This window comes from Phlebotomus papatasi, chromosome 3 (assembly GCF_024763615.1).
Source record: "Phlebotomus papatasi isolate M1 chromosome 3, Ppap_2.1, whole genome shotgun sequence".
Classification (NCBI taxonomy): domain Eukaryota; kingdom Metazoa; phylum Arthropoda; class Insecta; order Diptera; family Psychodidae; genus Phlebotomus; species Phlebotomus papatasi.
The window spans coordinates 73,475,875-73,537,760 of record NC_077224.1 but is presented as its reverse complement, the minus strand read 5'-3'; the positions used below and the strand labels follow the sequence as shown (position 1 = coordinate 73,537,760).

At 34.9% G+C, this 61,886-nt stretch overlaps 4 protein-coding genes across 8 annotated transcripts in view; 1 reads left to right on the top strand and 3 right to left on the bottom strand.

The window, feature by feature from the left end:
• The window catches only part of LOC129807322 (coiled-coil domain-containing protein 170), a 6,590-nt gene extending 4,589 nt beyond the window's left edge, over positions 1–2,001 (bottom strand). Inside the window, exons 1-2 of the mRNA XM_055856518.1 lie at positions 1,748–2,001; positions 802–1,026 (exon numbers count right to left, since the gene is read on the bottom strand). Coding sequence (XP_055712493.1) covers positions 802–1,026; positions 1,748–1,873 — 351 coding nt within the window. The 5' untranslated portion in view covers positions 1,874–2,001. The remainder of the gene's footprint in view (positions 1–801; positions 1,027–1,747) is intronic.
• Positions 2,002–17,988: 15,987 nt separating this feature from the next.
• On the bottom strand, positions 17,989–43,992 carry LOC129807321 (putative inorganic phosphate cotransporter). 4 transcript variants are annotated; one of them, XM_055856515.1, is made up of 6 exons: positions 43,612–43,992; positions 41,982–42,186; positions 25,681–26,052; positions 22,313–22,458; positions 21,818–21,931; positions 17,989–19,896 (listed from the first exon to the last, which is right to left on the bottom strand). In XM_055856515.1, exons 2-6 carry the CDS (start codon positions 41,983–41,985, stop codon positions 19,042–19,044), a joined length of 1,491 nt encoding a protein of 496 aa, XP_055712490.1. In that variant the 5' UTR covers positions 41,986–42,186; positions 43,612–43,992; the 3' UTR covers positions 17,989–19,041. The 4 variants fall into 4 exon arrangements, with proteins under 4 accessions (XP_055712490.1, XP_055712489.1, XP_055712492.1 ...); XM_055856514.1 differs by having other exon boundaries at positions 43,690–43,935; XM_055856517.1 differs by lacking the exon at positions 41,982–42,186 and having other exon boundaries at positions 43,612–43,683.
• Positions 43,993–44,448: 456 nt separating this feature from the next.
• On the top strand, positions 44,449–51,568 carry LOC129807318 (WD repeat-containing protein 81). Of its 2 annotated transcripts, none has more exons than XM_055856512.1 (7): positions 44,449–44,566; positions 44,632–48,490; positions 48,549–48,724; positions 48,797–49,917; positions 50,300–50,504; positions 50,569–50,825; positions 51,132–51,568. In XM_055856512.1, exons 1-7 carry the CDS (start codon positions 44,543–44,545, stop codon positions 51,361–51,363), a joined length of 5,874 nt encoding a protein of 1,957 aa, XP_055712487.1. In that variant the 5' UTR covers positions 44,449–44,542; the 3' UTR covers positions 51,364–51,568. The 2 variants fall into 2 exon arrangements, with proteins under 2 accessions (XP_055712487.1, XP_055712486.1); XM_055856511.1 differs by having other exon boundaries at positions 48,776–49,917.
• A 1,374-nt stretch (positions 51,569–52,942) lies between these two features.
• On the bottom strand, positions 52,943–56,875 carry LOC129806759 (uncharacterized protein K02A2.6-like). The gene has a single exon (XM_055855531.1). It carries the CDS (start codon positions 56,873–56,875, stop codon positions 52,943–52,945), a length of 3,933 nt encoding a protein of 1,310 aa, XP_055711506.1.
• Between the last annotated feature and the right edge of the window lie 5,011 nt (positions 56,876–61,886).

The following is a 61,886-nucleotide window of genomic DNA, read 5'->3' as shown; positions in this document are numbered from 1 at the left end:
ATATAACTCTAATATATTTTGTCCATCGAAAAGTAAGTTCTTTTCAAAACCGTTACGAAAATCAAGCCCCAATGGCAGCATTTTTTTAAAATATTCCATTGAAATATAAATTTAAAAAAAAAAATAGGTTAATTGTTATATTTTTATATTCTAAAGAATTTTAATTGAAAAAACAATTATTATGTTGAAAAAAAAAATAAGAGAAAATTTATGTTTTCCAGTCTTTTGACTTAAGGAACCCTTTAAACGAATTCTGATATAAGAATGTTTATTCTACGAAAAGTCGACTTTATAGATATTTTTTTTTTTAAGATTTTTGAGAAATTCTTTAAATTAAAAAAAATATATTTTAAAGACACTTTTATCTAAATCTTAATATTTTTGCTAGTTAATTTATCGATTTAGAAGTAATATTTCGATTGAGTGATTTTTTTCCTTTAATTTTATTTCTTAGTCGAAATTGGAAGCACTCTTTATTTTAAACATCTTAATGCACATTAAAACAACTTTTCTCATTTTTTTTATTTTAAAAGCATTTTCTAATGAACTTCCTTTTATCACGAATAAACACTTTCAGTTCTGAAAAAAAACTAGTGAAGCTTACACAGTGCACTAAAAGTCTATCGCAGACTTTGATAGAACTTTAGACAAACTTTCCTATTCCTTATCAAGATAGATTGTTGCTTGATCGATTTCCAAACAATACGATTTGCACCAGACAAGTTTAATCAATTTAAATTGAAAACTGTCCTTTGAACAATGATTTTCACATTTTCCACTGAACAATAAATCACAAATTACCTGAAGGGATGCAATCATAGCAGATTGTCTTGCAGTCTGAGCCCTGAGGGATTCACACTCGCTTTCTTTTGCACAAAGAGCGGTCTTGGTCTCAGACAGATCTCCCAGAAGTCGATCCCTCTTGTAAGTGGAGGCTGCGAGTTCACTTCTGAGAGTGGTGACCAAGTCCAGGGAGTGCAGATGATCTCCACTGAGGGCTGCTGGACATGGTGGGTCCGGAACTTGCTGGAAAATTCAAGAGAAAAATTTGAAAATGTCCTTTCAATCGGAAGAAAAGTTTAGGTCGTACATGATGATGATGATCGTAAGAATGAACAGAAGGAGGAGGGTGAGATGAGAAGTTTCTCCTCATTTTCTTGAGAAACAAAGAACACTTCCAGAAAGTCACTGAGCTCTTTGAACGTCCCTAATCCGGGAAATGTTGGTGGAAACTGAGGTGAATAGTGACAAGGATGAGGATTAAAAGGTTTTTGTTTGTTCCTGAGGGAATTTCCGCGCAAATTTGCGCAGATATCGAGCCCACAAAGGCAGCAATGGGGATGGGATCATAAAGTTTACTAGAGTGTTATGGCAACGACGGGAATTCCTCAACCATGTTCCGGAATTCATTGATTCCTAGAGCTTTTGCGTGGGGTGAGTGACTTCCCTTGCAAGACCCTTCTATATGAATATATCCAACAAATGGTATTAAAATTGTCGTCGTTTCCCCAAAATTGGCCCTAAATTATTTTGTTCCAATGGAAATTCACTGGGATTATATTGACAAAACAAATGCAAAATAGCCGGGAAAATGGGGAGACACTGAATGGGGATAGCCATAAACTCTTTTTTTAACCGAGGGTGCGCTCAGTTAGTTCCAAAAAACTAGTCGTGGTTATGCACAAAATTTCGCAAAGTACCTCATTAATTCGGCAATTAAACTTTGAATTAATTTTAATCTACTCACATCACTGCAAAGAACATTGAATATTTCCCAATCTCTCTCGCTATTTCCCGATTCATCATCATTTCCCGGATGTCCTGTGGGATTATTCTGATCCTCACTGCTGATTTCACTGCCCCTGTTGTACATCCTGGTACTATGGCAAATCCTTCAGCTGTTTAAACAACCACTTCACACACTGAACTGCCCGCAGGAAACCACAGGCACTGTGAATGCTCGGAATTCACTGGGAAACCTTTGAGGATATTTGGGGGTATCGTCTTAGAACACATACGTTTAGAGGGTGTTTCTAGGCAATGGATAATTTCTTTTGAAGAATTACCAGAGCTTCTTCCCGCCAAGAACTTTCGATTGCTACACAATGATAGGTGATTTTTGCCCCATTCCATCGACAAAAGCACTTCATAGCAATTTTGCGTGGTCGATTTTGCCCAGGAATGCACAGGAATCATTTGTTTATTGCAAATACTCCAGAAGGGGGTGTGCTTCTGTCAATGACTGTTAAACGGTTGTCAATTTGAAAATTGAGATTTAGTGAATCGGCAGGGCAGGGATGATGATCGGCAGGAAATTCTTATTGTAAATTTAAATAAGATAGCACTTCTCCCTATTTTACCTTTTACTAAAAACCAAATACGCTCAATAAAAATTGTGAGCCATAACCGCTGCTAAACTTGCTACTAAACTTTCAAGGAAAATCTTTCATCTCAAAATCCAATTTCAAGGAAACTTTGTATATAGTTCGGATCAAAGGAGTGGAGATAATACTGCAAGACTTCGAAAAATTCTTCTTCATTTCGACGAATGGCAAAGTCAAAGCTGTAAGACCATCTTCAGACTAGAAATTTAGCCTAGTTTCCGAAGGACTTAAAATTCTAAATAGCACCCAATTTAATTTGTGTTTTTGATTCAAATAGAATAATTCCCTTAATACTCCATTTCTCAGTCAAAATTTTCCAAAAATTTTCGACTGAATTATCTAGAGAAGTTAAGCCTTATGGCTAAGCCTTAGGTCTGAAGCCCGTAGAAGGGTAAATGTTTCTTTAAATGCGATATGAATACGCATCATATCGAATCATATGCGATATTTTTGGACCCCTATCCATCGATCCTAGAAACCAAGATATGCTCTGATTACAATTTTTCCCCATTCCCTCGTTATCCTTCAGAAACACGTTTTCTATATCTGATAACTGTATAATTTTTGAAAAAGAGATAACTTTACGAGGTACTACTTTTGACCTTGAATTAAATGAAGGAATATTTCAAGATTAGCATGTAAAAACGGCGAAATGTTCACTTGGATAAATTTCTATCCATAACACTAAAGTTAACTTATGTAACTCAAGGTTATCCTGAAAGATTATCCTGGTTATCCTTTAGGTTATCCTGAAAAACATATTTCTGGGGAAAAAGGTAGTGAATGGAGTAAAAAATTATACGATAATAGGGTGGAAGGAACATCTGTTCGGCAGGGAACACTCACTGGCAATTTCGTCAAAATAATACTAATATTTATTTAATGTATCTAATAAAATACAAGTATAATATGATGTTTTGTCACTAATCTACCTTTTTCTGTAAAGATAGTTTTCCTCAAATTTCAAATAGGTCAGGATACGATTTCTTAAAGATCTAAAAGATGTTCATTCGACCATATTTTGATTCCTAAGGTAGATTTAAGACCGGTCTGAAAAAGATACTAACCCATTCTCCCTTGCTTTTTGGATTCTACACTACACTTGAAAAATGGAGTTCGAATATATTGAATTTCCAAATTTTCAGCTTGTAGAATTTTGCTCAATGCTTTCGTAATTAACATTAAATTTATATGAAAATAGGGGGATCTCAATGGCGCAATAGGCAAGACCGTTGGCTCTTGGGCGGTTCGATCCCCGGTTTGACTCACAGTGGTTGTGAATTCGAGTTCTGCCCAGTGCAAAGATCTAAATGTCTGATTTAGACAATTTTCACATGTAATAAAATCGTAATATAATTCACTGCCTTCACCCAATAACTCCGGGAGTATGGAAAAAGCATCTATACTAGGGGAAGGCGCTCCTGGGCGGTCTAGAACGGACTTAGCAGATTCTTCCAATACGAGAATTGACATTGTAAAAATGATTGAAATGATAATTTTAACCCATTCCTGACCATGGTATTATACATCATACGCAAATTGAGTGATTTTAGATAATATATTCCTGGGCAACTGATACTCGAATTGCTGTCGGGAATGGATTTTTAGTAACTTTAGTTCTTCAATTACTTGGGAAAAATAGTCCGACAGAGATGAAAATACATTTTCTTATTGTTTTCTTGCTTCACGGAAGGTCATGCAAAATTTTTGCTCAAAATGGCGGACGAAAAATTCGACATCTCGTCGAATTTATTAAAATTGGCCTCTTTCCTCTTTCCTGATTTGAATTCTGGTTGCCAATTTGTTTTCTTGGATAGCTACTCTATCTAAAGCAATAGACTTTGCAATGAATTAATCCACAGAATTTAAATTCAGTGACCGTTAAGACGTGTGTTTGAGGGCGAATCCCCGCGCCCCCATAATAGATAAAAAAATTTCTTTTCAAAAAATTCATCTATTAATATGTAGGAAACTAATCCCAAAATATGAACATTCTATCTCAAGTATTTCTGGTACATTGACTGTATGGGTTAATAATTTTTAGAACATACTTATTTCTGATGTGATTTGAAAAACAATGATTCTATGAAAATCTGTGAAGAACTCTTATACGTATCTACAATTTCCTTTTTTTTTACAGAAACTTTCTTTACAAATTTAAATTTAATGAGAATAATTAAAAAAAATGTGAAAAGCTGAAAAATGAATTAGGAAATACCTTATTTTTATGTACAATACAGATATAATCATAGAACTAAAAGACGAAATTAAAAAAAATCCTTTAACAAGAAATATAAAACAAAATTTGTAAAAAAATGTTTTAATTCTGTGAAGACAGTAAGTAAAAGATTAAATAAGCTCCAAATAATTATTTCTGTATGTGGTTTTTTCTGCTTATTTTAATTTTCTTTTATTCTATTATTTATTTTATAGTTGAAGTATTTTCTGAATATTTCAATATTTTGTTAAGTTTTACCAGTCATTAATAAAAGTGATAAATTTATTAAAATTAATCACCTAGTATTAAATATCAAATGTAGCACGACTTAGAATAAATTGAATTAATTTCACCTAGCTTTAACTTATTGAAAACTCGAAAATATCTGAATATATTTGGTTTAAATTCAAATGTCTTCTTTATTACATTTTCAAAACATATTTTACTTTTTTTTTTATTTTACAAATAAAATATTTTAAGGTAAAGTTTATTCCTATTTTAATTAATAATAATAATAATACATTTAAGAATTAATTATTATTAATTTTTAAAAAATATATTTTATATATTTGAGAAAAAGATTTTTGTTCACATCATTATGTAAAGAAAAACGGTAAAAATGAAAATAATGTGCCAGTTCGCTTAAGACCGACGTACAAGAAAGTAAGTTCGTCCCTCAAAGACTCAAAACCGATATCTCACATTGTTTGATATTTAGAAGTTGTAATGAACTCAATCATAAATGCTAAAAAAAGAATCATACACTTAGCATTTCGTACAATAGCAAAAAATCTAGGGGCTAAACAGTAACTCACAATTATCTTTAGCTGTCGATTTGCCGATTATGGAGACTCATCGGCGCCGATCAGCCAATTTTCAACTCACGTTTCACTAGCTGACGCCACTTATTCACTCCCTGGAAGAATAATTTTTTATCCAATGGTTTCCTGTATTTCTTGTTATATCTGAAGGGTTAACACTTATGTACGGATTTATGAGGCTTTTTATTTTTATTTTTTTTTACTTTATGAATATTCCACTGAAGATGAATCAGTGCAAGAAAATTTGGTGAAGGGTTGCGTGTCAACACAGCAATTAATCATTAAAGGACGGATGGGACACCGGTGTCCCAAAACTATTTTTTTAGAACTATGTGGACGAATTAATAAGTTATAGTCAAAAAAATTGTTTTTGTTTTTGAGATATCGGTATTTCCATTATCTCTAATAAGTTAAACTGTATCAAGTGTAAAAAAAACAGAATTAAATTTTTAATTTATTGAGCTATAAAAACTTCATTAAGGATAAACCAAATGATTAGAAGAAGTATATCGTATTTTATTTACTTGGGGATTGTTTTTCAGTCCTTAAGCGTTGGCTTCAGGACAAAGTTCAAGGAAATCCAATCCCATCCTTGGAATAGCCAAGGTAGGAAATAGAACATAAGAGTGACCTCATTGAAGGCCACTGCCGTAGTGTGTCAGGTTTGGTGTCTGTGTATGGGACTTGTGAATGGCTGGAAGGTGAGTGTACAAGGATTTTCACGTGCTTGCCACATACTTCTCTCGTGGTCTCTCTCCACACGCTCCTTCTGCGCCTCTAAATACCGGCGTCATATGCGTCTTCTGAAATCCTAGTCGGAGATTTAGACTCTGGAACGTGCCCTACTCAACACAAAGGGATTAAATGCTCGAAGGGCGATATTTTTTCACCATTGTGTGTGTATTCTAAATTCCCCCGGATTTTTCTTCTGTGCCAAACCCACCAATAGGTTAGAATGAGATGATGTCTGCAGCTGATTTCGTTGAAGGGTTTCCCAGCCGGGGTCCTTTTTTTTGTGGTCGAGCATCGAAGCCATATGCACAAGTTGAGAGTATAAACTGCGAAGGTCAAGACTGTCTGTCTCTCATGCAATCCCAGTGACTCCAGCCGAAACAGAAATCACTGTTGGCACCACGCTTTGTCTGCACCCAGTCGGCATCCCCAAAGTGGAAATTTCCGGGGAAGGCCTTCCTGCACCTTCTGATGCCCGAGTTGACTACACTAGAATATTCGAATTTATAGACTCTCTCCTTCCGTGGGCAATCAATTGTGGCTGTTCAAGTAGATGCTCGCTCAGGCAATTAGCCAGAGCTCAGGCACATGTGAGCAGCACATAAAATAATTTCTAATTTCATACTATGCCGTACATCTTCCGCGGAAAAAGTTGCAAAATCGCTGCCTTTCTTTGTAGTTGCGCGCCATCCTTTTCCATCCACCGCGACGCCACACTTGTAAAGGCCAAACCTCCTTCAAAAGGGAAAAAAAACTGTTACACTGTGCCACCGAATAGGACCCGAAGGCTACCATCGGGACGCCGTCGTGGGCGGGAAAGTCACTGCAGTAAGTGCCAGTGTGAAAGCCAAACAACTGCGCCTTGTCGCTCCTGCTGTCCTGTTACAAAGGTTACAAAGATCGAACGGGTTATATCCCGGAACGAAAAAAAAAGTCGCGTTTGTAACATTGCGACAATGGTACTCAACTTTCCTTCCGCGACAAGGGCCGATAATGCCATCCATTAAATGGGTGGTAGGGTTGTAATCCCACCACCCTTTATCCAGCTTCTCTAACTCTCAATCCTTGGTGAATTTCACATATACGAGTCCCTCGAAGGTGCGCTACACATCTCTGAGCTCCTTTGGCACATACTCCAGTTTCTAACGCCTTTTACTACGTCCATTGTGGGAAGATTGTGCACATGAGATATCTCTAATGGGTGACCGTACAAAAACGAACAAGAGAAATAATAAAACAGACTCCACCAGGCTCACATACATTTTTACCGGCGACAATTTTCCCTCTCGTGCCGGCAGATGTTTTGGGCCCAGAGATGAAAAAGTCATGCTCGTTCCTCTTTCAGTGGCGAATGACCCTTTTGAACCTAAACGAGCTCGTTGGATTTTATTGAGGGGTTGGGTTTGCGTATTTTGCCGTCTCGAACAGCTGGGTTTTTTAATCATTGGGACTGATATTCTCGTGATTACAAAATTAATAATTTATAGCATAAAAAGGACGGTAGGTTAATCTGACACAAGGGTTTTTTTTTAGGGTTTTGAGTTTTATGTAAAAGTTTTGGGATACGTAAACTATGAATAGGCGTTTTACGGATGATTCATATTTTTCGATAAAGATCTTTTATTCAAAATTGACACTTAAAGATGATTTTTCTTGAACCATTTAAGTTAAAGATTTTTACATTTGGGGCAATTTTTGCCAAAAAACGTCATTTTGACAGAATGTGATATTTACCCCTAGAGTAGTATACAAGCGATTTGCTTGAATATTGAATTTTATGACAAAATTGCTCACAGTGTTAGACGTCCTTAGTCCCTACTTACTGTAGAAAATTTCCGTCAAAATTTGTTTGCACCTATGGGATACTGGGATAGTAATGGGGTAATTATAAACACCGTGGTTTTTTAAATTAAATATTAGACTTCAGAGAATGAGACCTATAAGAATTCATAGATACTATAGGAGGGATCCATGTCAATTGAAGAAATTTTCGCCTTAAGTCCAAATAATATTAGGAATATTAGGCATAAAAATCAGTGTTTACAACTACCCCGTGTCTAGAGCTCCAGTTTGTTCTATATAGGAAAATCTGTTAATTTTTTTCAATAATGCTAAATATGTACATAAGCGTCTAGAGGCCTTAAAACATAAAGAACTTCGTTCATAAACACTTAAAAGTAAATCTATTTTTGATACTAAAATGGGCTTTAGATTGTGGCTTAGTAGGGGAAGGTGTGATAGTTTCACGAATAGGTTAATTTTGAAAACTCTTTTTTGAGATAATAAGTAATTAATCTACGAATTTTTCTGTATATTTTCAGATAGTCCATACCCAAGAGAAACTAACGAGACCTATTTACCCAAGCAGCAAAGTTTTCTTAAAATAGTCTTGTAGAATTCCCTAAGTAAGGCAGAAACATAAATCTTTTTATTTGCTTACAACGCTCTTGGTTCCATCACTGAGATTACTATAAGTAAACTGGCGCACTCTTAAGGATTTTAAGAGCTTCTATAGGAATTTCAACAGAAAATTCTCACTTTAAGTCTTTTAAAAGTGCACTAAAAGACTTGTCTAATACTTGGTTCTCGGTGGCAGTCAAAATCCCGAAAGCCAAAATCTCGAAAGCCAAAATCTTGAACATCAAAATCCCGAAAGCCGAAATCCCGGAAGCCAAAATCCCGAATGTTCAAAATCCTGAAAGGGATGAAATTATATGGGGGAAAATGTTTAGAATAATTTCCCAAGACACAGAAGATTTCCCTTTGCCTCCAGCATGCGCGGCTGCAATCGAGGGAGTAGCTATGATATTTTTAAGAATTCAGGATTTTAGCTTTCGGGATTTTGGCCGGGACCCCTCGGTTCTATCTATTTTGCTTCTTGGGTAGTTCAAATACTGTTCACATTCATTTAGTAAATTAGTCTTGAAAAAAAGTTTAATACAGCTGTAACAGCCGACAGTTCCTGAAAGTTTCATTTTTTTTTTAAGTTCAAGCAATTTCAGTAATTTCTTAAGATATACAATACAAAGTTAAAAGCCCTTAAAGGCTCATTATAGGTATTTTCCTCTTAATTCCGAAATAATTCCTTAAGCTTTAAATCTTTAAGTCGACACTTGAAAGCCGATTCGTCTTACCCTTATTAAGGTATTTAATTTTAAAGCCTTAAAGTTTGTAGCATCAAATTTTACAATAACCATGGTAAATTAAAAATATTGAACTTAGTTTTTTGAGCTGTGTTTTTCTCAATATTGATTGATTAGCCTACACATTACACAAATATTAAATTTTGACCTGAATTTCTCGAGTTGTTTAAGAGGACTTAATGTTTAATTATTAATTCCTTGTTGTATATTTAATTATTACATTGAAGATCTAGATCTAGAGTGAATAGGGTGGCGGGATCGGATGAAGTGATGGATACTATATAAAAGCCATAGATGTAATAAAGTTGCTTCAGTTCACCCCGATCTCTCCTGTTTTCCTATCCCCCACGATCCTAAATCCAAATAACAATTACATTAAGATAATAAGAAACTCGGCTTAAAGTAATTATAATTAAAACATTGATTATATTACATTACCTTCAGTTCCTGAATAATATGTCTCTCAGGTTAGGCCGAGAAACGGCTTAGTTAGTGGGAAACTGATGGGAATTTAGTCAAATCATTATTTTGATTATAATTTACGTTAAGTCGTAAGTATGTCCGAGCACATAATCTAAGAACTAAAGCTTAAGCCTCGAAGCTCTTGGGCTTTCATCTTATCTTCTGCTTCATTTAAGCGTCTGATCTATCTGACAGTATGTGTATCCGATCATATCGCCAATCCTTGAGGAAAAATGGTTACTAAAAGCGATGTTAGACCTTCGACGACTCCCTCCCCTATTTGGTTTAATGGATATTAACCTGACCTTTTTTTCTTCATTCGTTCTTTCTCTACAAAATCATGTTTTTTGGGATTCCTGGAGTATGTGCGACGTGTTAATGAGAAAATACCATTAAATCAATCTTAAAAACGGTTTTACGAGCTCAAATGTTAAAAAGGATCACGAGCGTGTATTCATGTACGTATTTAGAAAACCTAATTTCGTTGGAAAGGCCTTGAAATCTCTATTAAGCGCGAACTGGTTCTAACTGGTTATGAGCCAGTAATAAACCGGTTAAAAAATAGATAAAATTTTTAATCAGAAATTCATTTGATCTCCTTGTAATAGTCTTTACACAGTAGAGAAATTAATGTCCATATTGAAGAGTTTTTCCTACACAGGGGTAAGGTATCTGCTTCAATATGGGAATAAATTTGTCTAGTGTGTAGAGACCTTAACCCATTTTTTGTGGATTTTGTAGTAAATTTCGCATCGGTATTAATCGGTCTGTACGAATTAACATTTCAATATGGATCGATGGTAAAAAAAAAATATTAAATACTCGAACTCGTGAATACTATTGTTTCCTCCATGAATTGGTCCTCTAAGGAACTTTATTAATATAGATAAAAATGCTAAGCTACTTTGAAAGTACAAGCTGTAGTCACGAATTCGAGCATTTCGCAAAATTGATACGCTTTGGAACGTGGGGTAACTCATTTCGGAGAACTCGAGCCAATCTAGCTGGGGAACCCATACATTTTTTCCAGGAACCCCGGGGAATCTATACATTTTTTGGGAGCTCGAGCCTATCTGATTGATTATGAGTCACCTCTTGCTTTGGAACCCCTCTCTTAAAGATTTTGTTTCAAATCAGTTATCTTTTACCCTTTCTTAATGTAGAATAGATGTCGTCTTTGAAGGATTAAGGTACACAAATTCAGAGATAACAATATAATGCTGTTGAGCAATTTTAAATCAAAATTAATAGTATCATTAGTTTCAATGCAATAGTGAAATTTAAGCCTTTTCTGCTTCTAAATAAAATTATTGCAAAGCAACTTAATTATAGTTTTAAATTCGTTTTCGCAAATTTTTCTGGTGCATATAAAATTATTATCGAATTAAATTTGTCCATAAATCACCACAAAACCATCTTGAACTTGAAAATTGTTCAAGAGGGTTTCAAAAAATCATTAACCTTTTAATTGATGAATTGAACAAAATTGAGACGTGTATCGTTTGAACATTTTACATGTATAAGATACCTTTTTTTGTAAAGCAGTCTTTAATGCTTCAGGAAAGCAGAATTTTGCGTGATTAGCTTTAGCAAACCCTATGTTAAGAAAAGAGTTAAAAAGATTTTCTTTCAAAAAGGTTCAACCATCAGGATAACAATAGGAAAACTTTGAGCGGAAAACCCTCCTTTGAAAGTGATTTAAAGAACTACTTTTGTAGTTTGTCTGACTTGACTATTAGTTGCGCCTGGTAGCATGAGTCTCTGCCACAACGGCTTACATCTCTGACATATTCATTGAGAAGCCATGAGAGTATGAGTTGAATGAACCATCAACATCTGCCCTCCCTTTAAATTCTCAGCTGACTTTTTCCCACATGGGCAGTGACGTGAACTGGATGAAATCATCTCCAACATCATGTAGATTTGCGTAGCGGTTGGAGATGAAAATGATGGTTGCCTAGTAGAAAATGTTCCTGAAGGATGCTGTTTCATCTTTCATCTCACAGCAATCTCGCAACTCGTCTCACGAAACACTCTCTCTCGTCATGTCCAAATGCCAGACACTGATATCACTTCCAAATCGCTTGACTTTGCAATACTTCAGAAGTGGGATGGTTTATGTAAAAATTTTCCAAGGGCTATTTTTCGCAATTTCAAGTGAATTTTCTCTGCATTTTTTCCGCTGTGAATTTTCCATTGATGTTTCATGTTCAGAGTGTGGTAGAGAAGTGAGAGTTTTGGCTTGTTGAAGTACCTCTTGTGCGCAATCTCACACGACGCATGCCGCCGACTCTAAAAATAATCACCCCCTCGATGTAAGGTGGTTGTTTTGATATCGGGGTCAGGAAAATCTTCAGCGTCGCGGCATCGAAGCTCAATTTTATGCTGGCTTGGTGAAAAGGAACGGAAAGCGATTGCCGTCGCGACGTCCGCTTTTCCAAGGAAAAGCCGGAAAAGTGCCTCCGTCTCTGTCCTCACCGGTAAAACTCTCCCCGGGCTATACCGATTGTATCTAAGAATAGGCATAAGGCACATCTCTTCGAACCTCCCATTGTTTGTTCTCTGCCTTGCCATAAGCGTCGTGGTGCAAATTGTGGGCGGAGGCAGGTTATCAATAAACCCCTGGCAAACTTGGCATAGAAATAACGCGGGGAAGAATAAGCGGCAAATGCTATGACTTCTGACCCTCTGGTAGGTTTTGGCGGAAGCCTGAAATTGACGTCGACAGGACATGCGAAGGAGGGCGAATGTCCTCGAGAAATTTCCTCGAAGGCACCGTTTGCAGAGACCAAATATCACCCAAAAACATCGCGGTTTATGCTGCATTGTGGGTAGTCTTCGTAGTTCTCGTCCATTTCGTCGGCCATCACATTCTCCTGCGGGTGACACCTCCTCCGAATCCTCCCCGATACTCTACAATCCCGCCAATTTACCATTTATCCGGTAACTATTCTGATGCGTATGTTACAGACGCGCAATTATTTTAAAAAAATCGAAAGATATATTATATTTTAAAATTCTGGGATGCTATTTGATTAAAGGTAATAAAATACTAAAGTTACACATAATACAAGTTTTTTTTTCATAAGAAATTTGAGAATAGAAGGGTTAACTTAACGTTTACTTAGTTTTTAAACAAAGACATTCGACTTGGAAAATAGTTTTTCCTTATTAAGAGTTCTTACAAATTGTAAAGAAGGTTGTTAAAAATCAGAAATAAAAGGCTTAAAATGTTATAAAATTTTACGAAATCATTTTGCGTAACTATATGTGTATAAAAAAGCAAATAAGCGAACTATAAAGGACTGATTCATAAAAAAATTGTTTAATTTTCGAATCAGTAAAATCGATTTTTACTAACTTATCTTACAGACTTCTATCAGACAGCAATCTTAATTTAAACTAATAACTCGACGTTGATATAAAATAAATCCTTATCCTTATTTGTGGAGCTCAGAGTCAAAATGACACATATCCTATGGTTAAAGCATAGGATATGTGTCATTTTGCCTCTGAGCTCTACATTTATCGATAGTATTTATTTCTTTAATACTGCCGTAGGGGGAAGTGGGGAACTTTTAAATTGGGGCAGCTTCGAAAATGGACTTTATTCTCCTAAATTCAGATGGAATTGAGCATTAACATAATGTAATTTAGCTTCGTAATAGGTTTGTAGAGCTAAATTATATCATGGTAATGTCCAATTTCATTTTAAAATAGGAGCGAAATACCCAATTTTAAAGCTTCTCCAATGCAAAGGTGCCCTACTTCCAACTAATTAAAATTTTATGAAATACATTACAGTAATACAATATTTGTTATGTATCATTAAGAGCAATTTCTTTAAGGCCTATTCGTGTTCAGAATTGACTTTGAAAGTATTTTAAAAGTTAAAAACTTGAATATCGAGAGCTCAGATGGGAGCTTTTTTATTAGTATCGTTTAATTAAATTATAGATCACAGTAAATATTTGGTTTTAACAAAATTGAAGGAATTAAAAATATTTTACTTCGAGTTTCAGTATCAACGAAGATAACAACCACAATTTGATTTTGATAAGTAATTTGTCAAGAATTAAAACAACAAGGGCCAATAAAATGGTTTAACTCTACTAATTAGTTTATTTTTAATTTAATGATATAACTATATAATTTTCGATCATGTTATCTCTGCTTCTCTCAAATATACCTATAGAAAGTTTATAAATGTTTATGTAATCCGGATAATATTGAAAAGAAGGATTTAGAAAGCAATGACTAAGCAAACGTTTAAGATAATGATTACAAGATAAAATAAGTTACAAATAAGCATGAATTATTAGAAAATAATACAATTTTTCTTGTTATTACTTTTTCAAAAATACTATTAAGGCCCTTTTCAATCTGGACATTTTGATTAGAAATCTCCTTTTCGAAATAAATGTTTTCATTTGACCACTATTTAATTTTTTCCGATCATTGACTGCATCATTTTAAATAGGGGAAAGTACTCTCCCTTCGATCGTTCATACCTTCGAATAATGTGAATTTTCTTTTAGTTTTCCAAAAGACTTACGCTTTTCTATTAAATATTAGTTAAATTATTTTTAATTATTGATAATTATGTGATAATCAACTGCAAGTCTCTTAGAAAAAGTAAAAGAAATTTACATTATTCGAAGACATGAACGTTCGAAGGGAGAGTACTTTTCCCTACTGTCTGCACTCCCTTTTACGCTCTGTTGTAATCTCGACCAAAACCCTGAACGAGTCACACAAAAAACTGCAAAACTTGAGTGAGTTGTTCAAAATTATAAAATATAATATTAAAAATATTAATAAAAATGGCTGTTTATCTTTGCTCCAGCCACTGTTGAAGGCTTGAAAACTAAGCCGAAAGCACTGGAGATATCTGATGGGTTTCCCTGAGTGATTGTTTCTTCCCGATGTCTTTCAGAATTGCCTATTGTCTCTTTTAAAATAAATTGTAGTAAATTTGAGCAAAGCAACTATTAATTGAAAAATAAGATAAGATTTTTATACATTTCGTTATTGAGAAATTTCCGATCTTTGAAGTCTGAACTTTCTAAAAAATATCTTTAAATTATTTTGTAAATTAACTTTTAAGATAAATAGATTCAAACTTGTCTTTTATGTCCCGAAAATAGTGGTATACGACATAAAAGTAAAGCGAGATTGATACAGCAGTAGTAATTTTCTCTGCAAGCTTTTATTTAGGTCATGAAATTTTTTTTCACATGAAACTAATATATACCGTCTCTATGAATGCATCTAGATGTATCTAGATGACCAAATTCTTTTTTTTTAATGAGAATCTTATTGGAAAAAAGGCATTTGCGCAACTATGTATGTTTCAGCAGTATATGGGAGACTGGGGCAAAAAGTCACAAAACGGATATTTTATTTTTTTCCAAGCTACTCGAGTGCTTCAAAAATTTCTAATTAGCGCAGTTTTATAGGAAATTTACCTCCCTACAACTTTGTGAAAGTAATATTCCTATATTTTGTAAGGGAATACGTTTATCGAGCCAATTTCTAAAAGGCAATTTTGTGTTTATTTTCAAAAATATCGGGGAAAATAGTACCAGACATTGAGTATTATCATATTTTGATTCGCTTCATTACAGGCTTTCGTAAATTTAAAAAAATACATAAAGGACATATTTTCATAGAAAATTTATTCATCTACACCTTTGTAAAACATCGTTTTCTCTGCGAAAAAAGTGGGAAAACGAGAAAAGCGGTTTTCATGTTATTTAAAAAAAAAAACACACACAAAAAGACTGCAAATCGTTTGACCAATGCAAACAACAAGCGGCGAGACATAATAATGACGTTTCTTTTCGCTGTGAGATATCAGAAATTTCTTCGCTTTTAGTTACTTTTTACTCTATACCTTTTGTTACTTTTTACCCCAAGTGGCCATTTTTAATAAAAGGATTTCTGGAGAAAAGATCTTTTGTGAAATTCTAAAATAGATAGCGGATTCGTATTCAGAAAATCCAAATTATTTAGAAAATAAGTAGGTAATAATTGTTATCTTCTGCAAAGAAAATATTTCAAAAATAGGGCTAAAAATTTCGATATTTTTTATTTTCTAAATTCCTTTTTGGAATTCTCAGAAACTTATGACATTGAAGAAGGTCTATGGAGGCTATCTATAGAAAAAAATTTGAGCCGCTATCTTTTTTACTTTGGAATATATTGAATTTTGAATTTTTCGATTTGTGACTTTTTGTCCCAGTCTCCCCTAATCTTTAGCATAGACCTCATAGACCCTAATACTATTATTGTAGTTATAACAACTTCTTATGGTCTTAATTTTGGCAATTCCTTTTTCAGTAGCGAGAAAAACTTGTCTCAATAATAAGGTTTATTAATTTTGAATATTTTTAATAATAGATCCGGCTTCATAGATTTGATTATACACTCAGCTATTTCATCTATAGTTAATCTGGATTTGCGATCAATATACACCAAGAGATTATATAAAATCTCTGCTTATTAACAGGCCAATAAAACCAATTTACTGATCCACCAAAACGATTTATAAAAAAAATTTAAGGAACCGATTTTACCCAGAAATGGATAGTTTTTTACCGTATTTGTTAAAAGTTTGTCAAAAATTCTTATGAAAACCGCTTTGTCAAATTATCGCTAACAAAACCTTATTAATAAATTTATAAAAGAAATCTTTTTTCTTCTCAAGAAGAGAAGGAAGAATGTATTTTATATTTTTCAACAAATAATTCTACCAACTTTAATTTTTTAATTGTTTAAAATTTGAAGAATAATAATCATATTGATAACCCAAGACCTTTAGCTCTCTGACTAATATTTGGCTTGTGAAAGTTACACTGGTCGCTCTCTGGCATTTCTGCTTGCATATTCCAGCGAATAATTTCTGCTGAAGCCATATATTGTAGTGTTGGAGCCATAGCTCTTTAGTGTGAGTTCGTGACGCATCTCAGAGCTCCACTGACGTCAAGTCAGCGGGAGCTGGTACTTGGTAGACATCGCGACTGAGTTATGAGAGCCTGGTCGTAGACTGAGACAGGTGGGACTGCCTCAACTTGGTCGCCTCGTGCGATCAACACGCCCACATTTATACGCTCAATTGCTGTGATTCCACGATGAACCCCACAAATTCGGGGTCAGGCACTTCCCAGTTCCTTTGCCTCCTGGGGATGTACCTTTAATGGGGAAATTTTGCAAAAGCCTAAGGATATACATTTGGGAGGAAGTTTGATTCCTTTGGGATTTGTATGAGCGAATTTGTAGCTTCTTTTCGTTTAGGAGCTTGAATTGCAGAAGACGGATATTTTGGCACAATGTCGCGAAAGCGTGGGACTGGCTGGAGCATTGGGCATGGAAACTGGGGCTAAATTGAGGAAGCACCCTGAGAGACCCACCCCCTGGCATGTGGTATCAAACACACCCTCTCCTGAATGTTCCCAGCAAGATTGCCTCAGTTGGCGCGAAAAGCTCGCACCCTGCGCACTCCACGCGCATTCGCCAAGGATGAGGGGGCCAAACGCAGGGCGTCCCTCCACCCACTTGGGCGCACCCGTAAATCTGTCAGGGTGCTCCGTGGATTCTGGTATCCTGTTCAAAAAGCACCATGCGTCATTTTGACTGACGTTTTTTGGACAGCTGTCAATCTCCACGGGCCACAATCTTGGGTATTTTGGGATGAGGTGTCATGTGGAGGTCATGCTATTTGATCCCATATTGAACCCTGGAACGACGTAGGATGAGTTGAAAGAAGAAGGGGTACAGTGGGGATGACGGAGCTGACTCCTGTCGGGATCTTTGGGTCATTGGGCCAGTAAACGGCAGGGACAGGCACTCATGGGTTGACACTATCTCAGAGAGATGCTGTCCACCCGCCCCAACTCCAAGAACCCGTCCCTCCCCCATGATGATACCCCACACATTTGAGAGAGACTTCTTCCCCTGGCATTGATTTTTTTTTCAACAATTCTACGCAGGACAGAGACTGCATGAGGAAAAGAACTCTCCAGCCAAGGGATGCCTTCAGTCCTCTCTGGGCGCCTGGTGTCAATGGCAGCCCGCACTTTCCCGTGGCATCCGAATGTTGGAAGAAAGATGCCTTTCCCACGGCTCTTTTGAAAACTTCCCCATATGCTACTCAATTCCTGTTCCACAACCATCAACACCAACTCTCACGCCCCCTGGGCCAGTAAAATTCCAACCAAAGAGACACAATCAGGCAAATTTCTATATTTTCCATCTAAAAATCTCGAGAGAAACTCGAAATAGAGAGAGGTGTACACAATGATATCTTGGGGACAAATGGAAGAAATATTATCTAATACTGCTAATGTTACAAGGTTCTTCTTGGATTAAGATTCAAAAAGAATCGCACACATATCTCACGTTTTAATCTATTTGTCTCATATAAATGCACACGTTTGAGGCATTAAATATTTTACAAAAAAAAATACATTAAATGAAACTTATTAAACATCGTTAAGGCACTCGGATACTTGTCGTTTCACTTTTACTCCCTCAGTACATTCTCTTTTGTTTCTAACAAAATAAAGTCTTTTCAGGTCTATCAACACTAATTTTAGTGACGATTTATGAGCCAATTCAAAATTGCAGACTGATGATTCAGGTTTATGGTTAGAGCTTACAGAAATTGTAAATTGGTTTTAAAAACATTTCGATTTCAAAAACTTAATTTTTTTGTTTTTAAATATTAGGCCGATTTTAAAATACTAGAGGACCCTGGGGTAAAATGTGGCAAGCCGATATCTTTCTAAACAAAGAAGATCGAGGTCTCAATTTTTACCATAAACATCCAAATTTTTATTGAATGTTAGGAAAGACTATAGCAAGTTTAAACTAATGTAGTCAAAACTAATTGTGGCTTTAACTAAACCAGTCGCTCCAGGTTGCCCAGTCTCCAGTTACCGAAGTAACCAGATCATACGTTCTTTTAAGGTTTCAAGCCCTTCTATACACGGTATAATCCCTAAATTTTTATAGAAAAATAATACTTTATTTACAGTTGTGTCCCAATTTAATCATAATTCAAAACCAATTTACTTAATCGATAACTTACGATTTTGGGTTTAATCCTATGAGACACATTCACTTGGTAAGAAAACTGGTATAAAAATTCATAGCCTGTAATTTACGTAAGCCTTACAGATTTAGCAACCTCATTTACAAAATTTAGTCAACTTAATTAATGAGTACCTAAGCCTAAACCTTCAGTCTGCCCATTGAATGGCTTGGAATATGAAAAAGTTCTAGAGTTGTTTGTCTATTTTCTCCTCCTTGAGGGTCAGTTCTAACTTGGACTTCTTCTCTCCGTCGGTTTTCTCGTCTTCCGTGTCTCCCTGTTCCACGGATTTGTTCATGAGATGTGGCGTATTCCAAGGTTGGACCTCACCAGAGGCCCAGATTGAGTAGACAACTGTAGTGACGACGAAGATGATGAAAGCAATCCAGAAGACTAGTCTCCATTCGCTTATACTTCTGTTGGGAGTCATAACGCCAACAACGTAAGGTGCTAGGATCCCAGTAATGGCTCCTATTCCATTTGTTATGGCCATCAAGGTTCCTGCGTAATTGGGACTCAAATCCAGCGGATTGACCTTCATGCCTGGGTAGAAAGTACCCATGATGCCCATTGCAATGGTAAACAGTATGACTACTACAGTTCGTTCGCATCCAGCGTAGGACGCTGCCACAATAAAGATGGCTGGACCAACGGCTGCAATTCCTGTAAACCATTTCCTGGCCGCTGTGATCGACATGAACTTCCTGGAGATGCACCAGTCGCTAAGGAAGCCAGTCAGAATAGCTACGATCCACATCAGAGCGTAAGGCAGTGAAGAATAGATTCCGTTCTCCTTGATGGAGAACCTCAGGACATCACTCATGTACTTTGGCAGATCGGTGACCATAATGAAGAAGCCCCAGTCGTGGCCAATTTGAGCACAGATCAGGGCCAACATGGGACCGCTTGTAAATATTGCTCGCCATGGAGTTGGGGGTAGACTCTTATCCCTCTCAAGAGAGCCCAGTTCTTCCTTCAAAAATGCTTTCTCCTCATCAGAAATGAAAGGATGGCTCTCTGGGTTGCTATAGCATAAGACCACCTGATATACAAAAAAATATTTGATTGAAAATATATAATTTGCTTGTAAGATTAAAATCAAGAATATGGTCAAGAAAACTTCTAAATATTAAGACCGTAGGTGCGGGCGACTTTGCCACCCTGCCTTTCATAAGCTTTTCTTTAATTCTAGCGCTTATAGACGGTCTCGACGGTCTTCACCGATCGGGTATAGTAGATCGAAAAGTGATAGTGTTGGACTTAAAAACAGTCTTACGAATAGCAGGGTGGTAAAGTCACCAGCATCTATGAATATACGGTAATGGGAACAAGAAATAGCTAATTAGTAATAGAGTAAGTATAATACATAAATAATGGAAACAGCGCTAATTTAAAAGAATAATTCTAATTTCAAAATTTGGAATGTTGTAACGTTCAAACGATAATAAGATTTATTAAATTTTTAAAAGCAAATCACTTCCAATTTTTAAAATTTACGTTAATGACCATGATTCGAAAATTTTCCAAATATTAAAAAAATATTATTTAAAAGTTATTCTTTAACCTTTTAACGACGAGACACTTTTTACGGACTAAAAATCAACAATAAAAATTAATCTGAGAAACATAGTCAATGATAAGTCTTACATCTAAAATTGGAAAGTCCAACAGAGTCTGATTCGGTGTATTTTGTGCTTCTATGGACGATAGGGACAAAAATAGCCCAAAAATTTAAATTATTTTTCTGACAGTACCAATGAATAATATTTTTTGCTTTAATGTAAAATTTTTGTATGAGTATTGTAGTTTTTATTGCCAAAAGGGTTTTGCTTAAAGACAATTGGAAGTATAAAAAATAAATAAAATAAATTATGAATTTGAGAATTTAAAAAATCGCCATTTTTGAGCTTAAATATTTAGTACATAGCAAATAGCTAAAGACTTGCAAAAAATATTCTAGATTCCTTGAACCTTCTACTTTACAATTATGTGCAGACATAAGAAAAAAATAACTTTAGGTAGTCAGCAAAAATTATTTTCTTTATGGGACACCGGTGTTCCAATCGTCCTTAAAGGGTTAAATTAAAAGTAACGGACAGTGTTGAAACATGAAAAATAGTTCTGTGCTATACATTACGATTTTAATTAAACATATTTCTAGTAATTTTATTGCTTAAAATACTCAAGAAATATCTAGAAAAAAATTTTGCAAATTTTAATTAAAGCTAACATTCCTTAGGATCTCAAATGCACAAAAATAGTATTTTATTTGTTTATATTAGGAACACGCAATGGACTAAAAAAATTAGCGCATGCTTCATGATGAAAGTGTTCCGTGTTCGTATCTTCTTTAGATCATCAGAAATTTCTGGCATTAAAGGTGTTTGAAACGCAATCTGCGTACCTCACTTTATTTAATTCTACTTTAATTATTTTTGTAACTTGATATTCTAAAAAAAAGAAACAATTTGAATTATTAAATATAGAAATTTTTAAATTTTTAACTGTCTGTTTACATCGTTAAAATGGTTATAAAATATGAAATTTAGTTATTCAAAGTGGAAACAGAAAGCTTTTTAAGTTATCATAAGTTTTTTTATCATTTAATAAATTAATACCTTAACCTTCATTATATTTTTTTATTTATATTTCCCAATTTTCCAATTGTTATGCATTTTTATTATATCGTCCAATCTTAATATTCCGTCCATAATCGTTTTGTGATGTAAAAGTAATTAAAAAATCACGCTTTAAAACAATTACAACATAAATTACATTTAGCGAACCATTCATGAAGTGTTTCAATAGACTATTAAAATTTCTAGTTCCTCATATCTAAAGATATTTAATTATTATTGTTCTCAAAACTTGACCTTATGAGTGTTTTGATAAAATCAAACCCTGACCGTTTTTGTGCTATTTTGAAGAGCTTTTGAAAAAGCCAGTAAAAATGAGATACTTACAAAGAGAACAAACCAAAGAACACCGAGTCCTCCGAAGAAATAGAATACCGATGCCCAACCATCGATGTTATGCAGCAGGACACCAGAAATTGAGTTGCCCAGAATTGTTCCAACCTACCGAGAAAGCCACCAAATTAGCAGTGTATTAATTTATCATTAGTTAGACACCTCATCAATCATCTATTTTGCTGGTGAGTTGAATCTAATCACCAACAAATTGGATAATAAAAATCTTATCAGTCCTAATCGCGTGCTATAAATCACACTTTTAAGCCATTTGCTCAAATAAATGAGTAATTTTCAACTTGCGATGGGAAATCTCGTGCCACACGGGACTCTCACTATCTCGTCAATCTCATTGTCATTCTTATCCATTTCCAATGTATAGTGAAGGGGAAATTGGGCTTTGTTTCCAAGATAGATAATTGATTCTGGAGTAGTTGTCACATGCTGCTGATAATTACTCAAGAGGTGTTTTTTTTTAATAGAACTTACCAATCCACCGCCAAAGACAAGTGCTCCCAATTTACTACGCTCTTTCAGCGGAATCCATTGGGCTAAAAGGGCTGATAAGGCTGGGAAAGTTGTACCTTCACCCAAACCCTCAAGGAATCGCAGGATAATCAGTGCAGTTGATCCTCCTGAAATATCATTCAAAACCAGTTATAGATGACTATTAGAAGAGCGAACTTGAATTAGTTTATTTATTTTTAAAATATCAACTTTAATTCTAATTCGTATATACTCTCTAGTTTAAGTAGGAAAGTGGTACAAATTAGACAGTCGTACAAGTTGGACAGGGCTTTTTGTCTTGATAAATTTAGTACTTCATTTTTATTTGTATATTTTTAATGCTTTAGTTTTATAATTTGCTTCCTTGTGCTTAAAAACAAATTTTGTACAGTATTTATCAAGAAAAAAAGCCATGTCCAACTTGTACCGGCGAATTGTCCAACTTGTAACACTAATTCCAAAATATATCACTTTACCCTACTATAAGAAATAAAAGTATTCTTAATAAGTTGAATATAAAATTTTGTCTATTTTTGGTTTGATAATAGTACATAAAATTAGCTATATAGTGTCAGATTTAACCAAAGATTTATTTTTAAGAAAATTGAAATGAAGATCATGCTAAATAAAAGTAATATACTTATAATAATAAATCAATGGAATTTTTTTACAAACCCTTAACTATTTTTTAAAGGATCATAAATTTTCCATTGTATAATCGAAGCCTAAGTATTTAGGTTAAAAGAACAGAACTTTACTTCTTAAACTTTCAACGTATTTAAAGTATAGCGCTAAATTATGGTCTTTACCGATTCGATATACTATGTCTGATCGATGAGGGCCATTCTTAGGCATTAGAATTAAAGAGAAGCTTTATGTCCTAAACACACTTAAGACATAAGCCGAGAGACGACTCGACGTAACTATAATCAAAACAATGATGTGATTAAATTCCCAGTGTTCCACAAACTACTAAGCCGTTTTTCGGTTTAAGTCATAAGTGTGTATAGGACATTACGAACAGTTGGGAGGAAAAGTTATCCGCATCTACGGTGGGATCAACAAATATCCTAAAACCGAGATCTTTATTTAATCTATCGCTAGTCTAACATTGGTTATCAATATTCCTAAAACAAAATTGATTTTAATTTAATTTTAAAATGGAATTTAATTTAAAAATCTATCCAGTTAGCAATCTAATTGTTCTCAAATTTGAATTTCAAGTATTTAGAGTCGAAATCAATAAAATTCTATTCGTGAATTATTTTATTAAAAATAAAAGTAATAAGAGTGAATATTATTTATGTATTTTAAATCGATTCACAAAAGAAAGCCTACACTTACAACAAGAAAATGCTATTCCTTGTAGGGATGAGTGAGGCACATTGGAATTGCGGCACTTTTTCAATGAAGGTTTTTCTTTTATTTTTAAATTAAACTGATCAACTAAATTTAAATTTAACTAATCAAAACATTAAAACTTGGAACTTTTTTGTTCTTCATCAAGGACGTCAAAAGACTGCTCCAACAAAGAAGTTGCCCAAGAAGTATTTTTTCCTTAATATAGTCTTGTAGAATTCCTTAAGTAAGGCATTATAGAACCAAAAATCTTTTAATTTGCTTATAACGCTCTTTGTCCCATCACTGGGATTACTATAAGTAAAGTGACGCACTATTAAGGATCTTAATGGATTCTATAGGAATTTCAACAGAAAATTCTTACTTTAAGTCTTTTAAAAGTGCATTAAAAAACTTGTCTAATACTTAGTTCTAATAGGCAGCTATTCTGCTTCTTTGGTGGGTACAAACGGCCAGTCGGACTGCCCGGGCTTGCTCTTGGGACCAGCTCAACCGATGCCCCACTACCCCTAACTATTCTTTCCGTATTAAAAGTTCGCCTAAAAATTTTCAATATTTCTCTGATGTGTTTTCTTTTATTGACTTTTAAAGTCATTAAAACATTAACATTTTGAAAAGAAAGATATTTTTTTCAGAATGCTTGAATCAAAAACAAAATAATTCTACAAGATTGTGTTGCTATTTTTGTCTTTTATAACTAAAATCATATGCACAGCACATCCTAAAAATATCCCGTTCAAATAAAGTGAGGTTAGTTTGTTTTGCGAAGATCTTTTAGGAAATGCATAAAAAATACCTCCCTTTCGTATTTAAAGAAACTGACCTGACCTAGAATACCCCCTAAATCTTTAGATTACGCAAGCTTAAAGCTTGAAATAAAAATGTTTAGAGTCAAAATTAAAGATTTTAAATTTTAATCATCTCGAAATTTTAGGTATTTAAACATTTGAAAGTGCTTTGGAGAATTTTAAAAGTGTTAAAATTTAATCGTATTAAATAAATTCATTCCAGTATAATTCAGAACTATCCCCTTAATTCTGAGCTAAAGAAAACTTAAAAATTTAAGTTAAATATTTGGTGTCAGAATTAGGATTTTCAATTTTCTTTTAAAGTTTACCTCTTAGGGGGAACAGGGGTACCTTTGAAAGTGGGGCGCCTTTGAAATTGGAATTTTTCTCTTATGTTTAAGTGGAACTAAGTCATATCATATTTAGCTTCTCTATCTGTTTGTGCAACTAAATTATTTCACGTTAAGGCATAATTTTATTTAAAAACTTTCAAAAGTGCCCCTTTTGAAGGTGCCCCACTTCCCTCTACTCCTGCCTCAGATTTTTTTGTATTAAAGAGTTAAGTGGTCCTTCCAACCAGTTTAAAATTAAAGAAAAGTTAGATATTTCACATTTCAATTTCAGCTTTCTTATTATGAGATTTCTTACATTTGAGTTTATAACTTTAAAGCAATTTAATACTTTAAAATTAAAGATCTTTATCGAAGAATACGAATCAATATAGAGGCTTATTTTAAAATTAAGAGCTTGAAGATTTATCTCCGAATTGAAGGGTTTTTAAGTTAAAGTTAACAAAAATCCATTAGAATTAACTTTTGAGTTAGTATTATGATGAATTGAAACGCCATTTAGGTATGTTTATCTTGTCTTAAATTCATATCCTTGACATAATTATTTTGTTGAAAATCCCTTTGATGTTCATTTATTGCCTTATAGCTTTGATTTTCGATTTAGTTCATGTTCTTTAATGGAATTACACAAAGCTTCTTTATCAATTGACTTTCTTTGATAAATTTCATTGTAACCACTATAAGTTATCGAGAATTTCCCAATACGTAAATATGAACAGTTTGAAAATGTTTAGTCCACTCAACTACAGTACTTATTTCCTAAATTAAACCATTCTTAAGATTTTACTTAATCTTTGATTAAGATCACATTATATTATTCCTTGATAAAACTCCTTTACTAATCCAAACTTACCCCATTCGATAGTAACTGGGGTGATGAGTGTGAAGACTGCTGTGGAGAAGATTCCCAGCGACAAAGTATACTTCCCGCCAAACTTCTCAGCCAGAAGTCCTCCAGGAAGATGAGTAACCACATAACCCCAGTAGAAAGCAGATAGGATCAGTCCTTGAAGTTCTTCACTCCATTCAAACTCCCCTCCTCCTTCCTCCCCACCGCCATCCCCTATAACTGGACAGAAGTCATCACCATCCTCCGTAGCATTCTCATAGTTCTTCTTGACCATTTCCGTGATGGCCACAGAGAGGCATATACGCATGGTGTAGGCATTTGCAATGGCCAGGAACCCCATCACGGCCAAGATGACCCTCTGAGGTATGAGAAAGACTGCCAATAAAAAATAGATTATGAAAAAATGTTCCAACGTGTCAACTAAATTAAATAATGACATGCTTCTTATCGGCTGTGTCGATTATATCGCGCAATACTCTTCTCTCTGTCCCATTAACACCCAACTATTTCAGTATCAATAAACAAATAAATCATCCACACTCATTCATGTCTTTTATTGGATTTTTTTTCTCTCGGCTAGAACAATTCCAATAAAAGGTGATATTTTATGAATTTTCCAAACTCTGTATCGTAGATTGTTTATCAGCTTGGCCCCAAGTGTTTGTGAAAATTCTTGGGATTTCTGCTTCTGAGCTAATAACTTTTACGACTGCTTTTGTCTTTATCTTGTTTACAGGTTATTAAGAAATTGTGAAAATTGTTGGATGGAAGATTTTCTTGAGAATCGTAATAAAAATTTTTTTGTCAATATTGAGAGTTAATAAAAAATTGCAATAGTTTCAATTAACGGAAGCTTTATTAAATTTAATTAAACTTGTTGACATGTAATGGGATTCGCACGATGATTTTCTAAGTGGAATTATTTTCAGAACTCTTAAAACTTTTTTTTATAAAAAATCTAAGGAAGTATACTATTGCTACAATTATTACATAATTTAAATATTTGGAAAATGATTCAAGAATATTTCTCTTGTTTTGTGCATTGAAATGATTGATTTCTGTTTCATTTATTTACCTTTAAATTTTTACAAAGCGAATTATTAAATTACTAATCAATATCTTACAAGGTTTTGAACCTACAAATTTTTTGACTGCCTACAGTTTTTAAAATAAAAAAATATACAGCCCTGCGGGAACAGTTAGCTGAAAAAAGCAGCGTTTTAAGCATATTTATGCTGAGTTGATCAGCAAAAATATGCTGACCGGTTAGCAGTTCTCGAACAAACATGAAAATGGCACTGTTACGCAAGTACATTTTAAGGTTAGCAGAATTTAGCTGAAAATAAATATATTTGGAATTCCGGACAAATTAAAATTTAGTTTATCTTTTTTACTTCTTTTTTTTCTTCACTTTGAAGATCGTTCAATAAATTTTGATCGAGTTTTAATAAAGTTAAGTTTAATCGAGTTAATAAATTCTAAATTTGTCTAAGCGGAAGTCCACTTTCCATGTCCACTTCAGAAGTTCGAAATCTACTTTAAGTTCAATTGTTGCAAGCACTCAAAAAATAATAGTTCTAAAACCTGCAATATTTTTATTTAATTCACTTTGTAAAAACGTGAAAGTAAATATTTATAAAATGCAAATTATGATTTTAATATTTGAAAGTAATGAAATGTGCCCCACTTCCCCCTACACATATAAAACCAAATTCATATTTACATCGCCTTAAAAATGTATAAAATAAGAATAAAAATAATAAAGAAATTTTAATAAAATGTCCTAGGAACTCGAGTGTCAATCATAATTAATTTTGATAAGTTTTAAGCAAGATTTTAAATTAAAAAACTTTTTAAAAAAGCTTATTTTCACGAAATACTAATTTACTGGCCAAAAATGTTAAGGTCAATATTTAAATTTGTTTTTTGATATAATACTATTTAAAGTTAAGTCATTTGAATTTATAAAAATAATAATAATTAAGATCAAATTAATATTCTGGAAAACCAGAACTTTTTTTATTGATCAAATTTACAATTTTATTGGCCAAAATTGACTTTAAATCAGTTAAATTTGAATTCCCACTGAGCAAGGTAGATTTCTACTACCTAAACTTATTTTTTTACTGCCCAAATTCAATTAATTAACTGATCACTGACAAAATTAAATTTTAACTGTTTGATTCATATTCATAACTGATCAATTTGGATTTTTTACTGTTCAAATTTGCGATTTCACTAACCAAAATTGATTTATTACACATTAATATGGACAGTTTTACTAACCAAATTTGAATATTTTACTGACAAAATTGGATCTTTTTTTTTGGTGATCGAAAAGAATTTACTTATTGATCCAAATAGATTTTTACTGGCCAAATTTGATTCATTTACAGACCAAATTAAGTTTGAACTGACCAGTTTGAATATTTTACTGACCCAAATAGGTACTTTTCTCGAATACAATATAACTTAAAACAGCACAAACATAAATAGAATTTAATTTAATCGGCCAAATTTTAATATTTATAGGGCGAACTAATTATTTTACTGATTAGATTTGCCGCTTTTACCGACAAAATTGACCTTTTTACTGACTGATACTACACTTTTCCCGACCATTCTAATATTTTTGCTTCCCAAGTGAATTTTTAACTGGTCAGTTTTACCTAAATCTGACCACAAATGTTTTTACTGATTTAAATTGATTTCTGATCAATTTTGCGTAATTTAATGACCACATAAAATATTTTACAGGCAAAAATGTATTTTGTTGTTTTTTTCATTTTTTTACTAACCAAATAGGGTAAGTGTACCAAATTTCGGGGTTGTTGCATGCAAGTACCAAAGTCTTAAGTTTGTAATGTAACACTTTTAACACAAATTGATTTTTTATTGTTACTTCTTTTTATAGAGTGTTGTTTGGAACTTTATAGATAGTTTATCGTCTTTGTTTTTTCTCTATAATCAGTCTTAAAATACATTTTAAAATGAATGAAAATATAGACATAGCTTTGGTAAATATTTTAGCCATCTTGATTCTTATAGTTCCTTGTCCTTCTGGAATTCTTCCAAAGTCTTTTTCACATCATCTCGTTCGTCGAAACGACATTTTTAATTTTTTTTCCATTGTAGAATCTCTTAGAGTATGCGAAAACTAGAAAATCATTTAAATTTGAGGAGCAAAAGAAATGGCCGAAATTGCAAGCTGGTCGAAATTTGGTACGACGTACATATTTATTTTATGTTTAAAACTTCAATGGCTAATTTCGATTGATTTTGTATAAATTATGAATGATTTTCATAATTGAAGTTATGCTAAGTATATTTTAACTCCAAAAAAATACTGTACAAACTTTCATATATAAATTTAACCATTATTAACCAAATTCTGTTTTTGAATTGAAGGCAATTTTCTTTTTAAATTTACTTCAAATCCCTTAGCTCGGAGTTTCTGATTGCAAAATAAAATTTTACAGATTTAAGCTTTTTCAGACGAGCTTTCGAGTGAATAAAAATATTAACATTATTTCCAATATATTTTAAGCTGATGCGAGAATTTTAATATTTAAAAATATTCAATCTTCGTATCACATTTGTTTATATTTTTATATTGATTGACGAAGAGCTTTCTCACTTGCAAATTGCGCGCAATTATTATTTAATTGCCATTATGGTGTTGTTAATTGAAAAGAAATGTCAGAAATTTAATACAAAAAGAAACATCAGACTATATTTGTAAATTTATACACAATCCCAGATAAATTCTCTCATAAATTAGCGAGAGATTACGCAATTGTGACGACATAAAATCTAGAATTCTTATCTCTTTCTCTTTCACATCGTTAAGAAAAAAAATCACTAAATAACTATTTTGCGAGGGAATCTGATAAAGTGTATTCAAGTTCACTCGCAACATAGTTGTTTATGATTATTTTAAGATGCAAAAAGCATTCCAAAACACCACAAAAATAGGTTTACGGAACTTTCACCAGGCGTCTCCATCCGAATGTTCTCAATTGAATTCTCGCTGAATTGCGAATTCATTCAAAAGAAAATGAAAATATGCTCTTCTATAGGATTGCGTGCAAGCACACAACTAGCAATTTAGCATCAATTTTCCATGTCAAACGATCATAGGAGGGAATTTCTAAGCGTGTGATTCAGGTAAATTTCTGTGGAAGATTGTGCAAAGTTTTTTGGCGGGAAAATACGAGCGAAAGTATTTTGGAGCTTTTGAATAATTTTCTTCGCTTCATTGGGTTTTTACTACCGATTGCTAACCTTGTCTTTCAAATCAATGCAGAATGGAAGCAGGTGCCAAGATTGCAAAATCTTCAAAAGAAAATTCTCTTTATGCTCAATCTGTGGGTGTCTTTTGAAAGTTCCAAAAGAATAAGCTTGGCAAATGAACAAATTTTGACCTTTTTTGTATGGCTTTTTTTTTGTGATCTTGAAGGTGTCTCAAAATGGGGATTTTGTCTATAGTTTAATCACTTCCACTTAAACTATTTGTTCTTCCAGCAAAAACGAACCATTGTGATCTTGATAAAAGTGGGAAGTGGGAGACTTTTTTTCGTATTTAGAAAAAAAAAGCGAGGAAAAATGTATTTCCACTTTAACTTTAAGAATTGAGCACAAAAACGAATAAAAAGTAGACCAACAAATAGTCATTATTGAGGATTAATGCAATGCTGTTGTTTGATAGAAATCAACACAGGTTATTCTTAGATAACAATGAGATTTTCCACGATTAAACGAAAAGCCTGATGTAAATAGAGTTGGAATAAAAACTATATGAGGTAAATGGGAGGTAATTTTGAGCTTTACAAAATCAAGGGCATCATGTGCGATATGACGAAATTCACCACCAAAACCACAGACAATTAGAGTTTTTCTTAAAGTTGTAAATCAGGGCATAATAAAACTATCAATTTTCCAAATAAACTCCTCCTATAATCGCCCCAATTCCTCATGATCACCAGAAAAAAAGAAGAAGCTTTCTATCACCAAAAAGCACATCGCAGATTCATTGTGCAATTGATCTATGGCAAAAAGTCCCAACTATATAACAGTGTGAAATTATTTTGCATAATTAATTGCTTCTACGTCGAACTGTGACTCAAGAAAGCCAAAATTTGAATTAATAAACCAGATTCGACTGGAATCCCATCTACAATCTGTTTTTTTTTTCTGCCACTCTTCAATAAGAAACTTGTTGAACATCTCCCAGAGCTTTGATAGTTCAAATGAAAATTTCGTGAAATATTGGAAATAAAAAAGGTTTATGAGAAATAGTTGAATCTGTATGTGAAAAAGAATAAATGAAAAACTGGCACGAGCGTTTAATTGTGCGCATAACTACGAATTTCACAAAAAAAAAATAGAATAAAAAAGCTCTTTTTTAGAATCAAGTGAATTGCGGTCTAGTTCAGAAATTGAAGTTACAATTGCGGAAATTTATTACATCCTCATTGGAACGGAAATTAATTACTGTTTGAATTAGAACGAATTAAATGTCTTTAGTCTGTACATTGCTTTGGAATGTTATTGTGATATCAATCGAGAAAGAAATTTACAAAAGAACTTCCATTGTTTAATCGTTATAAAAAGCTTTTAATTTAAGAGATATTAAACTGAAAAAATTATAGAGAATTTGCGTTCTTGGAGATTCAATATTTATATTTGATCTAGAATATTTTGAAAACACTGATAAGAAGTTAAGAAAATATATCGATAAAAAAACTTGGCTTAGTAGATAACTTAGCAAAGGTTTGCCTGAAGCAAAAATTTCTTTTAAATTTCAGGAAAGTTTCATTAAATTTTATTTATCAATAATCACTCTGTTAAAAAAAACGTTCGAATCAAAACGTGTCAATCGAAGTCAAGAACAAAATCATTAAAAAAGGACATTTATTTTTCATGAAGCATTATTAAATATTTCTTTTAAATTATAAGTTGTTCAAAAACTAAGATTATTTTTAATAGATTTAAAAATTTCATAAAAGAATGCTTTAAAACCGAGTGAAAATGTTGAACTTTTTAATGCATTTCATCTTGAATACCACTTTTATATTATCTTATATACACCTTTATCGAAATAGTGAACTAAAGTCAATCGTGATTTTTTCAAGATTTGAAAAATTGAGTTTTCAATTTTTATTTGTTTAATTTAATTATTTTGTGATAAATTAATTTATTTAATAGTTAATAGCTTTAATAAAATTATTTTTATTAAAGAAATTAAAGTTTTGTTTCTAGAATTACATAATATAAAGCAATAAACAACAAAATAAGTCATAATTTTTTGAAACATAAATATTTCCCTGCCATGACAGGATTGGGAAAATGTTAATCGTATTAGGAATAGATTAATAATTTTTTTAATATAGAAATATCATAAAAATAACCATCATTCAAAAAACTGAATAAGATGATTTGTTATATTGACTGTAAAACTAGTTATTTGTTTAGCACAACAAAAATCTAGAAATGCTAATTAAAAGAATATAAAATAACAAAGATAATCATTAATTGAAAAGCTAAATAAAGCGATTTATTTGGATGTCTTGTTAATTAGGTATTCATTTAGCACAACAAAAATCCAAAAAAAATCTGTAAATGCTACAGTAGACTCTCTCTCAATCGGGTATATGGAGCCAAATGTCATCCAAATTATCGAGAGATTTGGGCATCAAAATCATTGTAAATTTCACATAAAGCGCTTAAACATAAAGAATCACGATAAAACAAGGCGAACAACAGCGAATTTGAACAAATTTGCTTTAAAATAAAACGTGAAAACTGTCAACAAAGTGTTGCGCCCGATCGAAAAAAACCGATTATACGAGAGTCTACTGTAATTATATTATCGTTTAAAGTATTTTTTATACAAAAATACAAAAATTAATCCAGGAATAAAAATTCTATGCAAAGTCAAGGATAATGTGACACAATGATGTAGTTTTAGTTATCAAAATTTACTGATCACAATAGAGTAATATTGTTACTGTAACAAAATCAATAAAATCCACCAATTATTCAAATATGGAAGTATAAGGTAGCTTTATTCAGTTGTAACTTTTTTTTTAAGACTCATTTAACAAATGCTTATGAACAATAATCAAGTTAATAAAGTCCAGCGAATTTATCTTCGATATTGGCTATTTAAAAATATACAGCACTTTTCACAGTTATTTATTTAATTTTCGAAATTTTATATTTTCAAAACTCATGTAGGGGAAAGTGGCCTGCCTTTGAATGTGGCAGCCTTTGAATATTTCAATTTTTCTCTTATTTTCCAAAGCAAAAACCCTTTTCTGTAAACTGTAGTCAATACAACTAACTAGAATTTTTGCTTTGGGAAATAAGAGAAAAAAATAAATGTTCAAAGGCTGCCGCATTCAAAGGCAGACCACTTTCCCCTATGCCTGAATCTGCCTCATTATTTCCAGCATTCAAAAATATTCTGTAAACGTTGCTTTTAAAATGCATAAAATTGTAAAAATTCGTTTTTGAAAATTCACATTTCAAGGAATTCCAAAATTTCACAAAATTACCGAAACTTTCTAGCCCTAACTATTCAAATTTATCTTTAGACAACCTCCAATAAATTAATAGACCCCACTGAACGTCTTCAGCCACTGTCAATTTTGAAAAATGATCATCAAAAACTTGTCCATGCAAAATCACGTGCCGAATAATTAATTAGTGTTTAGTTGTAAAATTTCAGGACTAGTATAGTTTTCTTCAAGTAAGGTTGCAGGGTAGGGAAAATGGCTCATCATGCCAATTAAATTGCATTGAAATGCAGTAAAATGGTCACTTACACCGCGAAACTGTCTTTCGCCATCCTGTTAACATTTTTGCAGCTAATTCACAGAATTCACTTTTACACTAAGGATATTTTAATTAAATAGATTTTTTTGTGCTTAAAATTTGGACTTGTATTATCACTTTTTTACTACTATTTCCACCCACATGTCCACTCAATTTCACACACAAATTAGTCCGTACGGAAAATGGCTTTTCCAACCAGCTGATTGCAGGTGAAACAATCCAAAAGGTAGCACAACTTCTGTGGGAATGAGAGTCGCGATCACCTGGTGAGTGTCTTTTATAGGCTGACTGTCGGCTCCCAACATACAATTGGAGGTGATGAAGCGAAAAGTGAATTTTATAGTTGTTCAGTTCTCGAGTGTGCTATCGGTTGCAGTGAAGGATGGGCGAGAAATAAAGGTATTTATGGGTGTTGTGATAAGCATTTGCCCACTTTGGAAAAAAAAATCCACCCGGAGAGACTCAATTTGATCGTGAAAATGGCTCCATGAAAAACCTCAATTAAGTATCTGTGAGTTTAAAAATCTTGGCGGGGAAAAAAACGCGCAAATTCCTGAAGAAAAAAATGCCTCATTTATTGGACAAGGTCTCACCGTGACACTAAAATTGCCTTTGAGCAAAACATCAAAAAGAAGACGCTTGCAAGACTGGAAGTTTGAGCCGCGGATGAGCAGAATCTGTCACATAAAACTGGAGATGTTTGCAATAATACAAATTTTTAAGGTTATGTTGATTGGATTTACTATTTTATTAAAGTTTAGGTAGTATAGATGAGGTTATGTTCAAAGTTTTAGCAATTCATCCCAACCTTTAAGAGTACTTTAATACGTTCAAAAGTTATTCAAATTAGCAATAATGAATACGGCCCTTTTTCAATTTCCAATTTTTTGAGGTTATATTCGAATTTTAGTAATTCTAGTATCACAATCGCTCAGAAACAGTTCAAGTGTTCTAGAAAATTGCTAAACTAATTAGGTTTATTCATTTTGCATAGAAATATTTGAATTCTCTTTATCATAACAAAATTTTATGAAAATTACGAATTTGTTTTAGGTTATGTTCAGATTTTGGGAATCCTCACATTCACTGTAACCCTTAACAGGTCAACTGTCTTAAAATATTTCAAAAATAACTAGCTATATTTAATACAGGCAAAAATAATCAAATGATTTGTTTGTTGTTTGTTGTTTGTTTTTTTTTATTGATCTATATTTTGAGGTTATATTGAAAATTCTACGATCCTCGAATTATTACACAGTAAGTAGACTATCATTCAATTGGTTCTTTTTTAATCAGGCTACTTTTCCATACGGGTGGTGCACTTAATAAAGTTTGTTGACAATCTTCAAATTAGGTTATGTTTGTCTAATGAAGCAAATATGCTAAAATTTGATATCAGCTCATTAAGTTTTAGCGATATTCTTTATTAATTGGGTTTTTGTGGGATTTTCAATGATTATGAGCAATGAGAATATGTAAATTTATTATGAGTTATGTAAGTAAACAATAAAATCGTTGGATTTCAATCAGTTTTATGCCCAACGCACAATAACTTATGTTTAGTAAACATTGTTTTGACATTTCAATCAGAGTGAATAGAACAGAGATCTAGTCATCTCGTTCTCTCTCATTGTGAATTTTGAAAACATGTTTTTAAACAAAAGTTATTGTGCGCTGGGCATTATGACTTGCGCACAGTGACTTTTGTTTGTAAACATGTTTTCAAAATTTCCCATGAGAATGAGCGAGATGACTAGATCTAGATCTCATTCACTCTCATTGAAATGTCAAAAACATGTTTACTAAACAAAAGTTATTGTGCGCTGGGCATTATGCAAAGCACATAATAAATTTTGTTTTGTAAACATGTTTTTGAATTTTCAGTGAGAGTGAATGAAACGTAGATCAAGTTATCTCGCTCACACTTATAGACAATTTTGGAAACATGTTTACAAACAGAAGGTATTGTGCGCTGGGAATTACGTCCGAAGCTTTCGATAATTCGGATGACATTTGACTCCAAATGCCCAACTGAGAGAAAGCCCATTGTACTCTAAAACAATTTAAATATTCTATTAAATTTTTGGTATAAATAATTACATTCTGCAATAAATAGTTACATTCATTGGAGATATCGATTTCTTTTTTTTTCTAATTATTAATATTTTTGAGGTTATGTTAAAATTCTAAGAATCCTCGTACCACTGTCATTCCATAGAAGTCAATGTGCCCTAGAAAATTGCAAGAACGATTACGTACATTAATTTGAGAGATAAATGGTCAAATTCTTTTAATGGAAAGATAAATATAGAAAAAATCGCGATTTTTTTAAGGTTATGTTTTAATTTTAGCTATCCATGTAATGCTACTACCCTATAGAAATTCAAATACTTCGTAGAATTGCAACAATAACGTAGGTACATTAATTTGAAATAGAAATGATCAAATTCACCTAATTGTATCGAAGAATTTAGAGAAATTAGGCCATTTTTTGAGGTTATGTTTGTACTTTAGCAATGCTTGCTCTTCTATTGCTCTAAATCAGTTTAAATATTTTACAAATTTGTAAGAAATAGTAAAAAAGAGATTATAATACAGTTTTAAGGTTATGTTTAGAATTCTGAACATAACCCTAAATTTTGAGCTTTATAGACTCCATCATTTCTTAAATTAAATAATTAGAATAACTTTTATGAACTTTTATTTCACGTTCACTCTCTCTGAAGTGCAGTCCAAGTCTGTCTGTCCGGTCTGTCCTTCGTTGTTCGTCCGTCTTCGTCTGTTATAAAGCCATCTTGCGGCAATTATCCTAAGTATCGTCCGTCCCGTCTGATCACAGCTTAAACAATCTGAAACATTTCAGTATTTGATACTTTTCTTAAGCCGAAAAACTCAATTGTAAAATTTTAGCCTTAGTCCTCGTTATATCAATTATGTTCTAAATGTTTATATTTTTTATGGTTGTCTTTAGTTTCTTGAATCATGCAATAACTGATTTATTCCAAAAAATATCACAATAACCATCTGTGTACTAATGACTTAGAATTATTTACTTTTCTTTCGCATTGAAAAATAAGTTTTTGCCTAAGAAAGAAATAAAATAAAATCCTGGGACAACATAAAAAGCTATATTAGTGGATATAGTTAGTTTTTCTTTCTTTCGTACCTTATACAGTCTCGTGCGAAAACATTGCAAAAACTGGGATAGTTTAATAAAGATCAAAAGCCCCATGATGCCACGAAATCTGAGAAATGTTCATCAAATTTCCCCCAGAATCTCAACAGGTGCCGTAATTGTTTTTTGCATTTGGTGTGTAAATAATTTTATTATCACAGAGATATCAGTTGAAGCTTCCAACTTGAAGATTTGTGCTTCCCATCGTGTTCATTTAATTCCAAAAGTCAATACAATGGATGCGATAAGGACTAACAGCCCTGATAAAACCATGTTTCGCGACACCAATTGGACAATAAATCGCATTTTTTCCCGTATTAAAAAGAAAACTCCAAAAGGGACACATTAAATAAAATTAAATAGCAAATTTTGTACCTAAAATTCCTTGCACTTGAACACAATTATCTTTCTCAATGATCTGACGTCGATATTGTGAATTTCTAATTGCAGCGTGAAAAGAAAAAAAAATAGAAGTGTTCTTTTTAATAATTCGCATATTTAATGTTCGCTCAATTAATTATTATGCTGGAAAAGTGTGCTTCAAACTACGCAATGTGTCTGTGAAAAATTGTTGGGGAGATTGCGTTCGATTTTTAATGCATTTGGGCCAGAGTTGATGAAGCATTATGAGAAAATAATCCTCTAGATCTCACTCTATCATGATGGTTTAAAAATAATTTATTTAAAGAATACCCTTTTTTGAATTCTTATGACAAAGTTCAGTGTTTTATCGCTGGTTTTTTTTCTAGACAATTGAACACGAAAAATACTTGGTGTAAATAATGTGTTGAGCACAAATTCCAAACAATATAAAAAACTTACGTTAAGCAGATAATAAAATTAAATAATTAAATACTACAAACTCATGAGGTCTTTTTTATAAAAGTAAAAGAATATTAATGTAGTATTTCTTTTATGTTCTGCAATAAAATGTGATTTTCGTGATTTTAACTTATCATGTGTTCAGAATAAACATAGTACAAAAATTGAAACAAGGAAAAACTTCGAATTTTTTGAGAGTTTATGTGCCAAAATTACTGTAGCAATAATAGCATAATAGGAAGGAAAATAGAATTTTCTGCAAATTTCCAAGAGTTATGTAGCTTTATGATTCATCATTTTATGACCATTTTCCAAAAGCAATTAAATGTTATTATTTCAGGGGACAAAGTCAAAAAAAATACAAATTTATAAAGAATAATAACTAAAAAAAAACAATTCGATGAATTACATAATAAGGGAATCATCTTACGATGGCATTAAATCAAAAATAAAAGTGAAGAAAAATCATTGAAAGTGAGTAATAATAAGGTGTCCATGAGGAAAAAGAAATGCTAAATGTATTCTTTTCATAACATTGCCTTAAATACTCGAGTTTGGACCTTTTCAAGTGGGTGTCGAGAAGTGGTTACAAAACTGGCGAAAAGTAGTAAAAAGTGGCGACGAAGTGGTAATTTTTGCATTGTTAATAAAAATCAGTTTTTTAAGTAGTTCAGCATTAAATTGTAGGACTATTGTTTTCACTTATCTAAAGCTAATGCATCTAAGTAACTTTATGTCAAATTTGAGTTATCTTGTAATAAGGGTTCATAAGTTATAATAAAATGAATCCCTCTTTTACCTTAACATAGCGATAAGTGGTTACTTCACCCTATAGTAACTTTTCAACTTTTAAGTTGCAATTTTAACTGCTCAAACTTCACGTGACAGCAGTTTCCCCAATTCAATTTTTTTCAATTTCTCTCCATCCTAACTTCTAAACGATAAGAGATATTGACGTTCAGTCTTCGATGACCCCCCATTCATTATCGTTCTCTAGCAAACTGACCTAGCTAAATCACTTCCACCCATTCTATCCTTCCAAAAACATGAGTCTTTGACTTGTCTCAATTGTCAGCTTGAATTATTGAAAGTCAAATTTCAACCTCCCTGGAGGGTCTAATTTTTAATGGATTTAGTTAAATTTGGATTTTTTAGAAGGTCGTGTAATTCTGAATCCGAATGCATTGATCACAATACGTTGTGGGTCGGTAAAGCAATAGTAACATCTCTATTTTAAAAATACTGTTTTTTCGTGTTTTAACTGCTCGAACTCCAAGTTTTAACAATCGTGTTTTTTTCAACTTCTCTCCATCCTTGCTGCCAAACGGTAAGAAATGTTGACTTTCAGTCTTCGGTGAGCCCCCCCACACAAGTCAACGTTTTCTATCGAACGAACTTACCCAAATTACCCCAAACCCCTTCTATCCCCTCCAAAAACATATTTCTTGACTTTGCAAAAAATTGGCTCTGACGATTTCGTTAATTATTGGATATGTTTTGGAGGTAGTCTAGTTGAACATTTCATCCTTAGACACCTATGACCGGAAAAATCGCCATCTTGAATTATTCAAGGTCAAAGGTCAACCAACCTGGAGGGCCTAATCTTTAACGGATTCGGACAAATTTGGACTTTTCCGAAAGATCTTTTAATTCTGAACTCGACTGCATCAGTCGCTATCGGTGATGGATCGGAAAAGTAACGGTAATAGCCCTATTTTAAAAATACTATTTTTCGCACTTTTTCAGTCTTTTGACCCATATAAAATTCAAACGGTAAGAGATATCAATTTTCGATCTTTGATGACCCTCCTAAAATGACATCATCTGGAAGCTTATCTCATTCTTTCTTTCTGCTCTCTTTTTATTAGATAGCCATCCCTCTAAAATACGTGAAAAATGAAATTATTCTAACTTTTCTCAAAATTGGCCCTAGCTTCTTCAATGATTTTCAGATATTGTTTTGTAATTATGATAGCTGAACATTTCATTTTTAGACACCCTTTTTCGATAAAATCTTCGTCTTGAATTATTCCAGGTTAAATGACCTAATTTTCACAAGATTTGGTCAAATAATCCAATTAAAATATATTATTGATTTTTTTAAAATACCTTCTTCTTGAACAATTTTAAACTTCAAGATGGTTTTGTGGTGATTTACGGACAAATCTAAATCGACATTGATCTTATATACATCCAAATATATTGCAAAAAAGAACATAGGAGGAAATGGCGCACTTTGAATTGGGACACTTATAAAATTTGGTTTTTTTCTCCTAATTTTAAATAGAATTCAGCCATATCATAAAGTAATTGAGTAGTTTCTGGAGCAAAATTATATCATGGTAATATTCAGTTCCATTTAAAATTAGGAGTTAAAGCTCTATTTTAAAGCTGTACCAATTTAAAAGTGCCACACTTCCTCGGGACTTTGAGCAACTCTCAAAGCCTAGGCCCGCTTGGCCACTCAATCATTGATTTGAAAGATTTGAACAATGCTCTTAGAAAACCAAATCGTGGCCCAGAAAGCCTGGTTTAATAGAGTTAAGGAGCACGAATATGATTTATTTTATTAATTCATTTTAAATTATTGGCTAAATTAATGAGGAATCAATTCTATGATATAACAAAATAATATAAAGTGAAATTTTTAAATTTGGACAAAACAATTTATAATTTAAATAACCCTGTTTAAGCTTCTTTTGGAAAAATCAATTAAATAATTTTACAAAAACTCTAGAATTGAATAATTACTGAATTTTGCTAGATCATTAGTGTTATAGTCTTTTAAAATTATTTGTGTTCAGAATTATAGGAGAAAGCGTGCTGCCTTCACACAACTTAAGCTTCGCACAACTCATTTTTTTCCATGTTCCTAATTGATTTGACCCACTGTTTTTTTTTTTTCAGAAAATATGATACATTAGGGGTCATATATGATACATATGATACTAGGGGTCTCAAATCTTAAAAATCCTGTACTCCGCATGTAAAATCTGAACTATAAATGGCTCTCCTGTAAAGTTAGCCATTTGCGACTTATTCGTTTTATATTCTAAGCTGTCGATATTATTTCTTTAATAGCGGTCGTTTGATGGCAAATAATCACAGTAATGACCAGCGCACAATAACTTTTGTTTGTAAACATGTTTTCAAAATTTTCCATGAGTATGAGCGAGATGACTAGATCTAGATCTCACTAACTCTTATTGAAATGTCAAAAACATGTTTACTAAACAAAAATTATTGTGCGTTGGGCATAAGAGTGATTTATAATTATATTCTTGCAACAATTTACACTCTTGCCTTTTAATTTTAACATTCTAAAATCTTTAATGTAAAGAGGGTGTGGCTAATTTTTGCCAAGTTGGAAATGGAAGGACACTAATTAATTTTAAGATGTGTCTGCCTGATTGTGTACTAATATTATTCTGCTATTAGTAAAAAAAATCGAGAAATTGTAACTTCGAGATAACTTTGGGAAAAAGAATGACCATTTCGGATTTGTGGGCGTGACTTAATTTATTTATAGATATTTTTCTGAATGGATATATCTATCTTCTGAATTGGTAATATTTCATGATTGACATTTGCAACTCTTATCTGAAATCTATGCCAAATTCAACTCTAACTGCGACGCTTTAGTAGATCAAAGTCTCAGCTCATTAGACAATCAGAAATTGCTTAATGGTCTCGATGAAAAATGGCTCGCGTGCAGCTCTGTTTTTTTGTCCAATTCCACTTCTTCAAAACCGAGAATTCAGTGTCAAATCGCTTGACATATTTTGCCTCTAATATACATATTTGAATTACTTTTTGCGTGAATATGCAAAAACAGAGTTATCAACGCCAGAGACATTAAAAAAAGCGCATGATTAGTTTATGTGGTGATATAGTGAATACAAATTCAAGCGCCATTGAGAAGTGCATTGAGCTTTTGGGCACTTTTGGTTGAGCTTTTTATTTCCTGTATCCGGATTTGTATTGGACAATGTCAATTGCTGTAAATTACTGACTCACTAGCTGGACACATCGAGTTTCCCCGCTAGAGACGTTACTTCTTTATTCAAATTGCGAAAGAGAGAATAACATAATTGAAGCCCTTGACCTTGTTAAATAAAGCTACGAGCCACGCTTAAAATGCGCGATAAATGCACCTTTAAGCAGTTCTCTCCGGAATTCTTAATGAGCCTGCAATATTTACTCAACTGATTTATTAGGAAATTCTATTGTATGGATTATTGATTCTGAATGCTGTATGTTTTGGCGGAAAAGAACACTCGCACTATCATGCCCCATCTGTGCTCTAAAATCACGTTTTATGACGTCAAACATGGGAATATTCTTCTGCAGAAAAAAATAACTTATAATATTATACACCAAATATTTGACACACGCCTCGAATAGATATTTTCCAGTGAAAAAAGAGGCAAGATAGTAAAGTCAAATTTCCCGCAAAATATTTGCATACCCATATTTGTCTCCTCCTCCTATTTAATATGATTAATTTACACACTAAAAAGTCCCATTGGCTTTTGTCTCTGCTGGTTGGGATTCTCTATTAATTGATACCGCAAATGCCTTTTCTTTGTGGGAATTCCCCATAACGAGATAATTTCATCGGAATGTGATGGATAATGGCAAAAAGTGAATTTGCATGCCATTCACACGTGCTTCTGAAATTTTGAATATTTTAGTAAAAGTGAAACGTTTCAGAGATAAATTCTCAGAAAAATCTTATTAATTGTGTAACTATTTTGACTCCTTAAACTTTTATAGGACATTTAAAAACCGTTTTTGAAGGGGAAAAATTGAACCCTTTAATAAGAAACCAAAAGTATTAGCAAATGTGAAGACTCTTTATAGGAACTTTGACTCATAATTATGGTAAAAAATTAACCATAATGTTAAGCCATAATTTTTCGAGGTTTATAGTGTTCTTTACTTTCTGACAAATAAAATCATTAATAACGCAAAAAGTTGAAGAATTTTTATTAGTAAACTCTCTTTAATCTTAAAGGATATCAAACTACAAGTGTTCAAAAACAAAATAACACTAATAATTAAAAATAAAGTGTATTTTAATATTTGAATGCTGTTATAATGGATAAAATGTTAAACACACTAAATACTAAATGGTACCTTAAATATTTAGTTTCGAAATTGTGAATAATTATATTGCAATTCTAAAGGTTTTTGGTGAAGGATAAATAGCCATGATTATCTTTAATCATGGTTCCTTTTAAAAATAGTTTTAAAATGTTCCAGAATTTTAATAGAAATTTAAGAACTCATTGTATCAAGGACTACGAGAAAATTTATAATTTTAAACTGTGAAAACAATAAAATAATACTTGCTATAAAAAAGCATTCCTAAAGTCCTACGATACCTTTTCAAAGATATTTGAATTAATTGTATTGCTAAGAAACTGAGATAATACAAAACGTCTGACACAAAAATATTAATTTTCCGAAATTTAAATTTTTTTGAAAACTTAGGATAATATTTTTATTTTATAGCACCTCAAAACTGATTTGAATATTCTGAATTACTAGAAATTTTCCAATACTCTCAAATATTTTAGGAATATAGGATTCAATTTATTATCAATTTAACAAAATTTTAACTTTTGTGAATACTTAGGATAATATTTTTATTTTATAGCACCTCAAAATTGATTTGAAAATTCTGAATTACTAGAAATTTTCCAATGCTCTCAAAGTAGTTTTTTTTATTGCGATGTAACTAAAAATAATTTTCATTTTGCTTTAGGAATATTGGATTCAATTTATTATAAGTAATAAAAAAAAGTGTATATTTTACTATTGAGCGATTCTTGTAATATTTTATGGTTTCTTAATATTCTTTGTAATACAAAAATCCAAGATTTAAAATAGCGGTAAAACTGATCAAAATATTTTTGTAATACTAAATTTTCGGTAAAAACAGCATATACCATTTTGCTATTACAGCAAATTATTTTGTAATGAAATTATAAATTGTGCTATAATTTTTATAGCAAGTCCAGAATTTATGGAAAATATTTGAATAAATTTTATCACTTATCGTTATTTTACAACTGACCAAATAAAAACAGTACCATGCTATAAAAGTCCTATAAATAATTTCTGAAATGAACTATTTCTGAAACGTTTCATAAATTTCACTAAATTCTCACAAGCATTTGTCCACAAAAATTACAGACACTTTTTTCGCACATCAATCAGCAAAAATCACTGGAAAGTGGCTATATTGACCAGACCGACTGAAAATCACGTTGTTTATTTATTGGTGTGGCACGTGAAGAAAATCATTCCCCCGAATCCAATGAAATTGTCTCTTAACATTGCTGAAACACTGAGAAAAAGTATGAAATGGAGCAACCTTGAACTTGTAGAGGAACTAACTGAGGGCAATTTTCAGGCAATTTATTGGCTTTCAATGAAACAAATTGCGGTACAAATCCTGGTCGTCTCACTTCAGTGACTGTGGCCGTTGAGCAGCTGATGGATTTGAAATGGTTAGTGCTGATACCAGGCGCTGAGGAGCACTGATGACTGATTTTAGAGCAGTTTTCTTCAGAAGACTAGCTTACAACAACTTTCTCTTTGGCTTTATGTAAACAGAATAGGCTTAAATGTTCTGGTAGCACGAACTGAGACACTTAAAATATTTTTTATTTTAGAAAAATCTAGTTTCATCTAGTTGAAAAATCTGTTTAAAATATTACACAACATTTTAGTGTAATAAAATTTCAATTAATAAACACTAGAGGTACTAAAGTTTACATAAAAATATTTTTATAGGACGCAGCCGACGCAGCCGAAAAAATCCGAAAATTCAATTTTAAATTAACGGTTGGCCGTTGATAATTTTAATGATAAAGCAGAACAGTGATCAAGATGTCCAGGAACAAATCCCAATTCCCATAAGCTGGACTGCTTCTATCACTGGTTTTCCTGGAGTTGTCAAAGTCCAGCATTATTTTTAGTTTTCGTGTGTTGTTTTTGGGATTTTTCTCGTGGAAAACCATGGAAGTGCTGATAGAACAGCTAGTGAGTATCGAGATAAGAATTAGTCCTTGAGAATTGCACTTATAAATGGTTGATTGAACTTATAGGGAATTCCCAAGCGCCAAATATGTGAGACCAAAACTCCCAATCGCTTTGAGATTCTGACCAGCAACACCTGGATCAAGTATCTGGCCAAGTACAGCAAGCTCATTTCATTCCCAGCATATCAGAACACTATTGAGGAATGGGGAGACTTCAGCAATGATCCCCACTGGTCGAGAATTTACGTGAGCGTACTCAAAAAGTACACACACAAAGTCATTCCTCTGCCCAGAATCCGTCATGATCCTATTGATGGGGAGATGCCACTGTCCTACTCTCAGATTCTGCACTACGTGAGCCAGAGCAATCACAAAAATCTCTGGAGGGCAGCTTACAAAAAATATGTGGAGAGTCAGGGGGATAAGAGGGAATCTACAGAGCATCCATCTTCCCGGAGGAACGATAAATCCGTCAATCTTGTGCCCTATGACGTTGTTCTCAGGGAAGCTGTGATCAGAACTTATGGCTGCACTGTTGTCCATGCTAAACTCGACAGAGTTTCAGATAGTGAGGATATCCCCACGAATCCTGGAGAGAATCTTGACAATCCAGACACGAATCTCTATCCAGTTGTTGCTGCCATTGAAAGCAATAGCCACTTTTTCCTTGTCCATGATCTCGCCATTAGCAATACCCTCCAGGACTGCATAACTTACAGTCCAGCTGTTCTCGAGAGATCCCACAATAAACCTCTATTTCTGATCTACCAGCTGTGCAATCTCATGAAATCCATGCACAGAAGAGGTCTCCTTCTGGGCGACATCACTTTGGGTGATATGTACCTCACTGAAAATCTCTGGCTTCAAGTTATGCCTAAAATCGAGGCTAACATTCTCCAGTTGGAGAGTGATTCAGAGCCAGGAGAAGTTTTTGATCTCATGCCATCAACTTCATCGCCCGGAAAGAAGAGGACTTGCTTCATGACTCCAGAACTTGGAGCTCCATCTTATTCTCTGAGAGATTGCTGTGAGATGTGGTGCTGTGGCCACTTGTCCAACTTCGACTACCTCACGATTCTCAATAATTTTGCCGGGAGACGCATTGGCATCCCTGGGCATCATCATATCATGCCCTGGGTGAGTGACTTTGCCTTCCGGAACGGCAATAACTGGAGAGATCTCTCCAAATCCAAGTACAGACTCAATAAAGGCGATGCCCAACTGGATCTCACATTCCAACCACAGAATGGAGCTGAGATTCCACATCATGTGTCTGACGTCTTGTCAGATATCACATTCTATGTGTATATGGCCAGGAGGACGCCAAGATCTGTACTTTGTAGGCATGTTAGGACTGTTTGGGTTCCAGCGGAATATCCAGCATCTATCCAACGCCTGCAGGAATGGACTCCGGATGAGTGCATTCCAGAGTTCTTTACAGATGCCAATGTTTTCAAGAGCATCCACGAGGACTTGCCTGATTTGGAAGTCCCTGCCTGGGCCAGCTGCCCAGAGGACTTCATCACGAAGCATCGGGAAGCCCTAGAGAGCACTTATGTGTCCGAACGATTGCACAATTGGATTGACCTGACCTTTGGGTACAAACTAACTGGCCAAGCCGCTGTAAAGGCGAAGAATGTTTGCCTATCTATGGTGGATGATCATCAGAATCTCTGCCAAAGAGGAGTAGTTCAGCTCTTCACGCACGCCCATCCCCCCAAGATGATCCCCAATGTGTGGTTGTCGAAGAACCAGCCAAGAATCCACAGTCAAATCGCTGAAACGTCCAAGAGACGGCTCACGAGAAGTTCCGAGGATCTCAGTACACAACCCGGGGAAACCCTGGAACAATCTCCAACTTCTGGCCGGAAGAATTCCTCCTCGAAGCAACTCACAGCCAGTCGGAGTCACTGCATCCCTGAAGATGTGTCCATCAGCATTGAGAGATCTATGAGTTGCTACCAAAATGTCCAGAAAACAATTATACTCCCCAAAGATTACAATCCCGTGTCCCAGCTCATGGCTGTGGAATCTGTTGATGTCTTTCTGAGAAAAACCTTCCTCAATGACGTGGAAAACTCGCCCAAAGTCGAGATTCCCACGAGATCATCAGCTCAGTACATGTCAGACGGGGATTCGGGATCCTTCACCAACAGGATCTTCTCGGAAACTTATGAAGCCAGCCTAAAGCACAACAAGCGCTTGGTTAATCTCAAGCACAAGAACCAGATTGTCCAGAAGTCCACGAGGAACTTTAAGCAAATAATCGCTGAGTATCGACTCAGAGAACTTCAAATTCTAGGATGCCTCATTGTGGAGCTCTGTCTACCCCATAAAATGCGTCCTTTGAGTTCAGCTGCCTGTGGAGGAACCTTTGAGCAACGTCTTGCTACTTGCAGGAGCATCGTGAAAGCTGATGGGGATTGTCTTCCACCATGCGTTCAGTATCCCGTCCGACTCTTCCTCCAACTCACTCCGGAAGAGTCAATAATCACGGAGAAAGGTCTCCCAGTCCCATCAGCTCATCAAATTCTCCAACCCTTGCTGACCAATGCTCTCTTTCCCTTCCCGCCTACTTATCTGGGGGTCTATGCAACAATTGAGACCCTCAAACGCTTCCAGGAAGCTCTGAGACTTCTAGAAATGACCACGTACTTCGAGTGCGATGGGAAAGAATGTTCAAAATATGAGACCGTCGATCGAACTCGATTGGCGTTCCGGAGGAGAATGGCAGAGTGCAAGGTTAAAGCCTGTGTGAGTCTTCTGGACAACATCCTTGAACCAATTGGCTATGAACAGTTTTCCGCGGTTGAATTAGTTCTTCCTCATGTTGTGGAGCTGATGTCACATGAAGACACAGCTATCCTGGCTGCTTGGTATCTGTTTGATGCTATGGCATCAGTTCTCGGCCCTGAAGATACCCGGAAGCATCTTCTTGGACCGCTTTTGCGTCTCTATGACACAGACAATGAAAGCAAATGGGGTCAGGTGAATTTTGACCTGAACACCACCCGACAGGGTACAAATGCCTCATTTAGAAGCAAGAAATCCGTCAAGTTGTACCATCATAGCTTCCTCCTGCGACTTATCGTGCGATTTGGCTTGAGGGTCTTCCTTGGTAATTTCATAGCGCCCCTCATTGAGGCTGTTGGCGGGTACAAAGAACCAGAAACTACATCTAATCTTCATTCCCATGATGATCGTCACAGGACCAAATCCACTCGGATCCTTAAACTCAATCAATCTGAGAGCCTGCAACTGCATTCTCCAGATGCTGAAGATAATGAAGGGAGGCGCAAAAAAGACACTTCTGATCACGATGGATTGTTCTTTTTCGAGCAGGAGCACGATGACGCTAAAATGGATGCTGAAGATTTGGATGCTGAGAAGAATATTCTAAAATTGATGGATCACCTGGAATTCAAGTCCGATGGGAGTGTATCAGAGTTGCAATTAAATCACGCACAGGCGGAAGAAGTTACAGAGGATTCCATTGTGGATGATCCGGAGAATGAGAAGTCATCCACAATTCCCATTCCTCACTGTGTCCGGAGCACTGACCAAGTCCTCACAATTGGCTGTGAGGTAGGCAGTCGTAAGAGTACAGATTCCACCGAGATCGTCCTCAATGAACCACATATGGGTCAGAAAAATCAAGATCGCAATAGGAAGTCCAGCAGAATCTCAGAAATGAGCGCTGAGAGCCTCATTTGGCTATCTCATCGTCTTGGTCCTGTACTCACAGCCAGGTACCTCACACGAAATCTCCTGAAGATGCTGACCCTTTGCTATGTTGGTCAGGAAAATCTTCTTCCGGATGACTCTAGGCCTCCTCCGAGCATTAACAACTTCTCAATAGCATGTGGAAGGGTTGTTGGGGATCACAGTGCAGCGAAGATCCTGGAGTGCCTAACAGCCATTTCAGGTAAGTCCCAATTTCCTCTGCTTCTACCAGATTTGCCTTACTTCAACTTCTCTTCTAGCTCTTTTCGGGGAGCAACTCATCCTTCTGCAGTATCTCCCGCATGTGAGTGAATTGATCATCCTCTGCAAGAAGCGCATTACTCCAAGTCTCGAGGGTGCTCTAATCAGTTCCCTCCAGCTTCTCAAGTACCTGGTTCCATGTCTCAGTGATTCCACAATCATGGATCAACTGCACGTAAGACCCTACCCTTATACACTTACTAATTTGCCCCATTGCTTTGCTTAGAATCCCTCTCGATGCTTCCAGGACATGATCCTTCAGTCAATAGTGCATCCCATCATAAAGATCTGCTCAAGTCGATGCCCCATGCCAAGTGGCTTTCTCGCGAGGAATGTCATCGCGCGGAAACTCTTGGACACTCTCTATGTCCTATCCATAAGGATTGGCCGAGAAATGACCAGAGAACATCTCTGTGTTCCAGCTTTGCAGAGATTCTTCCTGATCTTTGACAAAGCTTACGGTGTAGTTGAAAATTTGTCATCTTCAGAAGCTAAGGGTGGACCAGAATCTAGCCCAGTGGCCACAGAAGACTTGTACGAAGAAGTCAAACGAGATGGTGGGATCCAGGAATGGACTCTTCAAGGATCTCCCCTTCAATTCTCCATTGCAAAGATGAATGCTTCCCTAGACAGCGTCTCACCGCCAATGGATGCCGCAGCTTCTGAAGCCAAAAGCCAGGCCATCAAGGAAAAAGTTCTCGAAGAAATCAAGGATGTCTTTACTCCCAATCTCGCTCACGTGGCTTACGTTCCATTCCTGAACTTCCTCGGAGAGAGTGTCATGCAGCAAACTGTTAAGAATCTTCCTCTGATCCTCAATCTCTGCCATGAATTTGAGCAACCAGATGCTCCTCTATCCTCCGACAGACCTTCCCGCAGTGATTCCCTGAGACTCCCCGTTCCGGGAACTTCTTCAAAAACCGATGAAGACTGCAGTGGGATCTCTAACAGTTTCGGAACAACAGTTGTTGGCAATCGCATTGAGGTAAAGAGTGAGAAGGTGCCAGAAATGGGCGTAATGGAAGTTCTGGACATGGTTACGTACAAGATGGATCATGTCAACAACACCAGGCACCTCCGTGGGAACTGGCTGGCTTACTGGGAGCACGAAATCGGACGCTCAGACAAGGATAATCATCTCAATTTGAAGCAGATCAAGCTACAGAGCTATGCTGGACACACAAATTCCGTAAGGAGTATTTTGGCCCTGGACAATGAGAACAGCTTCATGTCGGCTTCCAAGGACAAAACTGTAAAGCTCTGGAGTTTAAGAAGCGAAGGCGATGGCTCGAAGGTTTCCACGTGTCAGTACACTTATACAAATCATAGAAAATCTGTGCATTCCCTGACATTCCTGGATTCATTAAGGTTAGTGTCTTCCAGGGATATTTCCTATTTTACATTATTAAATTTAATAATCTTGCGCTTATAATGTTGTAAACTAGTTTATCCAAATGGGGAATTGAGGATTAGAGTATTAGAAAAGTCTTTAAAAAGTAAAAACAGCAAAGCAAAATCCACAACGTGTACTTCAAGGCAATTTATTTAACAAAAGAGTTTGACAACCCGACTTTTTACAAAAGCTCATTTCTTAAATTCAAAAATAACCGTTGTTTGCTAATTCAAATTATCTCAATTCTCTAGGTCTAGGCCAACTTTGTTAGATCAACGCTAGGGTCCCCACACTCTAAAATAATTTTAATGAACATTACCTCTAATATTGTTCCGGATATTGTCCCTGGTTTTCCAGACTCACCGTTTCTTGTGATTCATGTGTTCATTTATGGGATCCATTTGTGGGGAGCTTGATTGGCCAATTGGATGCCACAAAATACAGCCCTGTCTCTGTTGTACGCACATTCCCTGCTCCCAGTGCCCTGGTTCTTGCCGGAACAGCCGATGCCTCTGTTAAGATAATCGATGCCAGGGATTTTTCCTACGTCATTGATTGGAAAGTGAGTCTTACCACCTTCCTTCTTCTACAAAATTTTCATAATCTTGCTTTATCCTGCCTTACAGCTAACTCAGAATGCCACAGGATCAGTTCGTTGCATGGCAGTATCTCCTTCGGGCACCTGGATTGCTGTGGGACTGAGTTCTGGACAGCTGACAGTTCTGGACAGTCGAACAGGAATGATTCTAGCCACTTGGCGTCCTCACGATGGTGAACTGCTCCAGTTAACAGCGCCAAATGATCATCAAGTGATCAGTTCGAGTCTCGATCACAGTATTTCCGTTTGGAATGCTCACGACGGAAGTCTTCTGTTCAATCTCAAGTGAGAATCCTTATTTACAATATCCAGCATTATGGTGATATTCCAATGAAAAATGAACATGTTTTTTAGCACCTTACTGTTCTCAAACACTTCTACATAATCGAGTTTTCTTTGTACTGGTTCCTGTTACGACTGTTTGATGGTTTTAAAACACATCAAGAACTGAAGACAACAGTCGAGATAGGAACCATCATAAAGAAAAGTCGATAATGCAGAAGCATTTGAGAACAATAAAGTACTAAAAAAATATATTTTTCAATAGGATTGTTTCATTATCTGTTTCTATAAATTTCCTCTTCCTTTTAGGAACCCAGCAGAGCCAACCCATTGCCTCTACTACAACAGTCCAGAGCTGATATCTGGGACTCCTGCCAATAAAATCTGCGTGTATTCGAATATCGAACCAGAGGCTACGTTCTTCGTTACGAAACTGCGATCGGATACTCTGAAGGGGGTACTCACGAGTCTCGTGGCACTTCCATTGAATCGAATGCTCCTTGTAGGCAGTGACAGTGGCAATATCACCCTCATCTGCTAAGGATCAATTGATCCAGACACCAAATGTTTTTTTGCATCTAGAATTAATTGTATACAATTGAAAGTTATGTGATTTATTTTATTGTTCTTTTAGATACTCGGTTAATGCTCCTCACATTGCGTTCCAAATGAGTTATTTTATTCACTCTCTCTTAATTTATGCTGTGAAAATTATCATGCAAATATATACAAATTTAGTGAAAAGATCCAGAAGTTTGTTTTTTTATTTAAATAAAAGATTTTCTTCCGTAAAAAGGAATGGTAAAGCATTTTATGCCTTGTGAAATGCTCAAGCTCGTGACTCAGATACTACATCTCAAGAGTACCTTCGCTTCATTTATCACTGACTACTTGTTAATCAAAAATCACTCAAAACCGATTTATAATCGATTTAAACCGGTTCAAACTTCTCAGGAACGGTAAGACCTTTACAGAAAGCCCGAACATAACCCCATTCGGTTGAGAACTCTAGAGTCTTTTTAGCATTTTATCTTGGAAAACTGTTATTATAGCCGTGACATTCAAGTCCCTTTACTTCGGGAGCAATAGGAATCGCCGAAAGGCTAATTATAATTTGGAACCGTAGAAAAAATTATTTTGTAAAAATGTTCGTAAATGTTTGTGAATTCCTATGAGGAAGCTACAAAATGCTCGTGAATCGTATAACCCACAAACAAGTTCGTAAAAGTTTGTACTTTATTCACGAACATTGTTCTCAACATGATCACTTGACGAGCATTTTTTGTACTTTTACAAACATTTGTTCGTAAATGTTCGTAAACACACAAAAAATGATCGTAAAATTTTCTCATTTGTTCGTAAATGTTTGTTTTCCTGTCGAACATTTTTCGAACATTTACGAACAAATGACAAAATTTTACGAACATTTAAAAGCAAATCGTCGGTTCCGAAGAAGACTATTGTAAGTCCAAAATGTATACTTTACAGGAAAGAGGTTTGAAGTTTGACAGCTAAAATTTATTTTCATTAATTTCACTGCAATTTGTATACTTTCAGCTTTTGAAACTATTTTATCATACTTACGCATTGAATATCTTGTAGTTAACACTACTTTTAAATTAATTATAGCAAAATTGTTGGCAAAAAACTCAATGATTGGGCACGCTGATTTTAAGTTTTTTTTCTTGTAACTTTTGCAGGAATATCTTAATCAACATAAAATTTTGTAGGGATATAGATCTAAGGTTTCTGCATCCAATGATACCATCTTTTTATACTATTGTAAGTAGACTTACAATAGTCTTCTTCGGAACCGACGAAATGCTTGTAAAAGTACGAAAAACTTGCGTCAAATGATCATGTTACGAACAATGTTTGTGAAAAAAGTACAAACTTTTACGAACTTTGTAGTATACTGCTCACTCACCTGGAATTATATCTGGATTAGTATCCCATTCACGTCGCTGCAGCAGTAACACCACGACCACGAGGCATCCCGTTCAAGTGCACACTTTATTCTACTTCTTCTTCTCATACAATTCAACCATCCGGGAAACCTTACAACTACTTATCTATCTATATACAATATATACATTATGTACATAACATCCCTCCCCTTTTTAGTCACAGACATAATCCTGTAAATAACTGGGAGGATGGCGCTCACGTCCTGACCTTCTCAACTCGCTTAAAGGAGTCTCTGGCTGTGAGACTTCGCCAGGCTCTTCAGGGGTGGTGACTTCTGGGTTCTGTATGGTCTCTTCAATTTGTATCACTCTTGACCCTGAGCCTGAGGCAACTGTTCCTTCTTCCGGTCTGTCAGCCGTCGCTGTTGGAGAAGCTTCCACTCGCTCTATCAACTGATTTATGTGTCTCCTCCAGACAGTTCCATCTTCGAGCTGTACCTTGTAGGACACTGGTCCTGTTACTTCCAGAACCACAGCTTTTATCCACTTGTCCCCTGAAAAATTTCTAGCGTAGACCTTGTCCCACTCCTTGAATTTCCTCGGTTCTTTGTGTTCTTTATTCCTTTCTGTCTTAATCTCCTCTGGGTGTAGCCGACTCCAGCAGTTCCTTATCCTCCTTCCCATCAAAAGTTCACAGGGTGCCTTCCCAGTAGTCTGGTTTGGAGTAAGGTGTTGAACCATAAGGAATCTGGCTAACTTCAAGTCGACGTCACCGGTAAATTTTGCCAAAGCCTTTTTGGTTGTTTGAACCATTCTTTCTGCCTGACCATTGCTGGCAGGATGCCACGGAGACGATGTGATACTTTTGATGCCATTTGACTCATAAAATTTCCTGATTTCCCTTGACACGAAACAAGTTCCGTTGTCCGAGAAAATTTCTCCTGGGATTCCATGAGTCGAAAAGATCCTTCTCATCGCTCTTATCACTTCCTCTGACGATTGGCTCCTTACTCGTTCAACTTCCAACCATTTAGACGTCACATCTACGACAATCAAATAGTTGTTGCCCTGATGAGGTCCGGCAAAGTCTACGTGCAGTCTTTCCCAGGCTTTCTGTGGTGCATTTCCTTCACACAATGGAGCTTTCGGTGGATTGTTTCTCTGAGTTTGGCACGTTTCACATTCCCTCACTTTTCTTTCAAGTTGTTGATCCATTTTTGGCCACCACATATACATTCTAGCCAAGACTTTCATGTTGACTATACCCAGATGTGTACTGTGTAGAGAGTCCATCAACTTTTCTTGAAGTTCCTTTGGGATTATCACTTGTGTTCCTCTCAGAAGTATATCCTTTTCCACTGTTATTTCACTCCTGTGGAGAAAATATGGTTTCACATCCTCGCCTGGACAGTTTTCTGGCCACCCTTGCAACACCCATCTTTTGACTTTCTTCAACAATGGATCTTTTTTCGTGGCTTCTTGAACTTCTTTTGCCTGGATTGGAGATTGATCCGTTTCCAACATAGAAATCACTCCAATTTCACTCTCTTCGATCACTTCCTCTTTCAAAGGTAGTCTGCTTAACCCGTCTGCATTGCCATGTTCCTTCCCCTTTCGATAGACTATTTCATAGTCATAAGTAGCTAACAGAAGGCACCATCTTTCCATCCTTTGGGAAATAATTTGAGGAACTGGTTTATTCGGGTTAAAAATTCCCAACAACGGCTTGTGATCTGTTATGATGGTCACTTTCCTTCCATAAATGTAATTATGGAAATGTTTCACTGCTTCAATTATCGACAGAGCCTCTTTGTCAATTTGAGCGTAATTCCTTTGATGCTTGTTGAGTGTCCTTGAAAAGTACGAAATTGGTTTCTCTCCTCTTTCAGTTTTATGAGCCAGAACAGCCCCCACCCCGTACGAAGAGCTATCACAACTCAAAACCAAAGGTACTTTCAAACTGTAATGCATCAAAATGTCTGTGGACGTGAGAGCTTCCTTCAGTTCCCTAAATGCTTTATCATGAATTTTTTCCCACTTCCACTCAGCATTTGTAGTTTCATCTAGCAACCTATGCAAACATTCAGCTACTGTGGCCCTATCTTCAATGAATCGACAATAAAAATTAACTAATCCCAGAAATGCCTGCAACTGTTCCTTGTCTTTTGGGGGAGGGGCGTCTTGTATAGCCTTAATGTGACTTTCCAAAGGTTTTATCCCTTTACTACTAATTCTATAGCCCACAAACTCAATTTCTTCTACCCCAAACTTACATTTCTCTTTCTTCACAGTTAATTTAGCCTCATCTAATTTCCTAAGGACCAACTCAAGCCTGTTATAATGTTCTTCAGCACTATTCCCTATTACCAAGATATCATCCAAAAATACTAACACCCCTGGTATACCTGCCAAAAGGGTTTCCATAAATTTTTGAAAAATACCTGGTGCTGCGGAAATCCCGAAAGGTAGCCTCTTCACTCGATACAGACCCCGATGAGTATTCCAAGTCAAAACTCGGCTAGTTTCTTCGTTTACTTTCAATTGCTGATATGCTTGAGCCAAGTCGATTTTAGAATAGTACCTTCCTCCAGCTCCAGCGAGAAGTTCTGACACTGTAGGTAGAGGATACGGATTCTTCTTGCTCATCAGGTTCACCGTTCCTCGATAATTTCCACAAATGCGGATATCACCATTTGGCTTCACCCTGTATGTCGTTGGTGTCGCCCACTCTGAATTCTCCACTGCTTCAATCACCCCTTGCTCTATCAATTTGTCTAATTCCTGGTCAATCCTTTCTCTCAAAGCCATGGGTGGAGCATGATGTTTCATAAATACAGGTTTGGCGTCTTCCTTCAACTCTAAGTTCACCTCAATCTCGGGATGAGCACCCAATTCTTCTCTGAATACCCCCTTGTGTTTTTCTATCAACGGTGACAATCTGTCCATCTGGTCCATCTCAATTGCTTTGACTTCAGGAACAAGCACTTTGATTCCCAATGCTTGGAACCAATTCCTTCCCAGCAACGGTTTACCTCCTTCTTTGGTGATAATCAACGGTAATTTTACCTTCCTGTCAGCCAACTCAACTTTCACTTTTAATTTCCCTTTTACAGTGACCCCTTTTTTAAGCCAAGTTTGTAGCTTCACATTGCACTCCCGATAATCTTTGCTAATCTTCAGGTTCTTCCAATCCTTCTCACTTATCACTGTATTGGATGCCCCTGAGTCAACTTCCATCTCTAGAGGAACTCCTTCAATCTTCACTGACACCCAAACACCATTCCACTGTTCAGCAATTGTATTTATCTGATTTACAGTTTCGTCTTCATCTGAAGTGTCATCTGAAAGTTTCACAACATTTACTTTCTTTCCTGCTTTCTTTTTCTTAGATTTTTCCTTGGTGCATGCTCGGCGGATGTGTCCTTTTTCTCCACACTGTCGGCAGATGGCCTCCCTAAACCAACAGTCACTGGCATTATGTGGTTTCTTACATCGGAAACACATCTCCCCGGGTCCCTCTTCTATAGCAAATCCTTTCTTAGAGATGGCTTGAACTTTCCCTTCTTCTGGTTGGATCGTTTCCGCGCCCTTTGCAGCCGCCTCTTCTGCTCTTGCTATGTCACACGCTTTTTTGTAGGTTAGGTCCTTCACTGCCAGCAACTTCTTGCGAGTTGAATCGTCTTTAATTCCACACACCAAACGATCTCTGATGGCCTTTTCCAAGTCCCCAAAATTACAGAATTCTGATAGCTTTCTTAGCTCTGCGATGAACTCAGCTATAGTCTCTCCTTCTTTCTGAGATCTTCTGTAAAAATTGTACCGTTGTACAATTTCATTGGGAACAGGATCATAGTGGGCTTCCATGGCTTGGATGAGGTCTTTATACGAACATTCAGACACCTTTTTTGGGGTCACCAATCCCTTGACGGTTTCATAAGCTGCTGCTCCCACCACCGACATCAATTGGCCCCGTTTAATTTTCTCGTCTTCAATTCCTTGACCCTCGAACCATAGCTCAAGCCTCTCCTTGTAACTTGCAAAAGCTCCTTTTGGGTCGTATGGCCCCAAATTTGGGCATGATTCAACAAATTTTGTTGTCTGGGAAGACTTAACCTCACTTTCGTCTTTGGGTCCTTTCGTCGCCATAATTGTAGTATACTGCTCACTCACCTGGAATTATATCTGGATTAGTATCCCATTCACGTCGCCATAATTGTAGTATACTGCTCACTCACCTGGAATTATATCTGGATTAGTATCCCATTCACGTCGCTGCAGCAGTAACACCACGACCACGAGGCATCCCGTTCAAGTGCACACTTTATTCTACTTCTTCTTCTCATACAATTCAACCATCCGGGAAACCTTACAACTACTTATCTATCTATATACAATATATACATTATGTACATAACAAACTTGTTTGTGGGTTATATGATTCACGAGCATTTTTTAACTCCCCCATATAGGAATTCACAAACATTTACGAACATTTTTACAAAATATTTTATTCTGTGCAGATTCAGAATTAGGCTTCTACTAATGAATGTGAAGATTTTAAATTTTGGAGTTCGGTGGCGTGATGGAACATATGGTAGTAGTCATAGAAGATGTTGGGTCCGAGGTAGGCCTTTAGGCAAAGATCAAAGTGGTAAAGGGTGAGTCCGACAAGTTTCCTGACTAATGCTTGGCGTATCACAAACCAGTATGGTACGGCGAAACATTGTCGTTGCGAAAAGAATGAAACAGTATCATAAAAATTGCAGAATCATAACATGTAAGTAAAATATTTTATATTCTATTGGCTTCGACATACAGTAGAGTCTCGCTATAGGCCATCGCTCTATAGTCCACAATTTATCGACCGTTGATTTCAAAACACTGATTTTAAGTTAGGTTATGTTTTTTAGTATGCGACATGCATAATTATTTTAATATTTTTGGCAAACTTTATTAAGTAGTTGTGATAATTGTGATCCACAATGAACAGAGTAAGGACAAGTACCACAATCGCAAAGAAAGTGGAAGCTGTCGAGCAATTTCAATACTAAAAATCGTTGATAATTTTAAAAAATTACATGGACTATAGTGCGACCCAAGTGTCAAATTTGAAACCAAATATGGACTATAGCGAGACTCTACTGTACATTTTAGATCGGGAAAATTTCATGAAACAAAAATTCACATCCCTTTTTTGACATGTTTTGCATTGTATAACACATTTTCTCGCACTCTAAATTCAATTAAGCTAAATTGAATTTTTTATGATGTTTAAAAGAAGAAGAAGAGTGCAGAAAAAATGAGATTGACGTGTGCAAAGCGTATGAGAAAGAAAGGGATTTCAATTTCGACTTCATGAAATTTTCCTGTTCCGTGTAAACAGACGGAATTCCCACGGGAATTCCCATGAGATTTTCCATTCCGGATGGGAATTCCGGATGGAAATTCCCATATTGAACTGTCAAATTTTTACCATCCGCTCTATGCGCCTCTGGTGGACTTCAAGCGCAACACAAAAATGCTCCGAAGATTTGAATTTCAAATTTTGTTTTTTCCGAATATAAATAACGGAATGTGTATTTAGAAGATATTTTACGTACTTTATTTTATTAAAGTGGCTTTATTATACCACAAGGATATTAGTAATATTATCTATTAATACATTTCATGGAAAATCTTTTAAAATTTCTCGAGAAATGATTAGAAACGTTGTTATAGCGTAAATATCTTGTCAAAAACCCCCAATTAAAGTGGATAAATCAACGACAGGCTTTGGATATCTTTGCTGATAGGACCTATTGATTAATTTTCGTTTAATTGTAGTGCTGATAATTTAAAATTTTATAAAGTGTTAGAAGAAAATGTATAAAATATCCCTAGCAGACCAAACAGTCAATCTATTCTGAACAGAGATGTTTACAAAAAATAGTTAATTGTATAATAATTGAATACAAATTGTTTTAAAAAACAAGAAGACTGTAAAATATTTTAAAATTTTATTTCCAAAAAAAAAGTAAACAATAAAAAATATTGAAGTAATATTTTATATCCGAAAAGGCAGTTTATATGGTTTCTGGCTATAATTTTCATCAGTGAACTTCGATAGTTCTTACTATTCTTTGTATTTCCTTATCTACATTATTATATTCTTTACATTTTTTAATAATGGGATTTATTGAAAAAGATAAATTTTGAATCTGCCTTTCCAATCATTTAAACCTCTTCTAAAATGTTATTGATGAATATTTAATTTAATCCAGAAACACTAATCCTTTCAAAATTATTATAGTATTATTATTCGATTTCAAATTTGCTTTTAAAATCAATGTTTTGATCACTACAGGAGATCTTACATGTTTTTTCATATATTATTTGCTTAAAAACACTCCAAATTAAATTTTCGGAATTCTCCGGAAGCAAAAAGCTATCTCGAGCGAGATAGCTTTTTTCCATTTTAGAAAATTGAATATTTCACCCTCCAACGGAAAATTTCCATTTGAAATTCAAAATATTTCAAGACATTCGGGCAGTTTCGTGCACTTTTGCAGAGGGCGCTTGTATAGCAAATTTACCATTTGCTCGTGGGAATTCCCGTGGAAATTCCGTCTGTTTACACGGTTAAAAAGGTGTGCCGGAGCTATTAAAATTCAATTTGTTCGGATATCAATTTAATTGGTTTTTCATTTTTGTTGGAGGGCATCACCTAATGAATGATTTCCGCATGCAGCTAATCATATTTGTTTTTATAAAATTAATATAAAATATTAAATATTTTCTTAAATTGGTTTTCAGTGTTCATAAAGAAATTTATGGCTCCTGCACACCTTTTAGATCACGAAAATTTCATGAAGTCTAAATTCGCATCCCTGTCTTTCTCAAATCTATTGCAACAATCTACCTCACTCTTTTGCACTCTTCTTTTTTTAAACATCATAACAAATTAAATTTAGCTCAATTGAATTTGGGGTGCGAAAAAATGAGGTATATATGCAAAATGTAAGGGATGTGAATTTTGATATCATTAAAAATTTTTTAATCTGAAAAGGCATGTCAGAGCCATTAGGACTTTATTTGATTCAAGATTCTTTTTCGATTTATAGTTAGCATAGTCAGAAATCATCGATTGTAATAGTTAACGGATGGTGATGTTGACCTGAGCTTCCTGGATTCCAGACAGATAAATGGTGCGTGTTGTTAGCCCCTCGAAAGGCCAGATTAGAACATTTTGGCCTGAGAATTCCGGGGAATGTCTGTCGTATGCGAGTCGCAGAGTTGGAGAACGTGCCACTCGGCGCGTGGAATTTCGTGTGGCGGGAAAGAGTTGCGCTCCGAGAGTTCACGCTGCTTGGATTTTGACGATTTGTCTGTGGCCGGGGAATGAACTCTCGGAAGTCTCTGTCTGGTGTGGGCAGGGTATCTCTGTCTGTCGCATGGCCATGCCGAAATGGCTGGGCATGTGTTGGTTCCCATGGTGAGAATGTGTGTGGATCAGCAGTGTTTTGACTAGTGGAATTGGGTGGAATGTGCCAGATGAAATTCTGTCCGCTTGGTAACAAGAGGATAGTCGAGGACAATGTTGCAAAGCAGCGGCCACGGCGACTGTGTCAAAAGTTGTGGTATCTTCTGGGAGTCGAGAGGCTGGGGCTTGTTCTCTCAACTCTGGGCGATTGCGATGGAGTCGCAGCCCGGAATGTGCACTCGCGACCCGGACGCTTCGCGGACTGCCCGATCAGTGGGGCATCGTTGAGGCGGGTCAGTGATGAGTGTGAGCGAGACGCAGATGCCCGAGCGACGAGTCCGGGCAGCCGGCATTATATTTAACCGAACGAGCACTTTCTAACCAGTCATCCGACCAGGCTACCATAGCTCCCAGCACCATCCCAGCAACTGAGTTCATCGCGACTGAGTTGGACGAGATTCGGCATCGTGGATCGAATTGATGCGACTGGCAATCGAGTGAGGAACAGGCAACCAGAAAATTCAGCTACATTTCCATTCATATTCGATTCCACGCCAATCTATCGACGTATCAGGGGGCAAATTGATTACCAGACTCTCTCAGCATTGAAAACTGCTTGCCCACCCAAAAGTGAGCTTTTTCAATTTTTCTGATCTCCTTTTCTAACGACACGCCGATATTTGAGCTACTTCTCCGGATGACTTCCTTGTAACTTCCATGGTGATTCCAAAAGACAGTTTGGAAGTAACGAGAAATGTAGAAAGAACTCTTGGAAATTGAATGGAATTTTCTGGAAAAAATACTATTTGTTACTTGATAGGTACTTAAAAGGGGAAAAGCGATAACATCACATAATATTGATTTAACTTTACTTCTCCTTTACAACTTTACAAAGCAGTGCAAAAGTTTAATTCAAATAACTTCTCTACTTTTTGTCTTTAGCTATATTTAGAGTTCAAAGATTTCCTTCAAAATTCATCTCCCCGAAATTGAAAATAAATTACAAAAAAGAAATCCTTCTATATGAAGCAGTCAAAGTTCAATAAAAAGCATTTAATTTCAACCGGCCCTTTTATTAAATTACATTTAGTAAATTTTATTTATAAAACCAATTTGCTAAAACCTTAAACTTGGATACTAAAAGAAAAATGCTTAATTAACAAAACGACAATTTTTTTTTTAAGATCAGTAAAATAATTCACTTGAACGTATGGGAATAATTGAACATGGATTTGATAATTTTGGATTCATCTCCAATTTTGGAAGTGTTCCTCTTCTTCCTGAAAAAATATCGGTAAAAAATTGATACATTTAGGAAAAAGTTAAATGAGCAAGTAAAATGCTAAATTTGGAAAAAAATCATTGAGGACAGATTAAAATTAAGGATTTAGGGCTCAAGAGCAGAATTGTAGTAAATAATAATAAATGAAGAAAATCAAATTTTGTCAGCAAAATGAAAGAAAAAATCCAGTCAGTAAATAAAATTTTTTAAGTAGGGGAAAGTACTCTCCCTTCGAACGTTCATGCCTTCGAATAATGTGAATTATCTTTTAGTTTTCCTAAGATACTTACACATTTCCATTAAATAGTAGTTGGCTTATCATTAAATGTTGATAATACCATGATAATTTTATTTAAATCTCTTACAAAAAACAAAAGAAATTCACATTATTCGAAGGCATGAACGTTCGAAGGGAG

Coding starts and splice junctions, on each gene's coding strand:
- LOC129807321 (XM_055856513.1), bottom strand. CDS start 33,540: ATGTTAACAGGATGGCGAAAGACAGTTTCGCGGT. Junction 26,053..33,506: donor GCGAAAGACAGTTTCGCGGT/GTAAGTGACCAT, acceptor TTTTATTGGCAG/TCTTTCTCATACCTCAGAGG. Junction 19,897..21,817: donor TTCTTTGGTTTGTTCTCTTT/GTAAGTATCTCA, acceptor TTTGTATATCAG/GTGGTCTTATGCTATAGCAA.
- LOC129807318 (XM_055856511.1), top strand. CDS start 44,543: ATGGAAGTGCTGATAGAACAGCTA. Junction 48,491..48,548: donor GTGCCTAACAGCCATTTCAG/GTAAGTCCCAAT, acceptor CTTCTCTTCTAG/CTCTTTTCGGGGAGCAACTC. Junction 50,826..51,131: donor AGTCTTCTGTTCAATCTCAA/GTGAGAATCCTT, acceptor TCTTCCTTTTAG/GAACCCAGCAGAGCCAACCC.
- LOC129806759 (XM_055855531.1), bottom strand. CDS start 56,875: ATGGCGACGAAAGGACCCAAAGACGAAAGTGAGGTTAAGTCTTCCCAG.